General features: G+C 41.2%; 1 protein-coding gene across 1 annotated transcript; it reads left to right on the top strand.

Annotated features, from left to right (window-relative positions):
• Positions 1 to 35,145: 35,145 nt before the first annotated feature.
• Positions 35,146 to 60,917, top strand: LOC145390985 (caspase-1-like). Its single transcript, XM_080265717.1, has 6 exons — positions 35,146 to 35,292; positions 43,713 to 43,826; positions 44,295 to 44,333; positions 55,520 to 55,596; positions 59,818 to 59,863; positions 60,219 to 60,917. Exons 1-6 carry the CDS (start codon positions 35,146 to 35,148, stop codon positions 60,915 to 60,917), a joined length of 1,122 nt encoding a protein of 373 aa, XP_080121843.1.
• Positions 60,918 to 72,089: the final 11,172 nt, after the last annotated feature.

Below are 72,089 nucleotides of genomic sequence, written 5' to 3'. Positions count from 1 at the left end.
CGAGTCCTACTATAATAATACTCGTCTCCCGTCGCCCTGGGAAGCTCTCACACAATGACACCTATGCAGCCACTAAACTTTTACACCTAAACAGCCGAATGCTGGGTACTGAACTGGGGTCACAGAGAGTACATGTTATAGAACATAATATGCTCCAAATTGCATGATAGATCACTGGTGTAACTTTTTGTCATACGTCGCGTTACACCATATATATATATATATATATATATATATGCCTCTGTGGTACAGTGGCAGAGTGGGCGTTTTCCTACATGGGAGAATTAGTGTTCGCGCCCCACCATGGTAATAAACTTTAGGAGCGTTCTTCCGGCCACGTACTGCTTTGTTGTACATAAGGGGTGCTGTGGATGAACCAGTGTCATGTACTATAAAGTATGCATGCACCCAGTGGGCTTGTGTGGGCCGTTTACACTTGGTTCACAGACTAAACACAAATCCAAAGCCACTCCAACACTACAATCACACTTACGAGCACTTATCACCCTATATACAATCCTACCAGACAGTCTAAGCCACTTGGTAGAAATACATAGGCTGTATCGTCCCCACTTCGGTCGGGATAGGCCAGTCCTGCAGTGGACACTCAACGGCTGATGAAATTAGAGAGAGAGAGAGAGAGAGATCATTACCCATTGCAAGTCAACTGCAGAACAAAGGCCTCCCCTAACCTTCTCCACACATTCCTTGCTTGATCCAGTCTCCTTCAGCTTTCGCCTGGAAGCTTTCCGTCTCATCTCTGCACCTTCTCTGGCCATTTACTGCCACGTTTCAGATCTCTTGGAGCCCAGTCAGTCAGCCACTTTCTCCATCGCTTATTTCATATTTCTACCACATGACTTGCATACCTCCATTTCTTACATAACTTCTATAATGTCTTTAACTTCAGTCTGCTCACTCACCCAAGTTGATCTCTTACTGTCTTTCAATGATATTCCCAACGCTGACCTTTCCATTGCTCTTTGCTAATAGGATAGTTTGTTTTCAATTGGTTTTATCTGTTTCCTAGTCTCACAACCATGCGTCATGCCTGGGATTATACTTTCATTATATACTTTTCGTTTCATACATAATGGCAAGCTGTTTTTCATGATGTCTCTATATTTAGCGAAAACTTTCCATCCAGTTGTAATGCGTCTTTTTATTTCGTTTTCCTGGTCTTTGGTTAGTTTTAGTATTTGCCCAAGTAATTGTTGTCCTCAACTTCTTCAAGAATTTCTTCATTTACTTTGATGATCTTTTTGGTATATTTGGTTTATACATTACTTTAGGTTTACACCAGTTCATCTTTAGCCCTACTTTAAGAATTCACTATTTAGGTCATTTAATATTTCTTGCAATGTATCTGCTTTTTCTGAGATTAGGACAATGTCATCTGCAAATCTTAAGTGCTTTTTATTCTCCATCTATGTTTACGCTTTTGTTTTCCTATTTTATCTCTCTGAAAATACCATCAAGGCTTGCAGTAAATCACTGGTGAAATTGCATCTTCCTGACGCACCCCATTCTCAATTTTGTTTTGAGTCTTTATGTAACTTAACTGTAATAGTTCCCTCTAATACAGGTTTTCGAGTAGTTTTGCAATGTTCTTATTTACTCCTTGTTTCTGCAGTGAATTTATATTTGTTATTTGCTCCACTGAGTCGAAAGCCTATTCGCAATCGACAAAAACTAAGCACAGTGGTTTATCATATTTTGTAGTTTTATCAGTTAAATGATTCATAGTGTGTACTGTACATGATTAGCGGTCGAATAACCGCTTCGGAATCGTACCCGCTAACGAGGTTGGATTTCTTCCAAACTTGTTGTTAATACTTTGGTGATGAGTTTCTGAACAACTTATAATAAGCTAAAAGGTAGATAGTTATTAAGATCTCTTGAGACGCCTTTTTTGAAAAGCAAAACTACTAATTTATTAAACCATGTTTGGGGATTATATTATTTATACATTGAGTAAATTAGTAGGTGAGTTGGGTTTTAACTTATGCTCCAGCATCCTGTCAGTAAATCTGCAACGACCCCATCCTCTCTTGGGGCCTTTCCTCTTTGTATATGTTTAAGAGAGAAGTTTGTTTCATCTGGTGTTACCTCCGGTTTTTACTCGCGTCTTTGTAAAATTCTCCAACTCTCTTTACCATCTTCTTTCTTCACTTAATGGCTTCACAATTTTTGTCTTTCAGGTATAATTTGTTGCTTTCCAAGTGCCATTTTCTTTTGGACCTCTTTCGGAGTTTTTCCTTATTTTATAAAATTTCTTCTGGTCCATAATTCTCTTTAGCGTTCTCTTCTCTTTGTCTCTTGCTGATAAGCTTATTTATTTCTACTCTTTCTTTTTCATATTTCTTTGTCTTCTTTTTCATCTCCTTTCTTCTTTTCATGAGCTCAAGGATTGTTTTTTTAATACTTTTTGGCTTATAGCAACTCTGCATAAATGTTACTTCAGTATCTTCTACATGACTTACAAGTGATAATATTATGTTCTATTTTTGTGAGAAAACAGCGTAAGTAGTAGGTATGTGTGCTGTCAGAAGACTATAATAGAAGCAGATATCTTGGTTTAGTATGCATGAAAATAAATATTTACTGTGATTGATGAGATAGTGATGAGTAACACTGCAACGCACAACATGCTACCTGAAGTGAAACTGACGCCCACATATTGAAGTGAAAGCGATGCTTACTTACTGAACTGAAAGTGACGCTCATTACGAAGTTTTTTGGAGTGTTAGAGCTTCATAAGAACAAAGTTAGGTACTTACAGAGACAGAAATTGGCCATGTAAGCACACAACTAGTAATAAATGGTTTTAAAATAGTATGTAAATGACTATTTTTGATGTCACTTGCTATATTTTTTCCCTCACGCGGCAACTCTGCATAAATATGTCTCTTCATTACTTTTTAACTGATTTTGTTGTAGTAAATGATAACACCAAGTTATATAACTAGTGAGAAAATGCAAAAGTTATAGGGAAAACACTGTGTGCCACCTCAGTTACTATTATGCTCACGTAGCATGTTCAGCGCTAAATGTAGCACATGTAAGTTTGCTCCTGTAGGTTACGTTCATACCACAGCACATTGCAACAAGAGTCCCTAAAATCGAAAATTAGTGATTAATTTGTTTTTAGAGTTATAAAGCATAAACGTAGCCTCACAAACTTCATTATGCAAGTAGCGTAACGGCTACTGGTACTTGCAACAATGCTATATGCCTTCCTGGGCCATTTATATTATAATGATCCGTTTTCTGCATGTTTGTTTTTTTGTTACCGAACACAGGAAAAACGGTGTATGTAGGGCATTTTTTTATTTAGAGCAAGGTACCCTTAAAATGTTCTAACTTGAATAAAACAATTTCCAGTCCAGTCGGGTCACTGGTTTCCGACTTATGACTCATTTCTGACTGAAGATATGAAGTGACTTGACATTGACTGGAGGCCGCAGAAGGAGGCCTCTGAGCAAGTAGAAATAAAGACTAGAATACTAATCACGTGAATTTCCTCGGCAAGTGAATCCACCATATTGCTTAGGACATGGATTTAGCACAGATAAATAGAATGGTTGTGGAATCTGCTCCAGCTACGCGTCACCAGAAGTGGACAGTAGAGAAATAGGCCAAGGGAATAACTTTCCATTCGTGTCTTCTAAAGAATTAGAGAGCAGTACAGGATTATGTGGGTTATGTATGATCACTCACCAGCTGCTTACGACAGTCTGTGCTAAAATCACTCCTAGTTGCCTTGCAAATCTTTCAAAATACCTTATTTTAGTTTGCGGGCATCTTGATATGGAAAGGATGTTATTTCAGTTACAGTTAACTAAGGCACTCCCTGTACTCACACTGTAGCACTGACTATAAACTGATAAATACCGGCTTACATTACAATCTTAAGTATCGATGTAAAATAAGTGCTCCAGTCTTTTCGGACTTGAAATGGTGATCAGTGAACTGCTGTTTACTTTATTGTGAACAAATAACATATTTTCGGCCAACTCAGGGGCATTTCAGAACAAGAAGGAAAGGGTAATTAAACAGTCGATAGACCAATCTATACATGGACCGGTAGCAACTAACCATATGTCTTAATTCTTCAACTGACTTTAGTGCTCGCAGAAAATTTTGGAATTCTTTTCATGCTTGTATATTTGACAGTTTTCCAAAGAATTCAGAAATGCGACGTAAATGATCACTGTCAATGAGACGTCAGGAAGGATGGTTTGGAAAAGACCATGATGTTTACAGAAGCACATTCAGCCACAGGATTTTGATCAGACAGGGCAGACCGTGAGAATTCGTCAAGGAGTATTGTTCACCATTTTCTTTAACAACACAAAACATCTACAGAAAGTAAGGTGCCTTGCTTATTCACGATACACAAAGAGCGTGTATATATTTATTTTTAGATATATATTTTTATATAATTTAATATACTATAAACCATTAATGTGCATTATCTCTTTCGTATTTGTCAAATGTTTGATACTCTATACTTTTTGTTTTTCTGTTATAATGAATGCTTACATTAATAAAATTTCTGTGGTAGCTAATGAGACACAAAGAGTTTGTTCATACTTCTAGCTCTTTCATACTTTTGCCCAGTACCGTAAACAGTGTGCTGTACCGCTTTGTAATTATGTAGATACTGATTATTCTAAAACCATCACAGGTTCTTCTTAATCCTCCCGGATATCCCCTTCTGTCCCTTGCAGAACTGTGGTTTAGTTTTAACTTGATAATCACTTGGAAGTTGGACTATTTAGTAGACCTGTAGTTGAGAAATGCAACCAAGAGAACGAATTAAAAAAAAAAAAAAAAAAAAACAAGGCTCTCGCAGAGTTCTGCTGAGCTCTGTATCATGAATTTTAGGTCTTGCCAGTCCATAAAGCCATAAATTTAAAATCCTTCATCTTCGTTTTCCAAGACTACTTTGCAAATTGGCCAATGCTCGATGGTTTAACAGGCATTCAGCTAGGCTTATGGTGTAGTGCCCGTGGTTGCAGTAGGGACTAGGGTACTGAAAGATTCTGCCCTAACTTTCCGTAATTCTTACTCACCTGCTCAAACTGTGGACAGTTGGGCACTGATGTGCACGGAAACGATGGCTTAGACTCCCTAGACTCACCTAGGAGGACCGCGGATAGCACACGATTGTTCCTACATAAAGTGCTGCTTCTTGGGAATTGACGCGATTTTTTTTTTTTTTTTCTTAAAGGCATCACTGTCATTTCTACATGTGGAAAAAAAAAGTACTTTGGTATAAGGTAGTGTTAATATCAAACGTGACGAGCAGTCACGGGGGGAGGCGGTGGCTGAATCGATAGAGAGGTGGCCTGCAGTCCTGATGGACCCAGGTTCGAATCCCGGCTGGGGCAGGGAACAGTTTAAGGATTTGAATTTCATAAAAGCAGACTTTCCTGATCTACCAGATAACCCGCCGACATGTCATAAAAGTAACCCCGCTAATACCAATACACCAGTCCTGTATGAGACAGCCCTAGCATGTATTCAATATGGACGGTGGGTGTTAGTGCCGAAGTGGTGACATGTAGAGAGGTGTATGGTATGTAGGAGGACTACTGGGCCTTGAGAGCAGGCTGCGAAGCCTATGCCCAGAAGTTGGACACATAAAAAAAAAAAGGAAACTGAGTGAAAATGCAAAACAAGATTTTATAGAGTAGCAAAATCCAGCACACGAATATTAGTCCAGGCTGGAAATGGTTAGACCTTGTCTTTTAATATAAGGTAATTTTCATGACTGTTTCTAAACTTTTTTTTTTCTTTTTTTTTTGCCCGGAATCCAAATATGAGTGCCAGACGTCAAACTTTGAGCGTTTTTGTAATAACGCAAAAATAAAAAATTACTGCCAGGAATCCTATGAAACTCTGAGAATGAATCTAAATGGTTATTTAAGGTGTAAATTATATTATATTTTACATTTTTGTTGACAAAACAATCAGATAATATTAATAGAAATATGGCAATAATGATTTATCCATACATGAAGAAAGTATACAAAGACTTTATATTGTAATGGTATCATATAACGGGTTATGAGTGTTCAGTTCTAGAAATCAATTCAAGAAATTAATTCTGACAAAATATCATCATCCGGACCTCCTTTCCCACCGTAGGACAGGGTGAGAAATAGCAGTGTCCAGACAATCCAAATCTGCCCAATCCAATGCGCCACGCTTCTATCCACTCATCATTCAAGCCGCCGGAATCGTGGCTCTATCGGATACACCAAAAACATTCACCATTTACTGTAGCTTCACATAAACGTATCCGATACAGTAAATCCGGACGCTGCCATGTTAAAAATGGGTCCCAAATCGCTGATCATGCACTTCTTCTCAGAGCATTCATCCAGCTAGCTCGATCTCTTGTCAGTTCCCTAGCCTCACCGACTTCCAGACCTCACTTCCTCACACACTCATCCACCATATCTCTCCACTTTCTCCTTGGCCTACCTCGCCTCCTCCCTCCTTCAAATTTGCTCAGATATACCTTTTTCACTACTCTATTGGTATCCATTCTCTCCACATGACCATACCATCTCAGTATACTCTCTTCGATTCTGGTGTCCACCGAGTTCCTCACTCCACATCTTTCACGAATCACATTAATCGTATCCTATCCACCCTCTGTACTCCACATACATTCCTCAGCAGTCTCATCTCCATTGCTCTTACTCTTATTTTCATGCCACACCATAGCCTCATATCCATATGTTAAAGTTGGCACTAACAGTCCTTCATGTTATGTTTATAATGATATATTCACACAGTATTTATTCAGACTCATTGCCACTGTCATCACTGCTGTCCATGTTCAGTTTGATGGTTTTGACGGCTTGCTTGTCCCCTGCATTTGCAGAAGTTTGAGCACGGAAGTGTAATTTTTGTGCATGGACAGTGTGTCGTTTTGCAGCCACTTTTGCAATCACAGTTTGTCACGGGGTTTTTATAATATCATGGTAGTTTTTGAAATAAATGGTTAAATGTTATTTAAATTGATAATAATATTCAATAATATTGAAGAGCAGGGACAATGATTGTCTTACTAAATCAAACAACGATTACTTTACGCTGGCCTGATTCGCACGATTCTCTCAGAACGAGAATTTACAAACTTTCTCAACAGTACACAGCAGAGACTAATTACTCACAATTGCTGACTTACTGTACTGTTAGCCTCTGGAGAAAGTTACATCACCCCTGACAATAAATAACTAATACTAATAATAATAACATCAGGTTCTTGCTGATGCAATAACTCCTGGCACAACGGATTTTAAGTTAATACAACAAGACTGGTCTAAGTACCAGTTATGAAAGCAAACGTTTATGCAAGCTAGGAGCTATGTGGGAAATAAGCTTAATTACGGAGAAATGAAACAAGAGTTTACTTTACATTAAGCTCAAGGAAAAGAACTGTTAAATTTATTAATTACAAAAATAAATTTAACGTTACAATTCAAATCAAATCAATGAGACGCACTCACTCACTCACGCAATAGCTAAATACTTACGCCTAGGAAAAAACACCTTAACTAAGCTCTTAAAACTAGGATTATACAAAAGGAAATACCGGTCGATGAATGCTATGTATCACCCGAGGGGTGGGAGGACTGGATTAACTGTGAAGTGGAGTTTGGGTACTAGCTGACCTCTCACACTGCTGGCACAGGACCTTCCTCCGTCACAACAAACACTCGACTGACCAAGTCGTGGGAAAGAAAAGCGGAGCACTCGGCCGCATTTTCTAACGGTCAGAGGCAAGCAGAGACGAACAATAAAGAACAATAGTATCGCTCAGTACAGCACTTAGTGAAGTGCATTAAATCGGTCACTTTTGAAACCAGTGACGAATGTTTTGAAAAGTATACTCCGAAATGGAGGGAGAAACGGTTAGCTGAGCGATACACAGTGAGTTTTCCACTAATAGTTCGTGGCTTCTCACAAAAGGGAAATGTCGCGAATTGATTCGTGACATTACGCCCTTACAAAGTTAAATTTTTTTCTTATGGGAAAAAATTTGTGGATATATATATATATGTACACATCCTAAGTCATTCGCACAAGATTCACAGTGTGGTGTGTGTGCTATCCTGCTACAGGAGAAAGTCACAGTCGCCAGTGAGCGAAAAAAAAACTCGTATTTACGTTACTAGAAGCAAGCTTGAGGGAAAAACTCCGTGACGACGGTGAAAATCCTGTACTCAGGTCAAACTGAGCGAAAATTCGCTACATTTACACTGACAACTAATTGTTGTGTAGCGTGGTGTATGTAATACACGGTGTAGGTGTGACAGTTGTAGTGTAACTGTACCTACGTGTAAAATGACACAGTAAATAATAATATGGCGACGACGAAGGCAGAGAAGAGGCGGCAGCGTGCGGCAGACGATCAGCTGGCCCGCACAGCAAAACTGCTACACCCATTGCTGAACCTGCAAAACCAATTAAGGTGGAGCATCAAAAGTGTCAATGAGACAAAATTCTTATTACGTTACAATTACTCTCTCTGCCTAGCAATCAGTACATGCTACGAAAAGTACACTCGAGGTCGCCATTAATTTTAGTACATGATTAGTGTCAGCAAGTTGAGAATCTTTGTGCAAACTCGGGTCTTCCATAGCCTCGAACTGCACACGGGTCCTCAACCTGTGCCTTAACCTACAGTACTTATATCAATATCGGAGAGCTGAGAATCCTTGCAAACTTGGGTCTTCCATAGCCTCAAGTCGCCTCTGCGGAATTCTCACTTCCCCCTTAACCTACAGTACTTATATTAGTATCGGGGAGCTGAGAATCCTTGCAAACTCGGGTCTTCCATAGCCTCAAGTCGCCTCTGCGGAATTCTCACTTCCCCCTTAACCTACAGTACAATACTTATATTAGTACCGGGAAGCTGAGAATCCTTATGCAAACTTGGGTCTTCCATTGCCTCAAGTTGCCACTGCGGAGTTCTCTCTCGAACTTCTCCCTTAACCTACAGTACTTAATATGTATGTACAGGCCCTGGACATAATGTGTCCTGTGGGGCCAATGGGCGAGACGTCCGGTCTGCACCCACATCACCACTACCCTGTCTCTCAACTGACTCAGAGATTACAGGTGTGGTTATAAATGGCACAGGAAGGGCATGTCCCTGAGTAGTGGCGATACTTTGGCACACACTGCAGGAACGGACAAAACTATCTATGTCCCGTCCCATCCCTGGCCAGAAAAAGTCAGCTCGGATACGGCCCTGGGTCTTCCTTTTCCCCATGTGACCTCCTGAGGCTGAACAATGACCCCATTGTAACACTGCTAGGCGGTACTTGGCGGGAACGACAAACTGCAGTCGAACCTCACCCTCGGGTGTTCGTGACTCACGGTAGAGCCGTCCTTGTTTACGAAGGAACTTGGCTCGACCTCCCAGTGAATACTTTATCACTCGACCCTTTTGTTTGTTCCGCACGGTAGCAAGTGTCGGGTCAGAATGTTGTTCTTGTACAACAAGTTGACTACACATCAGATCTTGCGGCGATTCAGTGAGCACTGGGGTGACACAGTCTGGAGCCTCAGTCATGGCTCGTGTTACCGCAGCAGCCGAAGTCTGAGTAGCGTCATCGGAGCAACTATCCTTGACTCCATTAATATTGCCTACTATAAAGTCAAATAGAGGCTCTGGCATGACAACCGCAAGTGTCGTACCAGTATAAAATGGAGATGCCACCTGGATACATGCCTCAGGGAACAATCTCACTGATCCATCAATAAGCTTTGCATGGATCTGTCGACCTGTATACTGCTCAGGCCGAACTAAACTCTGCTTAACAGAGCAACCTGAGGAACCATTGTCTCTCAGGACCTTCACAGGAATGCCTCCCACAAACCCTGGCTGAACAAGGAAGGTACTGTCACTTGTGGGAGGGCCTGTGGAGGAAGCAGCTAGCCACTCACGAGGCTGCTGAATTGATGTGGCAAACATTGTGCCTTGAGAATTATAAGGAGATGGAACATTGGCCATCTGTGGAGGGGGGTTCACTGTCACTGTGGGACTAGTGAATTGTGGGGAAGTACCCACACTGGTAGGGACGTGACCACCGTGCTGCTGCTGAGGAATGAAGGCTGCGTTCGCTTCCTGCCTCTTTTGAGCTGGTGGTGGAAAAGTTTGTCCCGACGGTCGGTTGCGTGGCTGATACTGCTGCTGGTTAGGGTACTTGTTGTACCTCTTCCACTCAGGTTTCTGAGTGTTTTGCCCCTGGTCCTTCCACTACGGTTTTGGACCTTGGCCATTATTCTGAGAATGGCCTTGTTGCTGGGGTTCAGTCTGAGACGGCTTCCCAGACTTGGCAGTATCTTTTCTGCTCCAGGTGTTTTGCTTACGAGCTTGATACCCGTATGCAGTAAAGAATGCGTCAGCCTTCTCTGCCATTTTGCTGGCATCTTTCACCTGGCAAATCTTAAGCTGTGCTATGAGCTCAGCAGGCCACGACCTCTCTAGCTGTGTACGCAGCATAAGATCAATTATCCCCTCACGCGTGGAAGGAGTTTCATCTTTCTCCATCCACTCATTTAAGTAAGCTGTGAGACGATCAAGGAACTGAACAGCTGTCTCCTTGTCTTGGAGACGAGCTCGCATGAACTGAACTTTGGCGTCGTCTACTGTGAGACCATACGCCTTAATGAGTGCAGCTTGCATCATCTCATATGTGAGATTGTCTCCACGAATTCTGTGGAGAATATCGAGGTCAGGGCCCTCAAATAGGCTAAGAAACTGAAGCCGCTTAGCTGCCTCATCCAGTTGATACATGTCTGCCATGTCCTCAAAACGAGCTATGTACGGCTCGATTCGCTCGCTTTCCTTGTATGAAGGAAGCTTGATGCGTGGCGTCGCCAGGACATGTGCAGGGAGAACGCTCGTGGAGCTTTGACCAACTGCAGCAGACGTGTCTGAAGCCAAGGAATCTCGCTTGAGCTTCATGCACTTCAAGTTCATGTTCTCGTTCTTTCTCTCGTTCCTCACGTTCGTATTCACGCTGTTCTCGCTCGTATTCGCGCTGTTCTCGCTCGTATTCGCGCTGAATCTTACGCTCTTCACGGGCATCATTCTCACGCTGCTGCTCCTGGGTCCGAAAGACCCATTTCTTTGGCTTCCTGTAAAAATACAGTAGTAGCCATGGCGCTAATTTATTAAGCAAACCGAAATTGAGTACTGACTGCTTAGCGACGAATACTAATAACACAAATAAAGAATACAGACACAAGCTAGTGGTGACCAGTCTTATCCAGTTAACTGGCAAAGAATAAATCAAAAATGTAAATGACTGGGAAGACTCAATAATAAACACAATGGGTACGGCGACTTCCCAGGAGCGAATAAAATCGTCTGGCGTTACCAAGAATAAACTAGAGTTAAGTACTCTATTGATTAATAAAGCAAAAATTCACTTGCTAAATTAAGGGTAAACACCAGTAAGCTTGTGCCTATAAACTTTAATGATAAATACCTAAATATGAATGAGTGAGCACTATCTCGTGAATAGCTTTATAGCTAGGAGTTAATATCCTGGAATGAGGTCGCCAATTGTCACGGGGTTTTTAAAATATCACGGTAGTTTTTGAAATAAATGGTTAAATGTTATTTAAATTGATAATAATATTCAATAATATTGAAGAGCAGGGACAATGATTGTCTTACTAAATCAAACAACGATTACTTTACGCCGGCCTGCTTCGCACGATTCTCTCAGAACGAGAATTTACAAACTTTCTCAACAGTACACAGCAGAGACTAATTACTCACAATTGCTGACTTACTGTACTGTTAGCCTCTGGAGAAAGTTACATCACCCCTGACAATAAATAACTAATACTAATAATAATAACATCAGGTTCTTGCTGATGCATTAACTCCTGGCACAACGGATTTTAAGTTAATACAACAAGACTGGTCTAAGTACCAGTTATGAAAGCAAACGTTTATGCAAGCTAGGAGCTATGTGGGAAATAAGCTTAATTACGGAGAAATGAAACAAGAGTTTACTTTACATTAAGCTCAAGGAAAAGAACTGTTAAATTTATTAATTACAAAAATAAATTTAACGTTACAATTCAAATCAAATCAATGAGACGCACTCACTCACTCACGCAATAGCTAAATACTTACGCCTAGGAAAAAACACCTTAACTAAGCTCTTAAAACTAGGATTATACAAAAGGAAATACCGGTCGATGAATGCTATGTATCACCCGAGGGGTGGGAGGACTGGATTAACTGTGAAGTGGAGTTTGGGTACTAGCTGACCTCTCACACTGCTGGCACAGGACCTTCCTCCGTCACAACAAACACTCGACTGACCAAGTCGTGGGAAAGAAAAGCGGAGCACTCGGCCGCATTTTCTAACGGTCAGAGGCAAGCAGAGACGAACAATAAAGAACAATAGTATCGCTCAGTACAGCACTTAGTGAAGTGCATTAAATCGGTCACTTTTGAAACCAGTGACGAATGTTTTGAAAAGTATACTCCGAAATGGAGGGAGAAACGGTTAGCTGAGCAATACACAGTGAGTTTTCCACTAATAGTTCGTGGCTTCTCACAAAAGGGAAATGTCGCGAATTGATTCGTGACACAGTTGACGAGATTAAGCACTTCAGCTGGTGCAGCTAACTGTCCAGGCAGAGCATACTTTGGTCCAAATTCTTGTCCATTCATTTCCCAGCCATGCTGCAGAGGGTCCAAGTCGGGCTGCGAAACCATGCTTGCTGATTTGCACAAAGCTGTTTGGAAATGGGCTCGCTCACAATGTACAGTAGGCGGAAGGCTGCTCAACTTTGATGGTACATGTTGTTTACCAGAAAGTTTTCTCTTGAAAATATTACCACGCATGTGACCTGGTGATATCTCTGGCTCCTGCCCATATAACATGGCTAAAAATTTCAAACAAGAATCTAGTGACGTCATCTGGTGATGCTGCAACATCACCTAGAAGAAGCAAACCAGTGAACTTTTCAAGTGTTTTCAATGCAGTTGCCTTCCCAGTACCAGCAAAGGAAGATACTGCATTACATCCAGTTTGGGCATGAGCCCCAAAAAGGTTACGGATGACTGCAGCATGCTTATTGACCACCTCATTGGCATTGATGACAGTGTGTTTGCAGAACATGACTCCATGCTTGTCTCAACTGTAGGTGCCAAGCCGTTGGTTCGTGCATGCAGGTGATGTGCAAGGATAAGAAGCACGTTAGTGTCATCAGATACAACCCGAACTGGTGAAAAGCCTGCAGAAGCTTCGTGAATCATGTGATATGCCATGATGACATCTGCCTCCTCATATGTTATTGGTGTCTGCTGTAGACCAGCCTCAACTTCTATTGGATACGGATCAGGGCCAGTCATGACGATGCATTTCCCTTGTGGGACCTGGATGGAGCACAGCTTTTTTACAATCATTTGGATGACCTGTTCTTTGTTTGCACTTTCATTCAACACGATGGCCTGTTTGGGTATAGGCGATTCTTCTCTCAGCTTGAACACGCGACTCAATCCCCCGTGAGGTTCAACAGCATGACTTTGTACTCATCTTATAGTATTTGTCAAACACCACACGAAGGACTGATGCTGTCTCAGTATATTGCATGATTCTGAACACTGCAGTGCTGATGAACGTTGAAAGCTTTGCAGGTAATGCTGGCCAAGAAACTGTCTATAACAAAGCACAGCCATCTAGGATTACAACCTTTGGATGTTGACAGTGCCGTATTCCACATACCATCTGAAGTTTATTCTTGAGTACAGACTTGCTGCTTGTCCTCATTTCACCATTCTCCTTAAAGAGAGAAGTTGGGTGTGGAGCCAGTTCATGAAAGAATAGAATAGTCTCTCTATGAAAATGGTGTCTGTTGATGATGCCATTATTGCAATGACGTGTGCTTAGATAAATTCAGTATCAACAATGATGTGACTTTTCCCAACCTTAGTAGTGCATGTCGTTGCAGCTGCTGTGGTCCTGACATTTCTTTTCAACTTGTGGAAGCTTGATGGCCATTGGCTCTCATATTTTAACCACTGGGCAGTTCCGATTTCGAGGCAACAATGAACATTAACTGTAGGATCAACAACTCTTCCAGAAAATATATCAACATGACCAGAGACTGGATGCTTATCATTGTCAGATATGTCAATGCATGTTCAAAGAGCATCATGTATGTTCATTCTATCAGTCACATCTTCAGTGATGCTTGTCAGTTGCTCCTCCTTGTGGGAGGTGACAGCATGCTGAGCTTCTCCATCTTTCATAGTTCCAGGTCATTCGTCAGCTGTGCACATTTGCTGTGAGATAGTGCTCAAATGGCTAGAGCGGATTCATTCAAAGTAGATCCTTTGATGCCAGATGGTCCTTTGCCATATCGCATGTAGGTGGTCTCAGTGAAGAGTTCTGACCATTTAGCATTCCATAGGCCATCTTGGTGATGCATGAGATAGTCCCTAGACATAAACCTCTTTGGAAGTTCGGGATCAAGACGTTGCATAGACCGTAACTAATAGAGCCCATAGCACGCATAATTGACATGAACTGATGCGAAAAAATATGGGAGCATCTTTTCCACTTCAAACAAATGGAGTGGCAAGTCACCTTCCCTCTCTGCTCGAACACATGTCATCATGATGAATGCAGGTTTGATGAGGCTGTCCACCCATAGTTTGGTTTTGTTACTCTGCTGGCTTTTGGCATCAAGGTATTCATCGAGCTCCATTGTTGTGTGAAGTTCCTGACTGAGCAGTATTGGACACAAAAGTCCCTCTACAACAAGGCTCAGTGCTCTTACATTTTGGGGGAACTTCTTGCCAGAAAGCAGTTTAGGCACTCCAGCAAATCTAGACTTTAGAATGGCTTCAAGGCCACTTCGTGCCATCAGTACTCCCACAGCATCTACAAAGCTCATTAGCATGTGCCAATGTGCATACCGCCAAGCCTTGGGACAAATTGACTGAAGAGGTTGCGGTCCACCCAGGTTATGCTAACAACCACCTGATAGAGCTGCTGGTCAGTGGTAAATATGGTCCATTTTTGTCCAATTAATGACGTGAGGTATTGACTTTTAACCATAGCAGTTTTCGTAGTGTCTGGTTCTGCTTTATTATCAGAATTCAATTTTGAATGCAACTATAAATTATAGCGTCTTTAGTTTTTTTTAACAATATACGATAATGATGTTTTGTAATAATAAACAATAATGAAATGTAAAATTAATTCACTTTTACAGAACTCCATACAAATTTGCCAATCTTGGCAGAGTTCTTGCTCTAGATAGGTATAAAAGGAGATAGCCAGTGACTTTTCCCATGATTTTATATACGTGCTTTAAAGAGGCGTCTACAAAAACACTTAACTTTTATCGTCTGGCACTCATCACATTTGAAATCAGCAGGTCGGATTTGTTAAAATCCAGTGTTAAAAAAAAAAAAAGAAAAAGAAAAACTGTTTGTCAAACTGCAAGGTTCACTCAAAAATCGTACTCTCTAGCCCGGACTATATAGTCCCATCTAATATAGTGTTGCTAGTTGCCTTGCGTTTCGTGGGGAGAGTCACGTCATTAGTATTCTAGTCTTTTATTTCTATGGCCTGAGCAACATGCACTTGCTGACAAAAAATAAAAAAATAAAAAATTGCCCTCCCTCCGGCCCTGGGCATCCAATAGACCTATTGTTTGTATAAAAGTTAAGTGGAAAGACTGGTTTTTTATTACTGAAAATTAAACATGTTTGGTTAAGTATATGTTGTTCAAAACAGCAAATGAAAACACTTTATTTTTACCGTATTCGCCGCACCAGATTTTTGTGTTAGACAACACGCCGTCGCAGTTGAAGGGCTAAAATATCATTGTGGCCACTAGGCTTCTAGAGCAGCAAAGACGATTCTCCATGAAACCTTTGTCTCTTGCAAAACATGATGTTTTCTGTACTATAGGTACAAACCGCATAGCGACATGATGCTAATAAAGTTTTCATAGTAAGACTACGCTTATAACAGGTTTCATCTATGCCAAGGACGTCAGCTCAGCCGCCAGAGAAAACTGTTCAGCTGGAAGAAGTAAGTGCTCTAATTTTTACTTCCTTAACCTGTCTTTCCTCTCTCACCTCGTTATATGCATGCATATATTATATGTTCATAAATGAAGAGGGTCCAAATCGGGCAGAAACTGCTGAATCTTCACTTTAATCTAAATTTCAGTGTGGGGGTAAAAGTCCTCCAAGTACTTCTTACTGTGTGTGTGTGTGTGTGTGTGATATTGACAAGTATTTACAAAAGCACTAGATTGATGCAGGTCCTTCAAGGCCCTTTTATGTGGCTTCCATAAAGTTACTAAGTCTATGGGCATGAAGTGCGAGCTTCAGAGCCTAATATGGGACGTAACCAAAGTTCCAAATGCCTGCAGGAGTAATACCCAACGCCTCTGAAAAAAGAATAGCGACTGGTAGACTGACAAAGCCGCTGCTGGAGATTATCAAGCATTTAAAAATGTATATGCTCTGGGGGTCAGTAGCAACTTCAGCTTATTCACTTTCACTACCATGGGGTCAACTCCCACAAGGGAGATTAATCTTCATAGATGATGAAAAGAAATCGCCGTGTTCACTGGTGAAAAATACTAAAATCTAACCTCAGGAGGAAGAGTAGTTCTGGCGTCGACACATCTTTATATTCAAAAAACTTTTCGACATCTCTGTATTTCCTCATCAGTGGTCTCGGATAATTACGAAGTAAAGAATATATATATATATATATATATATATATATATATATATATATATATATATATATATATATATATATATTGTATTTCCAAATTTGTGTATACTTTATTTTGTATTAATCAGAGAGCAATGATGATAACGATATGAGATGTCAGAACACTTGGTGAAAGTAATGAAGTTGTTTGTGTCGACTCTGCTAATACTCCTCCTCCTGATGCCGAGGTTCCCCAGGAGAGACCTGAAATTCGAACTTATAGTTTATCATGTCAGTGACAAAGAAATACTAGGGCTGGAATGTGTTTTAGTGATGGTAGGGAGGTACACTTGCAATCCAAAGAACGTATCCAGGCCTTCTCGATGCCGTGGCCAGGAAACTAAGACTGGTCTGGAGTTCGGACATAGCTTTAAACCCCCACCCCTCCTCCTCCCTCCATCCATTCCCAACTACAACCACCTTCTTTGATCTACTGATCGAGAGGTAGCTCACTCCTTTGCTTCGTGGTATAAAGCACGCACACACACACACACACACACACACACACACACACACACACACACACACACACACACACACACACACACACACACACACACACACACACACACACACACACACACGTGTGATAAAATAAGAAAAGAAGACAGTTCATTACGGGTTTGAATCCGCATAAAAATTTATACCCGCTACGAGAGCGTGGATGTAATAAATATACGGTATTCCAGTGAGTAACAGTATCCGTGTAACGGGTGTGGCGTGTTCTTCCCAAAGCTTAATAGAACTATCAGCCAGTAGCAATAATAAAATAGCAGTTTAATTCATGACTGAACTATTTGGAGAGTGTTTGTTTGTTAGTCAGTATGCTTTGCGTCTTCCTGTCCGGGAGAGTCATATTTTCACTCCAGCTGAAGAAAATGATCTTGCAGTAACAATAGTGCGATGCCAAATAATGTGAACTGACAGTTCCAGGATAATTCCGAAATTGCATCCCTCACTTTCGTTTTGTTTATTTTACCTGTTTCTCTGTCTTTCACGTCTCCATCTACAGAGAGAGTTTATTCTCACTTATGCTGAATAAAATCGCCTGTTCTCGGCAGGAGTGAAGTTGCGATCAATGCAAAATAACGATTGAAAGACTGCTTTCCCCTTGTTCGTCTGCCCAATCGCCTATCACGTTTTCCTCTACAAGAAGGGTCTATTATCGCATGATCTGAATAATGTCTTTTTGTGAAATAAAGAATATAATATAGTAAGTCAACGTGAATCGACAGTCCAGAATCTGTGTCTGCCTGTTTGTCTGTCTGTCGTTTTTAGGAGGCGATTTCTTTCCGAAGATGCATATAATTATTTATCCTTAACAATAATAAAATAGCCAAAATTCATAATCCCCTCTGGCGTGTGTCTGTCTTTCCTTTTTCATGCAGGAATAATTTATAATTAACCTGGCCTACTAAATGCGTTTGTTGATATTAAGAATAAAATAACAACACTGACGAATCTCGCGATGGTATATGTCTATTTTTCCGTCAGTTTTTATACTTCTTTCGCTGAGGATGACATCTGTTCAACAACATTATTTTCTGTCAGACTCCAGGCAAGCTTGAATTTTGGAAAAATATTACAATATCTTACATTTGAAGCCAATACGAGTATAACGCTCTTTCCGTTTTGCATCACGTTCTTTATCTCCGCCAGCGAATTTCAAGGAGGTTATGTATTCAGTTTGTTTGTCCACACGGTATCCCCAAAAGGTTTCAATGATTTCCAATGAAATTTTGTGGATAGGTGGGCCATAGGCAAAGAAAGAAATGATTAAATTGTGGGGTGGACCCGGATCCTATGTATTCCACCCAATATTTCCACGGATCCGGATCCGGATCCTTTTTGATGGCAATGACGTTTGCAGAGGCATGCGCTCTCTGAGTACTTTCTAGTTTATTATGTTACTGTGTAGTCAGGATTTTTTTTTTCTTTTCATCCGTATTAACGTTATATAGATGCTCCCTTCCTCCATCCATCCATCCCAAACTACCACCACCCCGCTTGATCAAAGGGTAGCTGACTCTATTACTTCGCGACTTGAAGCAATTTACGATGCTCAGAATGTGTTGTAGCATCTATATAACGTCAATATGTATGAAAAAAATTATGACTGCACAGTAACATAATGAAGAGGCGTGATGCAAAATGGAATGGGCGTTATACTCGTATTGTCATTAAATGTAAAATATTGTAATATTTTTCATAACATTCAAAATTGCCTGGAAATCAGTCTGACAAAGAATCATGTTGTTGAACAGAAGTCATCCCCAGAAAAATAGACAGAAAAAGTGACGGAAAGACAGGCAAATGCCTTAGGGAGATTCGTCAGTGTTATTTTATTTTTAATGTCAACAAACACATTTAGTAAGCCAGGTTGAATATAAACTCTTGGACGCAAGGAAAAGGAAAGACACAGACACAAGCCATTTGAGATCAAGAATAATTGTTAATTTTATTTTGCTAAAGACAAACGATCACATGCATCTTCAGAAAGAAGTCGCCTCCTAGATAAGATAAACAGACAGACACAGATTTTGGATTACTGATTCACGTTGACTGATATTCTTGATTTCACCAGATGACATTATTCAGTGGTAACAGACCCTTCATGTAGAAGAAAACGTGATAGGCAATTGGGCAGACAGACCAGGGGAAAAACAACCAATGTCACAATCGTTATTTCGCAATGCCTGCTTTTTTCATGCGAGGAAGAAAGAACCAAAGGCCAGGAACCCTGCAAACCGTTCCTTCCAGGGAAAAAAAAAAAAAAAAAAAAGAGAGAGAGACAAATTCTAGATACATTCATTTCAAGATGCCTGGACACACTGCGTTTGAAAGACTGGAGATCATAAGAAACAGGAAATACAGACAGAGGGAGACAGTTCCAGAGCTGACCTGTTGCATAAATGTAGGACTAGGAGTAATGGTTAACTCTTGCATTAGAGAGTTGGACAGAAAAGGGATGAGAGTTTGTTGCTAGACGGGTGCTGCGCACCCGTGGTAGACGTGAAGGAATGCAAGCAGACAGTTCAGAGGAGCAGTGACCACTGAAGTAGCAATAGAAAAGAGATAAAGATGCAACAGTGCAGAGAAGAGACAGAGGTTGAAGGGAGCCAGTAAGAGGAGGAGAGTTAATGAGACAAAAAGCCTTTGACTCCACCCTATTGAGAAGAGCTGTATGTGGGGAGCCTCCTCACACATGAGAGTTGTACTCTACACAGGGGCAAATAAAACCCATGTATGAAGTCAACGACAGTGTAGGGGTTAAGAAGGTACGGAGTCGGCTTAGCACACCTAATCTCTTGGACGCAGACTCTACAAGAGATGTAACATGATCCTTCCAAGATAAGTCCCGAGTGAATGAAACCCCATGCATGTTCAAGGATGATGCAGGCTTGAGTTGGATATTATTAAACATTAGTGGGTACTCCAGTGGAAGATTTTGTCGGGTTGATAGGTGTAAAATCTGAGTCTGTGATGCATTAAAAATAAGATTATTTTTACCCCAGTCAGAGATACGAGCCAAGTCAGACATTAGGTATGCTATAGCCTCATCCCTTGGATATTATTAAACATTAGTGGGTACTCCAGTGGAAGATTTTGTTGGGTTGATAGGTGTAATATCGGAGTCTATGATGCATTAAAAATAAGATTATTTTTACCCCAGTCAGAGATACGAGCCAAGTCAGACATTACATATGCTATAGCCTCATCCCTTGTTTGATGTTGTAACTGCTGAGATGGATGTTGCGGGAACCGAATGGAAAGGTGAAGGGTGGAATCATCAGCGTACGAGTGGATAATGTTAGATGTCCAGCTTAGAAAGTCAGTGATGAATAAAAGGAAGGGAGTTGGTGATAGGACAGAGCACTGAGGAACACCACTGTTGATAAGTCTAGAAGAACGATGGCTGTCTACAACAACGGCTATAGAACGATCAGAAAGGAAGCCATAGATGAAGGCACAGGTAGAAGGATAGAAACCGTAAGAGGGCAGTTTGGAAATTAAAGATTTATGCCAGACTCGATCGAAAGCTTTTGAGATGTCAAGTGCAATGGCAAAGCTTTTGCCAAAGTCCCGAAAGGAGGATGACCAGGAGTCTGAAAGGTAGGTGAGAAGATCGCCAGTGGAGCGTCCCTGACGGAACCTGTACTGACGATCAGAAAGACGGTTGTAATAGGAAAGGTGCTTTATAATTTTTCTGTTACGAAATGACTCAAAAACTTTTGAGATACACGATGTTAAAGCAAAATTTGGATGATAGTTAGAGGATTGCGAATGATGACCCTTCTTTGGGACTGGCTGAATGAGAGCAAACTTCCAGCAAGAAGGAAAGGTACAAGTTGATAGACAAAGGCGAAAGAGTTTGCCTAGGCAGGGTGTAAGCACAGACGCACAGTTCTTGAGGACAACAGGAGGGCCTCCATCAGGCCCATATACCTTGTTATTATTGAGGCCAGAGATAGCAGAAAATACATCAGCTGAAGAAATTTTAATGTCAGCCATGAGGAAGTGTTGGAAGAACAGCACTGGAATCGTCCAAGGTGGACTAGGAGAAAATCTGAGTGAAGAGATCTACTTTATCAGTTGAAGAAATAGCTACAGAGCCATCAGAGTAGAAAAGAGGAGGAAAGGATGATGAGGTAAATTTGTTAGAAAGGTTTTTGGCAAGGTCCCAGTAGGTGCGGGAAGAATTCGAGTTGGAGAGTGAGAGTATTTAGTACAGATGAAATTATTTTTAGCAGAGCGAAGAACAGACTTAGCACGATTCCGGGCATAAACATAAAAAAGAAGTGATTCAGGGGTTCGTTGGCTCTGGTGCCTTTTATTGGCCCTCTCCTTGTTGCAGACAGCATTAGAACAAGCGTAATTAAACCAAGGCTTTCTTGCATTGATCATAGGATATGAGATGGGGATGTATGCTTCCGTGCCAGAGAGAATAATAATGCACAAGGCACAGTCAGATGGCTCCCGGCCATGGAAGCAATAAGCATTCCAGAGAAAATCAAAGAAGTTCTACCTGAGGGCATCCTAATCCGCAGCTCCAAAGTGCCACAATCGACTTTATTTTGGAGAGTCCACAGGCCGTACTGGAGTGATAGGACAGGTTAAGGTGATAAGGTTGTGATTAGAGGAGCCCAACGGAGAGGAGAGATTAACAGTGTGAGCAGAAGGATTAGTTGTAAGGAAGAGGTCAGGTATGTTGGAGCTCTCTCCATGGCGGTCAGGGATAAGGGTAGGGTGCTGTACAAGCTGCTCTAGGTCATTAAGGATAGAAAAGATGTAGGCTTGTTCACCAGATGGATCAGTGAAAGAAGAGAAGAACCAAAGGCGGTGGTGAACATTGAAATCTCCTAAAATGGAGATTTCAGACAAAGGAGAAATGGATAGAATGTGCTCCATCGTAGAAGTAAGATAGTCGAAGAATTTTTCATAGTCAGTAGAATTAGGGGATAAGTAAACAGCACAGATATACTTAGTTAAAGAGTGACAGGAAAGCCAAAGCCAGAGAGCAGAGAATTCAGAAAAATCAAGTTCAGGAACACGAGAGCAAGATAATTCATTGCTTGCATATACACAACAGTTGGCTTTGAAATGACTATAGAGAAACTAGGATGATACAGAAAAGGGTTTTGCTGTCAGCTGCCTCAGACAGCTGTGTCTCAGTTAGGAAGAGAAGGTGAGGTTTAGAGGAGGTGAGGTGATGCTCAACAGGGCGAAAGTAAAAGGTAAGGCCGCGAATGTCGCAGAAATGAAGAACTAAGTCAGACGGTGGTTCCAGGCACCTCGTTGAGTCGTCATCGGGAAAGGGGCGGATGGTGGGGGCATTTATGCCATCCCCCCCCCCGGGGGACTCAGAGGCTTGGTTATTAGTCGCCATTAATCTTTTCTAATTTTGAAAAGGAAGTGTAGTGTGTACTCTGCATGTAGTTTGGTGTTGACAGAGAAACCCGTACTGGACAGCTTGCTGGCCTGCTCTCTGTGTTACTGAAACACTGAAAAAACGCAGGAAAGGGGATGGTCAGGAACAAGTCCCGAGGGCTGATGAAACGGGAGCTCCACTCTCCCTGACATCAGCTTTCCATCCACCTAGGGAGTACTGCCCTGCTCGACTGGTGCTACAGTCTACTCTCCAGTCTACTCTACTTCACTCCTGCAAGGAACAGGCGATTTTATTCAGCATAAGTTAAAATAAACTCTCTCTGTAGATGGAGACGTGGAAGACAGAGGAACAGGTAAAATAAACAGAACGAAAGTAAGGGAGGTAATTTCCGAATTATCAGTTCACAATTCCTGGGACTGTGAGTTCATATCAATTGGCATCGCAGTATTGTTACTACAAGATCATTTTCTTCAGCTGGAGTGAAAATATGACTCTACCGGACAGGAAGGCGTAAAGCATATGAAGATTTATTAACTATGGTGGTACCAATCTTAAGTGGCGGTTTGGGTGGGGCACGAACCTCTGTACAGTGGTGCCAAGTGTTCCATACCCGCTATGTGAACGGCTCTGATATATGTTATAGGCATCACAATAAGATAAACACATAAGAATATAATGGTAACGTGTGTATTATAATATATGAAAGAACAGTAAACTGATTATGCGTAAAATATTTATACGGCAATACAGAAACGTGGCATAATTATTTTACAATGTTGCTTAAAAAAAAGTAGTCACTTTTATTGGCTGTTACCGTCTTTCTGGGGTTGGTAATAATGTCACAATTATGATTATAAGATAATGTGCAGGAATATAAGCAAATCTATGCCAGTTTCTTAGTAAAAAAATATATATATACACTAAACCCTCTTGAGCGGCAACACTCACACACACACCTAGTCCGACCTGGTCATCTGTGAGGGATAGAGGATTAATAGGCCTGTTTGGGGACACCTCTTAAAAAAAACGCGCCAAGACTTTAACCTCCTGGGTGGTGTGGAAATAAAGTCAAATTTACAATATGTACATTATAAAGTAAAAGAAAATAACCAAAATGTATCCTAAAATACCACAGACGAGAGAGAGGGGGGGGGGGGAAGCAGACCAGGAGCAGTGTTGAGTGCAGCTGAGTGAGAGATGGAGGAAAAGAGGGAAGGAAGGAGGGAGAGAGTGATTGAATGAAAACAAATCATGTCGCCACAACAGCGAGGTCATCTGGCGCTATATGTAAAACAATAATATTTTAAACATAATTAGATATAATAAAAACAAAATAAAGAAATGAAAGCACAAGTTTATAAGTCATTCATAAAAGAAACAAAATTGACGCACATCTCCCCCAGGAGGGAGAGAGAGAGAGAGAGAGAGAGAGAGAGAGAGAAGGCAGGCCAGGGGCAGTGTTGAGTGCACTGTCAAGCTGAGGGAAAGATGAAGGGAGGGAAGGAAGGAGGGCGAGAATGATTGAATGAAAAAGCGCCGTAACATCGAGGTCATCTGGCGTCATATGTAAAACAATAATATAATAAAAAACAAAATAAAGAAATGAAAGCACAAGTTTATAAGACATAAAAGAAACAAAATTCCCTTGGGTGATGCACATCCCCCCAGGAGAGAGAGAGAGAGAGAGAGAGAGAGAGAGAGAGAGAGAGGCATCGCGAGTATGGAAAACGTGGCAACACTGTACAGAGGTTCGTGCCCCACCCAAACCGCCACTTTAGAATGGTACGACCATAACAAACACTCCAAATAGTTCAGTCATGAAGTAAACTATTTTATTCTTGCTACTGGCTGATAGTTTTATTAAGTTTAGGGAAGAACACGCCTCACCCGTTACACGGATATTGTTACTCACTGGAATACCGTAACTTTATTACATCCACGCTCTCGAGGATAGAGCGGGTATTTATTTTTAACCGGATTCAAATTCTTTCCTTATTTTATCACACGTGTGTGTGTGTGTGTGTGTGTGTGTGTGTGTGTGTGTGTGTGTGTGTGTGCGTGCGTGCGTGCGTGAACGCTTGCTTCATATCGCGAAAGGAGTGAGCTACCTCTCAGTAAAGATATTAGGTCAAGTAGGTGGTTGTAGTTGGGAATGCTTGGAGGAAGGAGGAGGGGAGGGGGTTTAAAACTGTGTCCGAACACCAGACCTTTCTTGGTTTTCTGGTCACGGCATCGACAAGTGCTGCATACTCTGTTTGGACTGCGAGTGTACAGTATTCCCTGTGAGTAGTAGTACCTGCTTTTCGGTATGTATCCTTTTTGTACGTTTCCAGACACAAACAAAGAGAGGAACACCTCTGACTGACATGCACAGTCTCCTTTAATCAAAAGGGTGGTGCCAAAACTTGTGACATCATTCTCCTAAGCTCAAACCAATATCCAAATAACCAACCAGTGGGGATAAGCCAGCACCTCCGGTGCAACATTACTTGACTTCTTCCACTCTGTGATCAGTGAATGGGATGTGTGGGTACTCGTGGCGTCATTCATATAAGCTCCGCCTACTGTTTTCTCATAGACAGACATGCCGGCAACTTTTGTTTCAGAATATAGGCCTGAAAGCAGTTGGATGAGATTGTGTTCTTATGAACGTGTAGGTGTGCGATTTGAAGAAAGGAAGTCCAGTGATCAACCTGTGGTGGTATGAAGGGAATAGACTGGGATGGAGATGTAAGTTTTAGGGTAAGAGGAAGACCAACAAGATGTGGGCAGTATGGAAGTGCATTGATATAAACCAGGTACTGAAGTGGACGATGTGAAAGATTTAAAAGAGGATAGAAATGGGTGAGTCAACATTGCATGGAGAACAACGTAACCGTGTTTTTACACGTTTTTGTTTACTTCTCGGAGTAACTGAGAATACTGGACAGTTGATGAGTGATTGAGTAGATGCACAGTTCCCTCCAGTCCCGCATTTACAGGTAGGCTTGAAGATTGAGCGAAGTGGCAACGATGTGTTTATTTATATTCGACTGGATGGACCTGTTTGTAGGAGGTGCAATTGAGTGCTGTAGCGGCTGAATGGTCAGCATTGCTTACTGCGAAGCTGCCAGCCCATTAGCGACAGAGTTCAAATCATGGTGTGGGCAGCTGGCGTCGCTCAACTGAAGTGTCCATCCACCATTTATGTGTTGGTAGGTAAAGTGAGTATCTAAGGTAACACACAGGGGAGGTAACTGTGGTACCCTTGATGATGCGGTGGCCTCGTTTCCCAGGATACTGGGCGAAAGCCCCGTCACAGGCTCAAAAGCTTAAGTTACGGACTGCCTCATGGTGTCTGTCCCCACCTTTTGTGGTGGGTGGGGGCGCCCATCATCCACCCACTTAGTACTCTGTAGTGGTACTCTGTTTTTAGGGTGGCTCTACATTGAGTGGCAAGACAAATGATTCCCTGCAAACCAGGAAAGCATTTATATCGCTGGGTGGTAACCTTATAACCAACCAACACGAGTTCCAACGTGACAACAAGTGGGTTGGCGGAGGGTTAGTGTGTCATAAAAAAAGATTTTGTAGTTACTTGTAGAGAAGTTATATATATTAGACTTGTGGACGAGTGGTTGTTATAAGTGAGTAGCTTTGTAAGTGGATAATCTTCTTTCCCATTTGTCATTCAATGACAAGGAGAGGTAAAGAATAGTATGGGACTATTTTTATTTGTCTTGGAAATAATAACAAGTCTCTCACACAGAGCGAAGTATAAAGTAGAGTCCCGCTAGCTATCTCCCTATCTCTCTCTCTCTCTCTCTCTCTTCCAAGTTGCTAAGCCTTTCTTCTACTCCCTGCCGCTTCTATGGCCTCTCTCCTTCTCTCTCTTTCTCTCTCTCTCTCTCTCTCTCTTCCAAGTTGCTAAGCCTTTCTTCCTACGACCTGCCTGTTCTATGGCTAGCTTCCTTCTGAGCTCCCTTTCCTAAATTCTGGTGTAGCAGGGGTTGTGTCACGTGTGTTCACTGTGGTTGGAAAGTTCTAGAAGCCTGTGTGTGAGTATGTGTGTATGTGTGTGTATGGTCACTTGGCGCTGTCGTGTGCCTATAAAGCATTCCTTGAGTTAAGAGTGTGTAAGCATGTTTAGCATTGCTCGATTCTCGCAGACACAGTACCTTCTCATCATCTGACTTCCTGCTTCTATCTGTCTCTCTATCTATCTATTTATCTATCTATCTATTATGACTTGTAATTGTAATATGGAGTCCTAACATATGCTCGGCCGCACAGCTGAAGGTCCTCCGACAGCAATTATCATTGACATATGCTAATATATTGGTACATAATATTGATTATAATATTGTATACATATAATATTCATAGTAAATTGCAATGATTCAATAATATTACATTTTAAACAAGTTGTATACATATTTGAATAAATGCAATGGTTGTTGTATGACACTTTGTAAGACGTGCATGTACAACAGGCGTACGCATATAATTGTGCAATGGCAATACTGCTAGGTTACACATTACATATTGAGTTATCCCTTTAGTAATGTCTAATATTTCACCTAACTTGTAAGATGATTCTTATAATACAGAATTGTGGTATAGTTGTATGACTTATAACATTGTAGTAGCATTGTGGTAATACATAATTGTAACATTTTATGAATTGTTACAAAATACTGTGGTAATGCATAATTGTGTTGGCCTTATAATTGTAGTTACATTTTGTTAATGCAACTGTTACATAAGTGTCTTGGCCTTATAATTGTAGTTAAAGTTACATAAAAGTTACATCTTGTTAATGCAACTGTTACATAATTGTTACATATTGTTTGTAGTTACATAATTGTAGTTAAAGTTACATAAAAGTTACATCTTGTTAATGCTACTGTTGCATAATTGGCAAAGTGTAACATAATGCAATCGTTTGTCGTTACATAATTGTTACATATCGTTTGTAGTTACATAATTGTAGTTAAAGTTACATAAAAGTTACATCTTGTTAATGCAACTGTTACATAAATGGTACATATTGTTTTTAGTTACATAATTGTAGCAAGTGTAACATAATATAATCGTTTGTCGTTACATAATTGTTACATATCGTTTGTAGTTACATAATTGTAATAATTGCAGTCCTGACATATGCTGCGGTCGATGATATGATGTGCCATGCCACTAGCTTGTGGAGACAACCGTTTGCTTTTTTGTTTGTAGTTTATGTGGTATTTTGGCATTTGTAGTAACACTTACACTTATTTTCATTTGTTTGTTATGTGATCTTACTCTATTTCTTTTTCTTTCTTTCTTTTTTGTATGTATTGATTTTCTATAGTTTGTTTTTCTTCGTTTATCTACGCTTTTTCTCTGTTGTTCATGGTTGCATGATTGTTGGTTAAATCCCTTGGGACCCTTTTTTAAGGTTTAGTTTATATTGCACAGATATTACTGAAAATGATATTATATAGTCCCTTATTTTGTTATTTTATATAAAAAAATATATATATATATACACTATATACAGTATTAACTATATACACTGACTTGTTGTTCACTTGTACCTATCGTGGATAATATGTGTGTCAGCACTGTGTGGAAATCATTGTCTTCACGATTGTGTTGAAGATGTTCACTCTTGTTAACGTCATTTGTGTTGGCCATTTTTTTTCCCTAGTTTACCTTGGAACTTAATTTATATGTTTCCACTAGGTAGCTTTAATTAATAAATGTTTAATACAGTTCTTTTAATCGCTCACTGAGTAATTGTGATGGTATATTTTCTTTATTACTTTGTAGATGTAATAATGTATAGCTGTATGAACGTAACACGTATTTTATGTAGGTATAACTGGTAACACTCGTTGGTAGTAAATAAATGTTATAATAAATGAATGAATATATACAGTGTAGAATATTTATTGTTGGTGATTATTTAGTGTTTGAGTTATGCAGATAACTGAAGTAAGTATGTGTATTTAAGCTGTAACTATACAGCACGTTTTATATGTTTGTGCAGAAGCTTATTGTCTATCACTGTGTATTGTATAAATGAAGTAACTATGTAACTCACTAATTTTTACCGTGGTGGGAATGGTGTGAGTGGTGTTGCACGTGGTGATAGCGTTGTTCCTCACGGGTTGATTGACGTGGCGTCTTTTCAGCAAGCACGCATGATGACGTCGACTTCCCACACTGGTAGCTGTGGTGAGTGAATGAGTAACGATGAGTTACTTGAGTGAAGATGAGTGAGTAAGATGACTTGTGAATATGGACTTGGTATTTGCTTCGTCGTCTTAACCTCTTCACTCCTGCGTCAGCGGTGGGGGTTGGGTGGATGTAGCAGAGAGAGGAGGGTGAGGTCTGGTGGTTATGAGCTATGAGTCGTGTCTCACTCTTCGTTTGTTTCTTTTGTATTTTCTTACTTGATGTATTCTTGGTCCGTTTTTCTTGTGATTTACTCGTTGTAGGATGAAGACTGCTGCTACTTGTAGGTGCGTGTAGAAGATTATACAGACGACTCGTAGAGTTGTAACTTGTAGTTGATTGTAGATGGTTGTAGTTCGTTGGTTCGTCGTAGAAATTTCAAGATTGTTTGTATCAGTACTTTGTTAAACTACTTGCAAGACGTCGTGTGACCTCTTCACCTCTACATCAGCGTGATGATCGGGGAGACGGAGGGGCCTGGTTGGAGAGAATACTGTCAGGAGCTGGTTGTGAGTTGTTGGTTGTGAGAGGTATTTTTTTGTTTTCAATCTTGATATTTTGTAGGAATTCACTGTTAATTCGTAAACGAGGTTCGTACACGTTCGCTGCTACCAAATGTCATAAAAAGACTTTGTAGTTACTTGTAGAGAAGTTATATATATTAGACTTGTGGACGAGCGGTTGTTATAAGTGAGTAGCTTTGTAAGTGGATAATCTTCTTTCCCATTTGTCATTCAATGACAAGGAGAGGTAAAGAATAGTATGGGACTATTTTTATTTGTCTTGGAAATATTAACAAGTCTCTCACACAGAGCGAAGTATAAAGTAGAGTCCCGCTAGCTATCTCCCTATCTCTCTCTCTCTCTCTCTCTTCCAAGTTGCTAAGCCTTTCTTCTACTCCCTGCCACTTCTATGGCCTCTCTCCTTCTCTCTCTCTCTCTCTCTCTCTTCCAAGTTGCTAAGCCTTTCTTCCTACGACCTGCCTGTTCTATGGCTAGCTTCCTTCTGAGCTCTCTTTCCTAAATTCTGGTGTAGCAGGGGTTGTGTCACGTGTGTTCACTGTGGTTGGAAAGTTCTAGAAGCCTGTGTGTGAGTATGTGTGTATGTGTGTGTATGGTCACTAGGCGCTGTCGTGTGCCTATAAAGCATTCCTTGAGTTAAGAGTGTGTAAGCATGTTTAGCATTGCTCGATTCTCGCAGACACAGTACCTTCTCATCATCTGACTTCCTGCTTCTATCTGTCTCTCTATCTATCTGTTTATCTATCTATCTATTATGATTTGTAATTATAATATGGAGTCCTAACATAAGTGCCCCTCCCCAGAAAACAACTAACTAAAATTAAGAACATGAAGTCTCCGACCAGGACTGACCTAAAGGTGACGAGTAAGGACCGAATAAAGGACATGGTACGGATATCTACATGTGGTGCAAATCAAGAGGTGAAAGAAAAAGAGATTGTCCAGGTGCGTGAGAGTGCAAAAGTGGATGTATGTGGATTAATTGAAACAAAATGAAGAAGTGAAAGTATGAGAGAATGGGAATGTGGATGGGGTATATGTGCAGGAGTAGGAAAGAATGAGAGGGCAAAAGAAGGAGTGTGTATTGTTGTGAGTAACAGATGGAAGGAGAATATAAAAGGGTATGGATCAGGTGGATCAAGGATTGTATGGTTAAGATTGAAAGTTGGACTACAAATGTGGGCGATTGCGTGTGTGTGTATGCACCAGCGCAAGACTGTGGCAAGCAGAGTGAGAGAAGAATTCTGGACAAATGTGGAAGCGTGCATGGAAAAGTCTGAAAGAAATGAGAGAGTGTTTTGGATTGAAGATGTGAATGGTAAAGTAGGGAATGGGAAGGTGGATGGAGTAGTTGGCGAGTGGAGTGTGCCTGTAGAGATGGATGAGAATGGCAGTGCTTTAGTGGACATTTGTACCCGGAGGGGGCTGGTTATAGCTAATATCTACTTCGGGCACAAAATGATCCACAGATATACGTGGCGAGTGATGAAAAGGGTGGGTGGTGAACTGAATGAACGGAAGGCAATAATTTAATTATGTGTGTGGAGGAATGGATGAGAAGGTGTGTAATGGATGCAAGAGTATTTAGAGGTTGGAGGAGTGGACTTTCTGACCACCACTTGGTGATGGTCAGAATCAAAGTCCAAATGAAATGGAGAAATAGAAGAAGGGAAAGACAGAAGGAAGTAATTCATAGTTATAAGGAGGGTGGAAAAGTTAAAAGAGGAAGGAAAAAAGGAAGAATTTAAGAGGGAAGTGGAGAAACAATTGGGCGAATATGGATTCGAGCAGATGGCGGACATGGAAGGTGTGTGCAAGATATTCACAGAATAAATCTGTGCAACTTGCGAGGTGGTGTGTGGGGTGAAGAGAAGACGAATAGGGGTGCAGGGAACAGCGGTGGAATGAAGAGGTGAGAGAGGCTGTGGCACAAAAGAAGAAAGTTTGTAGTGGGTGGATGAGAAACGGGAGCGTGGAAGAAGTTGAGAGACGGAAGAGAGAGTTATATGTAGAGAGGAAGAGAGAGGTGCAAAGATTAGTGTAAGAGAGTAAGAAGAGAGTGGATGAGGAATTTGGAAGGAACTTGAGTGTAAAGTGGAGGGAATGTAAGAAAATGTTCTGGAAAGAGGTAAACAGAATTAGACAGGCTACCAAAGAAGTTAGTTGCGGAGTGAAAGATAAAAATGGTAGACTACTAGTGGAGAAGGGAGAAAAAGTGAGCAGATAGAGAGAACACTTTAAGGAACTGTTGAATATTGAGAATGAAAGAAATGCCAATATAAGTGGCTGGTTAATGGCTGGGAGAGGGAGGGATATGAGGAGAGAGGTAGAAATCTGTAGGATGGAAGTTGTGGAAGCAATGAAGAAAGTTAAAATGGGGAAAGCACCAGGAATTGATGGAATGTGCAGTGAAATACTGAAGCATGGGGGTGAGATAGTAGTAGAATGGATACCGAAAATGTACAGATATGTCTAGGAGGAAGGTAGGGTCCCGGAGGATTGGAAGTCAGGTATAATTTTTCCCCTGTACAAAGGAAAACGGGAACAAAAAAAGTGTGATAATCATGGGGGCATTTGTCTTCTTAGTGTAACAGGCATAGTATATGGTGAGATACTTGCTGGCAGAGTCAGGAAAATAACTGAGGAATTAGTTGGAGAAGAACAGGGAGGTTTTACAAAGGGAAGATGTTGTGTAGAGCAAATATTAATTCTTAGATCTTCAGTTAAAAAGTTTCTAGTGAAAGGAAAGTAGTTTTATGCGGCCTTCATGGATCTGGAGAAAGCATACGACAGAGTGGATAGACAAGGATTGTGGAAAGTATTAAGAATATATCGGAAGTTGCTGAAGGCCATGAAGAGTATGTAGGAGGGTGCTAAGGCTGCAGTGCGTGTGGATGGTGAACTGAGTGAATTTTTCTCTTTGAAGGTTGGATTGAAACAAGGATGTATCATGTCTGCATGGTTATTCAATCTGTATATGGATAGGGTTATACAAGAGATACAAGGTAGGGCAATGGATGTTGGAGCGGCCCTAGTGAGAGAGGGCAGTGTTTGGAAATTCCTTGTATTGCTGTTTGCAGATGATACTGTGTTGTTAAGTGAAGACGAAGAGGAGCTGCAAGGCTTGGTGAATGAGTCTGGGAGAGTAAGAAACGGAATCTAAAGGTGAATGTAGGAATGAGTAAAGTTATGGTCTTCGAGAGAAGTGAAGTCAGTGAATGAACAGTGAGGTTGGAAGAGGAGGAAATGGAAAATGTGAGTGCTTTTAAGTACTTGGGTAGTGTGGTTAGTACGGGGGGAAGTTTAGAGGGTGAAGTGATTGAAAGAGTACAACCAGGAAGAATGGTTGCTGGTTCCTTGAAAGCAGTGATAAGAAACAGGGAAGTGAGCGTGGAAGTGAAAATGCTACTACATGACAGTATTGTGATACCATCTCTAACGTATGGAGGTGAAGCTTGGACCTTGCTGGAGGGACAGAAGTCAAGAGTGAGAGCAGTGGAAATAAGTTATTTGAGAGGAGCATGTGGAGTCACATGGAGAGACTGACAAATGAGGAAGTGAAGGAGCTTTCTGATGTGGATGTGGATGTGATAGGAAGCATTGAGAGAAACACACTGATGTGGTTTGGCCATGTGGAGAGGATGGAGAGTGAGAGACTGACGAGGAGAGTCTATGTGAGTGAGGTGGAGGGTGGGAGAAGGAGGGGGAGGCCAATGATGAGATGGAGGGATGGCGTGGAGAGGTATATGAGAGAAGGGGGTGTGAGCTGGCAGCAGGGCAATGAAATAGCGGGGGAAAGGGCGACATGGAGGCTGTTTTTTTTTGGCCACCCCTTACGGGATTAAGGCGTCTGGCAATAGACAGATAGACACTAGAGTATCAAGGTAACTTTAAAAATTATATAAATGTTCTCTTTTTTCTTAAAGACACATTATTGTTTCAAACCTAAAGCCTTCCTGTAAAAGAGAGCTGGAGGAGACTGTGTTATGTCGAGCAGAGGTTTACCTGCATTCCCGTCCCAGCATTATGCTTCTGAACACTTCTTCCTCCTCGAACTTCAGAGAATATCCCGTCCTACTGCTCTCTCTCTCTCTCTCTCTCTCTCATATATATATATATATATATATATATATATATATATATATATATATATATATATATATATATATACACTCGTATATTCATGTCCTTCAGCATTGTTTGGGGTGATACTTTCATATACATGGGCACCTACGTACAACATTATCTGAAGTCACAGTTTTATAGGTAACTCGAACTGCGGAAGATTTATCTAGCCACGCTGCTTCCAGTATATATATTGTTGCTTAAGAATTATCTCTCATATTGGAAAGGTTGGTGAGGATTATGAAGCTAACCTTTCCAAATCGAAATATCATTCTTGATCTATATTAGTCATCGTGCCACAGCAAGAATGAAATATAGGAGGAAATTCATTGTTGTGAAATATCGGTTGTTCGAAATTCCCGGTGCCGGACTCGCCATTCAGATTTTTTTTTTTTTTTTGCTTAATTCAGGAAGGGTCTCTCATTTCTTTAAGAATTGATAAAGACTTTATACAACTCATGCAGTTCAAAATATCGCTGGAAGATAACACTAACATTCAATAGATAGATGTAGTCTCAGCAAGGATGCTGATACCAACTGTTCGAACTCTCTCTTGCCAAGTTCTCCATCCTATCGTGAATCCTTCGAACCCCTGATGTATCTTGAACCATCTTTAGTCGGTCGTCTTCAGATATTTTATGAAGATAAAAAAATACCTGATGTGAATGAAGAAATGAAGGGAATGTGTAACCCCTCCACTTGAAACATCTTTCATAGTATGGTACGTCTAAAGTTATCTGAAGATGGCATCAGTAAACCAGCAGCATGTCTAAGCTCCTGCACCAATGCATTTCTACTTAACATTCAGGCTCCTGTGACTCACTCTTAGCTAAATAAAACATTTGATGTAGACTGGCTAATGGTAACCTAGACGTCACCAACCAAGAAATGGTTATGGGGACTGCATTTGCACTAGGACTCAGTCTCAGATGAATGATAATTGCTAGTCATTTGCGAAAGTAAATATTAGTCAGTACGTCACCATGAGGGGGTTTACAGTTTTGTAGTATTATTTATTGTTCAGCATGGATGCCTCTGTACACACTTTGCTTGTAATTACTTTTTGAGAGAACCTGTTCCTTATAGTGACTGGTAGTTTTTACCTAAAATTACAGTGCCAGAGGTAATCTGATCAGGTCATGTAATCATGCTGTTGCCTGTTATATATTTTTTACTCAAAGGCACACTTTCTGAGGCAATCCTTTCCCAGTAGCTGTGGTACAGATTTTACCCTCAGTTCATGGTGACAAATGTGATTTCATTTTCAATCACGTTGACAGTTTAGTATTTTTTTTTTACATCTTACCATATTGGCTGTTATAGCGCTAGTAAAACCCACTCCCACTGTACGGGAACCAATGATCCCCCAGCGACGGTTAGTGGTAAAGAAAAGTAGGTGTGGAAACTGGAGACAAAATATTCTGGACAGGGCATCTACATAACATGCTTTTGCATAAAACTTCAATGAAGCAATACATGGGGGCAATCATTGGCTTTTGACGAAATTTTTCTTACTTGGAGCGATGTATGACCTGGCCATACACCTTGTTTAAATGATGATGATGATGATGATGATGTTTCCCAGTCAGAGGAATCCAAGATGCAGATGAATGAGCTTGCTAAAGCACTTCAAGCCGGCTTCATTAAAGGGAAAGTGGGACCATACAGATGTGATATTTGTAACAGACAGCTGGCCTCCAAAGCATCCTACAAGCAGCACCTCAAGACAAAGATGCACCTCAGAAAGGTAAGGTTATTTCAGTCTGCGCCAGGTGGTGCATGCTCACTTTCTTTTATTTTGTATAACAGTATCTAGAATACAATAAAGCACCATAACTGAAGGAGCAAGTTAACGTGCTTGCTACAGTTTTCTTAGTTTTATGTATTTATATATGTCTGTCTATATTTATGTTTGTAATACCACTGACGCAGCATCTAAAAGGGTGTGACTTCGACAAATGGATCTCCGGTCATTCCAGTTGTAGCTCAGTAATGTCCCCTCTTCCCAAGGCAGACTAACCTCCTTCACATACTATCGACTCCTTATCCCTGGCTCTGTTCTTGATCACCGTTTCTAATATACTAGTGTGAACCTGTCAATTCATCTACCAACATATCTGTCTCTCCATCTATTTGGCTATCTATTTATCTATCTATCTAACTATCTCTCTCTCTCTCTCTCTCTCTCTCTCTCTCTCTCTCTCTCTCTCTCTCTCTCTCTCTCTATAAGGTGGGGGTATTCACCATTCACTTACTCGATGTAGTCCTTTGGGTGTCTGCCCTTTCCTCTCTTCCTTTTACTTTCTCTTCTGTCTTCTTTCCTTCATTCTTTCCTCCTACTTCTGCCTGTGCGTGACTTTACACTCCCTCTTCTATCTTTTTTTCCTTTATTCTTTCCTCTTCCTTCTGCCTGTGGGTGACTCAACACTGTCTGACAAGCCAAATGGTTTCCTGTAACCCACGAAACCATTTACTACTCAGGGTGGTAATTAAGGGGCCTGGTGATTTAGCGGGTAATTAAGGCGCTCCAATGGGATCGAGCCTGTATAGGTTTATATCCAATGGGTGGTTGGGGTTTATTGCTCACGTAATGCCACTCAGGGTGAGTGAGGCTGATCAATCAATCAATCAATCATTTCCTGTGGCACCCTCGGGGATGCATAGGGCCTCGATGAACTCACACCACCACATCCTATCTTGTGCTAACTCCTCAAGATCTCCCCAACACTCATCTCCAGCTTCCCGTCTCATTGTCCTCACCCACGTCTCTTTTGGCCTTCCTCTACCTCTCCTACCAAGTGCCACCCACCCTGGTGTACCTCGTACTATTCCCTGTCTCCTATACACATGTCCTAGCCACTTCCATCGTGAGAATCTAACATATTCATCGATCGGCTGCACTCCCGTTATTTCTCTAATTCTACTATTTGGTATCCTTTCCCACCATTTAACTCCTAATATTCGTCTAAGTGCTTTATTTTCAAACACCAATAATTTATTTTCCATAGTCACTGTGCTGTACCAAGACTCGTGTCCATAAATTAAGATACTCCTAACCATTACCTTATAAAGTTTGATTGATTTTTGTATGCACAGAGAAATTGTTATTATTCCAAATATTTTTAAGCATTCCCATTGCCTGATTAGCCTTCTTTAACCTTTCCTCGAATTCAAAGTTCAAAGAACCATCCTTGGCTAAATAAGTACCTAAATATTTAAACCTATCAACTTGCTTTACAACCATACCTCCAATTACACATTCCTGCGCATTTTCCATATTCATATTGATTATTTCAGTTTTTCCACAATTAATAACCAAACCCACCTTGCGACCTTCACTCACCAAACAGTCCAACACTCTCTGCATCTCTTCTGGCCCATCACAAATCAAAACTATATCATCTGCATAATCTAAATCCAAAAGTTTCCTGTTCTCTCCCCAAAGTATACCTGCACCGGTTTCTGTTCCAACGCGTTTCATAATGTAATCAATGACCAATATAAATAGTAAAGGCGATAGAACACCACCTTGAATTACTCCGGACTTGACTTCAAACGAATCACTCAGACAACCATCAACCATCACTTTACAAAATGTGTCCTCATGCATGTTCATAATGACCCTCACAAACTCCTCTGGTATTCCATAATGTCTCATGATCTTCCCCATAGTCTCTCTCGAAACACTATCAAAAGCCTTTTCAAAATCAACAAAACAAAGACTTAACGGCACTCTCATTTCATTAACTTGCTGCATCAAATGCCTAACTATAAAGATCTGATCATTGCAATCACGTCCCTTTCTAAAACCAGCCTGTTCATCCCTCAGAATACCCTCAACCACTGGCTCCAACCTATTTAACAACACTCTACTGCAAACTTTCAAAGCTATTGGTGACAAAGAGATTCCCCTCCAATTACCACATTCACTCAGGTCTCCCTTCTTCGGAACTTTAACAATTACACCATTCTTCCAAACTGATGGTAGTAACCCCATCACCCATATCTTATTGAATAGCTTGGTCAAGATCATTATTAATCCATCCCCCTCCACTTTAAACATTTCCGGAAATAAACCATCCTCCCCTGGTGCCTTATTATTCTTTAACTGTTTTACTGCTTTCTCCACTTCTGCAAGCCTCAACTCTCCTGTTTCTATATTTAAATCTTCCTGAGCAGACGGTATATCCTCTTCTGGTGGTATTGGTCTATTAAGAACTGTCTCAAAATGCTCTTTCCATCTATTTTTAATATCTCCATCTTTGGTCAATAAATTTCCTTCCCTGTCTCTAACTGGTATTTCCTTGCGTTTACCTGCATTACCACTCAGTTCTCTAATCGATTCATATGCTATTCTTTGACTCTGTCCATCATTTTTGTTTATTAAGATTTCAGTCTCTGCAACCTTTTCATCCACACATCTTCTTTTATCTCTCCTAGCTAACCTTCTTACTTCTGAATTCAAACTCCAGTACGCAGCTCTTGCTAATTCAATCTCTTGTTGATCAACGCATTGCATCTCACTCCTCAATTTAGCCTCACCTCTCTTTTTTATCATATCCCACGTTTCCTCTGATATCCATTTCTTTCTCCTGAAGCTATGTCTCCTTCCAATCGTACATTCAGCAGTCTCATGCAAAACTTTGTTCACATCCTCCCACATCTCATCTACACTTCTCTCCCCCTCTTCCAACGTTTCCAACACCAAAAACCTATTTCTGCATTCTAATCTGAATTCCTCCTTTTCTTTTCCTTCCCTTCTAAGCTTAACAATATCGTATCTACCAACACCAGATTTTTCCTTCTTCTGATTTTTAAGTTTAAACCTTATTTTTGCAATGCTGAGTTGATGGTCACTACCAATATCCGCTCCCCGTTTAACATGAACATCTAGCAGAGAACTTCTATGCCTCCTACTGATAGCGATGTGATCAATCTGATTTTTATATTTTCCACACGGCGACACCCAAGTTGTCTTGTGTATATTGCAATGCTGAAAGAGTGTGCCCCCGATGACTAAGTCATTTGCTAGACAGAAGCTTCCAAACCTCACTCCGTTTTCACTCATCCTACTACCAACTCCCATCTTACCCATACATGCCTCAAATCCCTCATTTGAACAGCCCATTACTGCATTAAAGTCTCCAACGCAGATCAAAACATCATGTCTAGGTACCCTTCCTACTCCTTCTTGCAACTTTTCATAAAATGTGTCTTTCCTTTCATCGAGTGCATCATTAGTAGGTGCATAACATACAAACAGACTGATGTTGCCATGATTTGATTTAAACCGTGCGTATAACAATCGCTCATCTATAGGATCCCACTCACATAAAGCCTTATTTGCCTTACAACCCAGCAACAATCCTACTCCCTGATAATGCATTCCGTCCTGTCGACCAGATATCAATAAACGTATACCATCCTCCAAATCCAACTTATCGACTCCAGTTAATCTAGTTTCTGTCAGAGCACAAATATCAAGTCCGTAATTTTGAAAAACCTTCACTAACTCATCGATTTTACCGTCATGATTTAGCGTTCTCACATTCCAGTTACCAATTTTAATTGTATTTTTTGCATTGACAAAGGAATTAGATTGTAATTGAGGCAACCGTGAGATTCTTAGCACCCCCTGCCCATTTAAGGGCTGCACGGGAATGGGGGCCATTATTGTTCTTTCAGAGTCCATCAAGGTTTCTTTGGCTAACTTCCTGAACACCTCGCCATTGTGCTGCAGTCGCAGTAGGCAGCTAACTTGCCTGATTGCCCACACTCGAAAGACCCAGCTATGCTGTAGCCAGTCACGTGCCGGCATGCTTCCCAGCCATTTCACTCTCAAGGAGTTCCTCTGCCTGAGAAAGCAACCACCCCCCTGCTCCCGAGGGCTTTTGATCTGTGTAGGTAGAGGGCGATCACTCCCTCACTAGCCATATACAGTGTATATACAGTGTATAGGCTACACTCATCATAAATGTCATGAACTACTTGCCAAGCCTCAGACTTCTACACTCCTTATGCGAAACAGGATTGGCTGATGGATATATATATAGAGATAGATAGGTAGATATACCCCCCTCTGGCGGGGGGAGGGACATAATCTGGCCGCACTGTGGGGTACTACTACCACTCTGCGGCCAGGTTGTGTCAGGAAGAATTCTTCCACCGCATTCCCTGCGTGTCGTAAAAGGCGACTAAACGGGGCGGAGTGAGAGGGCTAGAGACTCCCTCCTCTGTTTTTTTTAGTTCCTTAAAAGAGACAGGGCATAGAATGGGATGGGGAGATTGAGTAATCCCCGTACCCTGAGGAGTGGGTCTATGAATGTACGTGAATGTAGCACGACTGAGGCTAAAAAGGAAGAGATTGGGAGAATGTTTGTGAGAAGATAGTTGGATGTGTTTGCTTGAAGTGAAACAAAGATGAAAGGGAAAGGTGAGTCTAAATTTGGAAGTGCTAATGGAAGGATGTCAGGTATTGACAGAGGAAAGGCGAGAGAAGGTGTGGCCTTGTCAGTGAACCTTGAAGTGCAGCAGTGTGTGATTGAATGGAAGGTGTCATCGAGACCGATGTGGATGAATGCGAAATTTGGGACGTGAGTTGTGGGTATTTGTGAGAGCATATGGGACTGGTAGTGAAAGGGATGCACAAGAGATGGATTCTTTTTGAAATGATGTTAATGAGTGTCTGCAAAGTTTTGAAGCAAATGTGGATGTGGTAATGATGAGAGACCTGAATGCCAGAGTAGAAAATGTAGGAGTTGGAGATATAGTTGGTATGCATGGTGTGCCAGGAAGAAAGAAAATGGAAAATGAATGATAGGGATATGTGTTGAGCGAGAGATGATGATTGGAAATACAGTACCTTGTTTGAGAGGAAAGATATTTATAACCATATTTGGGTGAGACAGAAGGGTGGAAGGGTTGTTGATAGAGCATTTATGAACTATGTGGTTGTGTCCAGGAATGTACGAGAAAGATTGTTGGATGTGGGATTTTTGAGAGGGGAGGGTGGATGTATGTCTGACAACGACCTGGTGGAGGGAAAATTAAGAGTAGGTATGAGGTCGGTGAGAGCTAGGAGAGTTAGGTGTGGCAAGAAGGTTTTCAAAGTGAGTAAGTTGGAGAAAAGAAAGAAAATGATAGAGTTTTAGAAGTTTACAGATGAGTGGAACGCTGTGAAAGACCAGTTAAATGGCAGTGTGAAGAAGGAATGGCAGTTGTTTAAGAGTGCTGTGGTCGGGCATGCAGAAGAGGTGTGTGGTATGAGACGAGTGTTGAAATGTGGCTGCAGAATAAGGATGTCATATGAGAGGTATAAGGAAAAGACGGATAAGGTGAGAAGGGCTATGTGTGATGCTTAAGTGGAAGCAGATGAGAGGTGGGGTTTGTTGTTGACTAGGAATTTTCAACAGAATAAGAAAATGTTTTAGAAAGAGGTGAACAGGGTGCAAAAGGAAGAGTCTGGGAAGGAAGACGAGCAAAGGCAGAGGATGGAAGGATGTTAGTATAGATGGATACAGTAAGGAAGAGATGGGTGGAGTACTTTGAAAGATTGTTAAATGTAGAAGAGGAAAGGGAGGTTTGGATTGTTGCAGATGGAAGCATGCAAGGAATTATTGTGTTGGGAGAGTTGAATGATTCTTTGATCACGATGGAGGAAGTGCAGGAGGCAGTAATGGAGATGAAAGCAGGGAAAGCTGCAGGTATGGATGAGAGTGCTGTTGAATGTCTGAAAGGCGGTGGAGCAACTATTGCTGAGTTGTTAGTAAGATTGCCGAATGTGTGTTTTGTGAGTGGTTTGCTGCCGATTGACTGGGCAAGTACTTGCATGGTTCTGTTGTATAAAGGTGAGGATGATCAATATGAATGTACTAGCATTAGGAGTATAAGTCTTTTGAGTGTTGGAAGTAAGGTGTATGGAAGAGTGTTCATTAAGAGAGTTTGAGAGGGTACAGAGGGAGTAATTGGTGATGAGCAGTGTGGCTTTAGGAGAAGAAGGGGATGCGTGGATCAGGTGTTTCCTGTGAGACAGGTGTGTGAAAAGTATTTGGCGAAAGGTAAGGATGTGTTTTGGGCGTTCATGGATTAAGAAAAAGCTTAAGTTAGAATTGATAGGGAGGCTTTGTGGACTCTTTTGAGATTGTATGGACTTGATGGTAGGTTGTTAAAAGGAGTAAAAAGTTTTTATGTGAACAGTACAGCGTGTGTAAGAGTGGGAAATACTGTGAGTGATTGGTTTTCCAAGACAGAGGGGCTGCAGCAGGGATGTGTGATGTCACCATGGTTTAATAGTTATATGGATGGTGTTGTAAGAGAGGTGAATGAAAGAGTCTAAGGTAGAGGTTTGAGTCTGGTGAATGCTGATGGTAGAGGGTGGAATCTGAAGCAGCTGTTTGTGGATGATACTGCACAGTTTGCAGAGGAGTTTAGAAGGGTGTGTGTTAGGAAGGAATGGAGAGTAAATGAGAATAAGATTAAAGTGATGAAGTGTACGGGGTTGGTAGGTGGTATGAGGATGGATATAGTTTTGAATGGAGAGTTGTTTGAGGAGGTAGACTGTTTTAAGTATTTAGGGTGACATGTTGCTGTGGATGGAAGAATAGATGTAGAAGTGATGTTTGGAATGAATGAAGTAGGAAAGGTGCTGGGAGGAATGCAAAAAGTGTTTTGATGTCGTTTGCTTACAAAGGTTGTAAAGAGAAGGCTTTATGAGGATGTAGTGGTACCTACTACATTATATGGGATTGAAACATGGAATATGGGTGTAGCAGAGAGGAAAAGTTTGAATGTAATGGAGATGAGGTGTCTGAGGGATATGTGTGGTATGACACCTATGGATCGAGTGAGAAATGATGAAATACAGAAGAGAACTGGAGTTATGCAGGAGATGGCTAATCGAGTTGACCAGAGAGTGTTGCGATGTTTTGGGCATAAGGAGAGAATAGATGATGAGCGATTGATGAATAAGATAACTGGATCGGATGTAAGAGGTGTAAGGATAAGAGGAAGACCACGAATAGGATGGATGGACAATGTGAAGAGAGCATGGTTGTGGAGAGGTTGCATTAAGACAACTACGGTAGACAAAATTCAGAACAAAGCTGTTAGAATAATTAACAACCCTGCCATTACATATAAACTACCTCCCCTCCAAGTAAGAAGGAATGTTGCCTCCCTTGCATTATTTTACAGATATTTTTTTGGCAAATGCTCAGACGAAGTTGCGTCCATGGTGCCACCTCTCCATGCCTTCCCTCGTGCAACACGGGCATCTGGTAGTGCTCATGACTGGAATGTCACTCAGCCATATTGCAGAACTTCTGCCTATCAAAATTCTTTCATTCCCCGAACTGCATCTCTCTGGAACTCGCTTCCTCCTGAGTTATTTCCCTCCAAATTTCAACCCACAGCTGTTCAAGTCTAACTGTTACAGATATTTTATGAACAGAGGACACCATTAATCTGGTGTATGGATTATTTTTTTTTTACTCATTTGTTTTTCCTTCCTCTGTTCTGTTATTTATTAAAAAAAAAAAAATTAGATGCAAGAGGGATGTGTGTAGAACAAGGAAGAATGGCTGTGCGTGATAGGAATGATTGGAGAAACTGTGAATGAGTAAATGGTGACGTGGCCCTGAAAGGATGTTCTCCCGCATTTGGTCTGAGCAAATGATCAGGTCAGGTGCGGGTAAGGGGATGGGCTGATTATGATGTGGCATGGGTAAACCAGCACTGCTGTTGGGCCCTTCTGCGTATGTTGCTGATTGCTCTTCGCAGTTGATCCTCGTGCGGTGTGGTGCAGTGAGGACCTGTCCCTTCTCCCCTTTGAGGCTAAGATGCGATTAAATGTGGTTGTGTGTGTGTGTATGTGTGTGTGTGTGTGTGTGTGTGTGTGTGTGCGTGTGGATGAGTATACTGGGAGTGTGTCGTCCTGTCTCGGCTACCTCCCGTTCTCTGGGGGAAGCAACCTATATATACAGGTATATATATATATATATATATATATATATATATATATATATATATATATATATATATATATATATATATATATATGCGTGTGTGTGTGTGTTTTTGTAGTATATGTACAGAGAGAGAGAGAGAGAGAGAGAGAGAGTGAGAGAGAGCGCAACTTAAATCTGGCTTCTGTTGTATATTTCTCATCAGATTGGTGAAGGTGGAGGTGGAGGCGGTATGGATAATGACATTCTTCAAGAGACGGACAACTGTTCAGAAATTTACTCCTGTAGAGCTTGTTTCATGACCCTCACGGAGGAACAGGTATTCACAGACTTTCTGTACATTAATCTTTTGATCGCTGTAAATTCATCAAAGGTGATTAAATTCGTAAGTCGTAAAATGTACTTTAAAATATTTTCTGCCGAAAACATTATTGGAATATTTTTTTAACATTCTATACGTTCCTCTTTATCAAAATTATCTGAATTTAACCGAAACCAAATGGAAATGAAGAGTTCTGTAATATGCTTGCTTATATTTTCGTTTTAGCTGGTATAGCGACCCAAAACTTGATAACTAGTCTTTCCCGAGGTTAGTTTGTGCCCAAGCTTTTTTTCTTGATCATTTTTATATTCACTTTACAATGATAAATTTATTCAAAATCAAAGTAAGTCAAAAATATATATACTGGTAATACGACTTAACAAATGCTCCATGATAAAAATCCCTTGTTGTGGACACATATTTATCGTAAAAATGTGCTAAGATCCTTTGTGATTTCGTCCCCAGGTACACGAGCACTTGAGGAGTGACGGCCACCAGAGAAGAGTAAGTAATAATACATTATTACCATTCCTCTTCTGCATCGTCAGGTCATTCTTTGTTAATAAAATACAAGTCATATCATAATTCGTTATATACCATGATAACATGATGACGTCTTTTATATTTTATTCTTAGCATTTCTATAGGATTTGATTACTCAAAGATATTGTGAGTTTGTGGTGCCATATATGAACTTATTCAGTCTATTTTCACTCCATGAAGCAATTTTCCGCATGGGCCTGATGTCCCCATAAACTTTTTTTCCCTTGGTGTTATTAACATCTTTGAACCATTTTCCCTCCGTGAAATATTATTCATTCCATGGAGAAACTCCAAATCTATAACTGGACCTATTTGCTTCCATGGACCTAATTCTGCCCTGGGCCCGTTTCCCACCAGCCGGTCCTATGTTCCTACTCGGGACCATTTCCTCTGGGAAATATTTTCCTTACACTTGTTTTTTTTTTTCCCAACATGAAGAGCTATTCCTACCATTCACCCCATGGACATATTTTCACAAAAATTATGCGCCCTTCCATTTACTCTACAACCCCCCCCCACCAAGTCACCCACCCCATCAACCCTCCCATCCACTCACTCACCCCCTCAACCCTCCCTCCCACTCACTCGCCCTGACTGCTTACCCACTCTACCCAACCTGCTCACCCACTTGCCCACCTCACCCACTCCTCCCACCCTGACTGCACCACACACCCACTGTGGCCACTGTGCCTATACACCCTTCCATCTCCTCAACATCCTACCGATAATGCTACCAAGCTCAACGAGCAGGATGACAAGTTTGCAAGTTTACACACACACACACACACACACACACACACACACACACACACACACACACACACACACACACAAGTGTTTCAGAGGTGGATGGACGTTTCCGACCTAACAAAAGGGGATTTCAATCATTTCAGCCGGTTTCAGTCTTGCTAGTTTGTTTAGTAAAACATCATTACATTCTGATGCCGTCGCCTCAGGATAAATGAAATGTTGACCATGAAGTTACTCGCTTGCACCATATTATGACTCACTGTCATTGTGATAATGTAAATCGTTATCACGTCACTCCAGAGATGCCTTTAAATTTTGTTACAGCCAGACATTTTTTAATGAATTTATGACAACAGTCATAATAAAGGGGCTAATATAGGCTATATGTAATTGGTTTAGCTCAAAAGGTCTCAGGCTGAGTAAGAACATTTGAAGATAAACATAATTATCGACAGTGCCAACGTCACGATGACACTGTTCATATTTCATCATAGCCTGTGCTAAACTGTTGAACGAATATCAGTTTAAACTTATCGGCAAAAACAACTAAGAAGCAGCCTTCATTACTCTCTTCAGTATGCTGATGCATTAAAGTTTTGAGTTCGTCAGAACATTGTATTCCGAATTTTTTTTAAACACAGAAAGAAGAAAGACTATCTATCTATCTATCTATTGCTAGACGCCTCAATCCCGTTCGGGGTGGCCACAAACAAATCACCTCCACGTCGCCCTGTCCCCCGCCATTTCACTGCCCCGCTCCCAACTCACAACCCCCTCTCTCATATACCACTCCAGCCCATCCCTCCATCTCATCCTCGGCCTCCCCCTTCCTCTTCCCCCCTCCACCTCACTCACATACACTCTCGTCGTCAGTCTTTCACCCTCCATCCTCTCCACATGGCCAAACCACCTCAGTGTATTGCTTCTAACGCTTCCTATCACATCCCCATCCACACAACAACGCTCCTTTATATCCTCATTTGTCAGCCTGTCTCTCCATGTGACTCCACAGGCTCCTCTTAAATAACTCATTTCCACTGCTCTCACTCTTGACTTGTGTCCTTCCAACAACGTCCAAGCTTCACTTCCATACGTTAGACTTGGTCTCACAATACTGTCATGTAGTAACTTTTTCACTTTCATGCTCACTTCCCTACTTCTTATCACTGCTTTCAAGGAACCAGCAACCTTTCTTCCCTGCTGTACCCTTTCAAGCACTTCACCCTCCAAACCTCCATCCTCACTCATCACACTACCCAAGTACTTAAACGTACTCACATTCTCCAATTCCTCACCAACCAACCTCGCTGTACGTTCACTGACTTCATCTCTTTCAAAGACCATCACTTTACTCTTCTCTACATTCACATTTAGATACCGTTTCTTACACACTCTTCCAAATTCATCCACCAAGCCTTGCAGCCCTCCTTCGTCTTCACTCAACAACACAGTATCATCTGCAAACAACGGTACAGGGAGTTTCCAAACACTACCCTCTCTCACCAGGGCCACTCCAACATCCACTACCCTACCTTGTACCTCTTTTATTACCCCATCCATGTACAGATTGAACAACCATGGAGACATGATACATCCCTGTTTTAACCCAACCTTCAAAGAGAAAAATTCACTCAGTTCACCATCCACACGCACTGCAGCCTTAGCACCATCATACATACCCTTCACAGCATTCAAAAACTTCCCATCTACTCCATATATTCTTAATACTTTCCACAATCCTTGTCTATCCACCCTGTCATATGCTTTCTCCAAATCCATGAAAGCCACATACAACTTCTTTCCCTTCTCTAGAAAACTTTTCCACTAAAGATCTAAGAATGAATGTCTGATCTACACAACCTCTTCCGTTCCTAAAGCCTCCCTGTACTTCTCCAACTAAATCCTCTGTTCTTTCTCTAACTCGGTCAATAATTTTTTTTTTTTTTGTGTCCAACTCTGGGCATAGGCTTCACAGCTTGCTCTCAAGGCCCAGTAGTCCTCCTTACATATCATACACCTCTACATGTCACCACTTCGGCAGTAACACCCACCGTCCATATTGAATTCATGCTAGGGCTGTCTCATACAGGACTGGTGTATTGGTATTAGTGGGGATATTTTTACGACATGTCGGCGAGTTTCTGGTAGATCAGTAAAGTCTGATATTGTGAAATTCAAATCCTTAAACCGTTTCCTGCCCCAGGGGGATTTGAACCTGGGTCCAGTAGGACTGCATGCCACCTCTCTACCGGTTTAGCCACTGCCTCCCCCATACACTTTTCCTATTATACTAAGAAGACAAATGCCCCTATGATTACCACACACTTCTTTTTCCCCTTTTCCTTTGTACAAAGGAATAATTATACCTGACTTCCAATCCTCCGGGACTCTACCTTCCTCCCAGGCCAATCTGCACATCTTCCACATCCATTCTACTACTATCTCTCCTCCATGCTTCAGCATTTCACCACACACTCCATCAATTCCTGGGGCTTTCCGCAATTTAACTTTCTTAATTGCTTCCACAACTTCTGTCCTACTGATTTCTTCCTGTCTTCTCACCTCCCTCCTTCTCCCAGCCATTCCCCAGCCACTTATACTCGCATTACTTCCATCCTCTATGTTCAGCAATTCCTTAAAGTGTTCTCTCTATCTGCTCATTTTTTCTCCCTTCTCCACTAGTAATCTACCATTTTTATCTTTCACTTCCCTGCTATCTTCACTTCCACACTCTTACTCTTTTCACCTCTTTCCAGAACATTTTCTTACAGTCCCTCCACTTTACACTCAAGTTCCTTCGAAATTCCTCATCCGCTCTCTTCTTACTCTCTCTTACTAATCTTTTCATCTCTCTCTTTCTTTCTACATATAACTCTCTCTTCCGCCTCTCAACTTCTTCCACACCCCTATTTCTCATCCACTCATTGTATGCTTTCTTCTTTTGTGCCACAGCCTGTCTCACCTCTTCATTCCACCATGCTGTTCCTTGCACACCCCTCCATCTTCTTTTCATCCCACACACCACATCACATGCTGCACATATTTCTTCTGTAAATATCTTATACACACCTTCCACGTCCTCCATCTGCTCCAATTCATATTTGCCCAATCGTTCCTCCATTTCTCTTTAATACTATGCCTTTTTCTCATCCTCTTGTAACCTTTCCACTCTCCTTACAAATACTCCTTCTTCCCGTCCTTCCCTTCTTTTATTTCTCCATCCTAATTGGATCTTGATTCTGGCCACCACCAAGTAGTGGTCAGCAAGTCCACTCCCCCAATTTCTATAAGCTCTTGCATCCATTACACATTTTTGCATCCTTTCATTCACACACACATAATCAATCATTGCCTTCCTTTCATTCAGTTCACCACCCACCCTTCTCATCACTCGCCATGTATACCTGTGGATCATTTTGTGCCTGAAGAGGGTATTGGCTATCACCAACCCCTTCCCAGTACAAATGTCCACTAACACACTGCCATTCTCATCTATCTCAGCAGGCACACCCCACTCACCAACTATTCCATCCACCGTCACATTCCATACTTTATCATTCATATCACCGATCAAAAACACTCTCTCATTCCTTCCAAACTTTTCCATGCACACTTCCACATTTGTCCAGAACTCTTCTCTCACTCTGCTTGCACAATCTTGCGTTGGTGCATACACACACACAATCGCCCAAATTTGTATTCCAACTTTTAATCTTACCCACACAATCCTTGACCCAAATAATCCATACTCTCTTATGCTCTTCTTCCATCTTTTACTCACAACTATACATACTCCTTCTTTTGCCCTCTCATTCTCACCTACTCCTGCACATATACCCCATCCATACTCTGATTCTCTCACACTCTCACCTTTCCATTTCGTTTCAGTTATTCCGCATACATCAACTTTCGCATCCTCAAGCACCTGGACAATCTCTCCCTCTTTCACCTCATCATTCGCTCCCCTTACATTCCACGTTCCGATTACCATGTCCTTTGTCCGGTTCTTGGTCGTCATCTTTTGGTTAGTCTTTGTCTGAGGCTTATTGTTTGCCTTTTTAGTTAGTTGTTTTCCGGGGAGGGGCACTAACCCTCCGCCAACCCTTTTAGTTGCCTTTTACGACAAGCAGGGATACTGGGGGAGTATTCTTGAAAAAAAAGAACCCTACCCCCAGGGGTACAAAGATGCAGAGAAGAAAAAAAAAAGAGAAAGTAAAAAAAAAGGGGGAGGGGGGAAATTTCAGACCTGTTGGTTTCGAGATGACAAGACTCATTGCATTCAGAACCCCCAATGTCCTATGCATTAAGAAAACTAAATGAGAAAGATTTTCCAGAGCTGATCAATTACGTGCAGTGCACGATAGACTGAGTTTATTTGTCATCTCTTGACTCAGAGAAGAAAACGATAGTCAAGAAAAGCAATGACCAATAACAGCAAAAGAAGGGATATAGATTCATCTTTGTAGTGGGGAGAGAGAGAGAAAGAGAGAGAGAGAGAGAGAGAGAGAGAGAGAGAGAGAGAGAGAGAGAGGCTGAAGGAAATCAGTCAGAGAAAGGTTTTTATTCGAAGGGTTTTATTACACCCACGATCGGCGAAGTGGGTAGCAGGTGTTATGTTTTGAGCAGCACGCGCACGCGCTTGTGTGTGTATGTGTGTGTGTGTGTTGACGAAATCATTACCCGTCCCCGTCCCGGAGGGGCTCGGGGACGGGTTTTTCACTTGGTTTGTCTGTTTGTCTGTCTGTGAACAAGTTTATGTGAGAACTACTGGTGCGATTTTGACTAAAATTACAGGGATGATGGGCTATGACCTTCTGATCACCTGATTAAGGTTGAGGCCTAATTAGTCCAAGGCCTAGGCTTTAGGCCCAAAAAATGTAAAAAGAAAATTTTAAAAATCGTTTTTTCGCTGATAAGACGAGGGATTTTGTAGTTAGGTAATCTCAAAGCTTCTCGCTAATTCCTGATGTTTACGGTAGCTATTTCACTACGAGTCAGGGTTGTCAGTTTGCTTGCCGTTTGTGAGCATAGTTATATTGTAAGTTATGCATTAATTTTTATGCTGTTTTTCTCTATAATGTTTTTGTTTTTTTATGTGATTGCTTGTTAAATTATGTACTTCAGGTTAAGTTTGTCTGCTAAATAATTCACAGTGTTATGTAATATAAGAAAACTTTGGCATGTTTTGGATATCTCCGAGTTGGCAACTGTTGTTCTCGTACAATGTAGAATACTCTAGAACATAGGAAACTTATCCCTTCGTGGGCTCTTGGTTACCAAGTTACACGGAAGGCCAACTGGGTCCCTCCAGACCCCAAACCTTAATGGTGTATTTCTGCCAAATTCATAAAGTTATATCTACAAAACTTTGTACATATGTTGCCCAGGACACGAAACGTGGAACTAAATTACCAAGTGTCCCTTTTTGTTTTTGTTTTTTATTATTATTATTTTAAATTATTTCCATTTTATCAATTTAATTAAAGTTTGAGTGTGGACGTACTGATTCTGCACTTATTTGAATGTCTGATTGTCTGTATTCTTGGAACAAGTTCTCAAAATAATAACAAGTTCATGTGTAAAGTAAATTAGTATGATCATAAAATAAAACTATCCCTATAATGTTCAAATTTGGTATAACAATTTCTTGTTTTATCCTCTTGATGGGCATCTTCTATATTACTACCACCACTTGCATTTTCAGAATTATCATCAGCACTCACAGGAGACTCAATACTACTCACACTAATTTCACTGTCCAATCGTTCAAGCACTTCATAATCATCAGCGTTGGATACAGATAAATCGCCATCTGAATAATTTTTTTCTTCTTGGTCACTTTCTGGCACCACCATTGAGGCATAAAACTTTGCTACTGGTACTGACATTGTCCTAATGTTTACAATTTCAAATATCTGAAAAAAAAATATTTAAAAAAATTAGTCACACAAAAGGCCAGGTGAGGTCCTGGCTGAGCCCACTGACATTTATTGCAATGTTACTCCTTAACCCCTCCATGGCCGCCGGCGTCAAATGACGTTTAGCCGATAAATGGCCACACGTGTCATTTGAGTGCAGCGTATAAAAAACTGCAAAAATTTTTAGGAAGTGAACTAACGTTCTGAACGTCTTCACACTGACCTACACTACACCCCCATACATCTCATCAAGCAGTTCAGAGCCGCTGCTGTGATGAGTTGATTTTCGATTATTTCGCTCCTTGCCATCCTAAACAAGCACAACTACACCCATTATCTCGACCCAGACAGAACGTATCATCTTTGTCCTCTCTAGCAAAACACACACAACCACCTGTTTCCAACTATGAAGTAATACAGGCACAAACAAAATAGACATGATAATAAGTGAAAAATACATTTTTGTCTTGGTATCTTTACGTATTTGCCCAGGTTTGCTGCAATGGTTTGGATCATTAGATGTTGTGCAACTTGTAGAAAACTGTGAAAACTTTCGGGAAGTGAAAGGAAATCTGGAACATAGACGTACCTTGACTTCACCTTCTCACATATCAGTTAGTTCACCACCTGCTGTCCTGACGAGTGGATGCACGATTTTTCCGCTCGTGGCCATGCCTATAAACACATAGTTATACCAATTACCTCGACCCAGACAGAAAATACAATCTTTTTCCTCCCTTGCAAAATACACACAACCACCCTGTTTACGAGACAGCAATATATATTGTGGAAATTACAAGGTAAAATGATAAAGATGAACGTAAAATGATACAGATGAACATGTTTTTACGGAAAAAAATACATTTCCTCTGTCTGTAAACGCATTTATTTCTGCTTTGTCTCTGTATTCGAAATGATAAGACTTATTCTTAGTTCTGGAACTCCATTACGATTCTATTTTCAGCCATGCTCGTGGTGTGGGAGCTCAAAGTTGCAACTCAATTTCCGTATTGCTAATCCGATCTGACCCTCCACATATATGCGCAACATTTCAGCACCATTCGCATTCTTTTGAGAGGTAATATAAAAAATAACACCTGCCTAGTTGCTTTGCAGCAGCGCCCATGGGTGGTGATATCAGTTGCCGATATTACTGTATCTTCTGCACTCCATAGCAAGCCACAGAATGTGTCTAGGAAGCTGGGATTTGCACTGTTAGGTGCATCTGAACTTTCTCTTCAATATGACAAGAAAAAAAAAAATCAGTATTCGAAACTTCAAAAAATTGCCCCGGCATCGGCCTGGCGTGCACAGAAAATTCCTGGCCTTCGGCCACGGAGGGTAAGTCTTGCGAGATTTTTTGCTCAAATTTTATGAGGATATAAAATAACCATCTACAATAAAAGTCATGAGAGGCCAGGCTGTGAAAGTAAAAAATGGCTTAATGGCAACATTTAAAAAACATGCTGGGGTCTGTAGAGACCCCGTTTGCCCACGAAGGGTTATATAAGGATGGGGAAGAGACTAGAGCAAGTTCTGTTGGTTTTCAGTTCAGTTTGAGTGTAGTGCAGTGTCAGTGACGTTTGTATATTTTCGGTATTTGTGAAAACAGTGAAGTGTTGTTGGCAAACAGTGAAGTGTTATTGAAGTTTGTCTATCATTGGTACTTGTGAATGTAGTGAAGCATTGTCAAGCATTAAGTGTAACTGCAGTTAGTAAAGTCTGTAGAGCTTCAGTGTTTGTGAGAATAGTGAAGTGAAGTTGAAAGGTATTCAGTGTAATTATTTGGAAAATAAAGACAGTGAACTTAAGAAGCCAGTCTCTATTTACAACACCTGAGCAGATCCCTGTGTACTGTACACCTAAAGGCTGACCATAGGAAGAACAGCTCACTGGGCAATATCCTTCCTATACTGAACTAATGCTGTTGGAGCCTGTGACATTGTGAGATTGTGAATGTAACACTGGTGTCAGAAGTGTGGATTATTAAGGGCTGCAGTGAGTCTAACATTCGATATGGAGGCTGAAGGTGTGCAGACAAGTTCCTAGGCTGGGCAGGAAGAGGAGGTGTCCCTGGCTGCAGCTGTGAATCTATTACAAGCTTCAAAGAAAGGACTCAAAGAACAATTACAAATAAAAGGTGTCCAATTACAAGCACAAAGTGTCCAACTACAGGCACAAAATGAAGAACAGAAAGAGCTCAGGAACGAAATAAAAGAACAATTGCAAGCACAGCCAAGAAGCATGCAAGAAGCACAAGCCAGGGCTGTAGAATCTGAGTCCTAGGTCAGGTCCAGTACATCCACTTTTCAGGCACGTTGTTATGCAGGATTCAAGGCAAGGAAGGGGAAGATATGTGAAATGGAAAAATTTGTAGGAAGTTGCTGATATTATGAAAAGCTAGGACACAGAAAAGAGGACTGCTACAAGTGGAAGAAGGAACAGAAGACCAGAGGAGGCTGCTGGTTCTGTGGGAAGTTGGGACACGAGAAGGAGGATTGTCACAAATAGATGAAGGAGCAAGAACAGCACAGTGCAAGGAAAACCTCAATTGTAACAGAAGCGTGTTGGACATGCATTAAGGTGGAACACTTCAGTTCTGAGTGTCCGAAAAAGAAAAAGGATGATAAGAAGAAGGCTGCAGAAGAGCAGAAAGAAGTCGAAAACTAGTGGAGGCTGGTGTTAAGGGGCAATCACCAGCCAGCTTTTCCCAAGTTGCGCCACCACCAAGAAAATGCAAGTGAACAGTAACCACCAGTGTTCAAATAGATGGAAGGATAGACAAAAATAAGTGTACCCTGGTGATTCATTCGGCCTCAGAGCAGACTTTTGTGAGGACTGATGTGTTACATCAATGGTATCTGCCTGAGTCATCAGAACAACTGTGTGGCATAATTGGGCACTGTGCACAACTGATGGGACCTCTGGATGTCCGGATTGAAGTGGCAGGGCAATAGGCTACTCTTCCAGTCTATGTGGCTGACTTGGAGGATCCTTGCCTTCTTGGTCTGGACCATGTGCTGTCCATGGGATGTGAGCTGGACTCCTGTTCCATGAAGCTGAAGGTCTGAGAAAGGTCGGTTCCCGTCATGGCAGTGAAACGTACCATTCTGGTGGCGAGGTGAGGGCGCCCCACACTATAGTGTTACCCCCAAAATCAGAACTGTTGCTCCAGTGTAAAGTGAGCAGCTCTTCTGCCATCTGCCTAGGGGTGGTGGAGCCTGATGTACAGCACAAGACAAAGGCCATACTGATGGTGGGGAGAACTCTTGTAGAAACAGGTGTAGATGAAGTACTGGTTGTGGTGGACAATTTCTCCCGTGAGCCACAGATCAACGAGGGAGAAATTGTGGGACTATGCCAGGCAGTGGACACTGAGTGGCACCAGAGGAAGGCCTGAAAAAGGAGCATAGTCAAAGAAGATGGGTATCTCCCAGAGCACTTACAAGACCTTTTCTCAAGGAGTTGCCAATGCATGGATCGCCCACAAGTGCTGAAGTTGGGGCAGCTGCTGAAGTTTGTCGATGTCTTCTCCACCAGAGACCTAGACCTGGGATGCACTGATATGGTGGAGCATAGTATAGACACTGGGAATCACCGCACGATTAAACAGCCAGTGCGGAGGATGGCGCCAGCCCAACAGCAAGAAATGGAGATAGTGATGGAGAATCTCCAACATCAAGGAGTGATAGAAAGGTCCAGCGGTCCTTGGGCATCAGCAGTGGTTCTGATAAGGAAGAAGGATGGCTCAGTTAGGTGCTGTGTAGATTATCGAGCCCTGAATGATGTGACAGTGAAGGACACATACCCTTTGCTAAGATTTCATGACAGCCAGGATACTCTGTCAGGTGCTAAGTGGTTCTCCACCCTAGAAATAAAGGCAGGATATCATCAGGTCAAGGTTGCAGAGAAGAACAAAGAGAAGACAGCCTTTCATCCAGGCGGGGTTTATGGCAGTTTAAAGTGATGCCATTCGGCCAATGCAAAGCACTAGCTACTTTTGAGCATCTCATAGACTGCATACTGGAAGGCCTGCACTGGCAGACAGCTCTCATCTATCTGGACGATGTAATTGTGTTTGGAAGGACTTTTGACCAGGAATTGGAGAGGCTGTCAGAGGTGTTGAGCAGGATCCGAGCAGCGCACCTCAAGCTGAACCCCAAGAAGTGCCACTTGTTTCAGAAGGAAGTGAAGTACCTGGGACACACTGTAGGCAAGGGTGGCATCCGTACTAATCCAGAGAAGGTGTCAGCTGTGGAAAACTGGCCGCTTCCAATTTGTGTGAAAGAGCTATGGAGCTTCCTGGGCTTATGCACCTACTATCAACGTTTTGTCAAGGACTTTGCAATGATTGTTGCACCTCTTCATAAACTGTTGGGGAAGAGGCAGAAGTTAGTGAGGACAGCAGAGACTCAGAAATCTTTCGACAATCTCAAGCATAAGTTGAAAAGCTCTCCAGTAATGATGTACCCTGATCAGGGTCAGCCATTTATCTTGGACTGTTATGCTAGTGACTGTGGTATTGCTGAAGTCCTGTCACAGAAGGATGAAAAAGAGTATGTGGTGACATATTACAGCAAGAAGCTCAGCCCACATGAGCGGAACTATAGTGTGACCTGTAAGGAGCTCCTGGCAGTGATGAAGAGCCTTTATTTCTTCCATCCCTACTTGTATGGGTCCTTTTTCATCATCAGGAGGGACCATGCGGCACTCAAGTGGCTGAAAACGCTAAAGAATCCAGAACAACAACTGGCATGCTGGCTCGGGAAGCTAGACCAGCACACATATGAGGTGCAGCACTGTTCTCAGTGCGTTCATGGCAATGTTGACAGCCTGAGTTGTCGGCCTTGTGATCCAGAGTGTCGGCAGTGTAGTAACAAATATCATAGTAATAAATGCAGCCATACTGCAGTGACAGGGCCAGTGTCAGATGCAGAAGACCTGATGAAGATGCAGATGGAGGATGCAATTTTACAACCAGTGCTACAGTGGCTGCAGCGGAGTACAGTGCAACCAGTTTGAGAAGAAGTTTCCAGGTTAAGCCCTGCGACCAAGAGCTACTGACCTTCTTGAGAACAGTGGAGTACTGGTGTGTCAGTGGGAGACTCCTGATGGCCTCAGCAAGTATTGGTAGCTGGTTGTTCCGAAGAAGATGAGGTCTGAGATCTTGGATGAGTCTCATAACCAGATCACTAGTGGGCACCTGGGGGTGAAGAAAACTCTCAGCCAGCTGCAACAGAGATTCTGCTTGATTGGCATGTGTCAGAATGTTGGAGAGTGGTGTCAGGCCTGTGATGTATATTGTGCCAAGAAGGGATCCAAGAAACGTGGTTGTGCTGTACCAAATGGGTGTACCGATGGAAAGAATCGCTTTGGACATTGCTGGACCTTTGCCACTCACTGAAAGAGGAAACTGATATATGTGTGTTGCTTGGATTACTTTACAAAGTGTCCAGAAGCCTATGCTATCCCCAATCAAGAGGCTGCAGCTGTTGCATAGGTGTTGGTTTATGAGTTTTTCTGTCTTTTTGGGATGCCACAAGAGCTACAGCCAGACCAGGGTATAAACTTCAAGTCTGCTGTGTTCCATGCATGCTGCAAGTTACTGGGAATCAAGAAGACCAGGCCGACCCCATTAAGGCCACAGTCAGATGAGATGGTGGAGAAATTCAACTGGACCCAGGGATAAGAACTGACAAACTACTACATAGAGGGACAGACAGAATGGGACCAGAAATTGCCTGGATTGCTGATGGCATATCAGTCTGCATCCCATAAGTACACCGGCTACACCCCCTGCAAGACTAATGTTGGGCCACGAATTATGCTTACCCATTAACTTGTTATTGGGAAGACCACCTGGTGAAGAGCTGCCTATAGACACCTCCAGCTATGCGATGCACGTTCAGGAAAGGCTGGCTGAGGTACATCACCAAGTGTGAGGAGCCCTTAAGTTTTTCAGGAGAGGTGATAAGTGCATGTATGATGCCAAGGCAAGAGAGGTGAGCTGCAAGGATGGTGACCAAGTTTGGTTATACATCCTCAGTGACAGAAGGGACAGTCTCCGAAGCTGCAGAGCCCATGGGATGGGCCTTACACTGTGTTGGACCGCATATCAGACATAACATATCAGGCTCGAGGAGGCAGGAAGTCTCGTCCAAAGGTGGTACAAGTGAACTGTCTATGGCAGTATCATTGGCCAGGACATTACAGCTGGGACATCTCTGAGGAGTCGTGCTCACCCCCAGCATAGGATGTTGAGGAGAACCACAGAGTTGAAGTGCAAGAGGATGGTGACAATTTCCTGTGGGAAGAAATGAATCAGGAACAGGACAAAGACCTTCCAGGAGGAATAGACTGCGAGGAGGAGCAAGGACATTGTTGGAGGTAGCATCGAAGATGATCTGATAAGTTGAAGGATTATTTTGTGTATGCTTGGATGTTTCATTTGGGTTAAGGTTTATGTTTGTAAATATTGTATAGTTTTATCGGGACGACAAAGAACTAGGGAAGGGGTAGTGTTAAGAAGCGCGATTTGGTATTTAGCTAGTCTCGAAGCTTCTCGCTGATTCCCGATGTTTACGGTAGCTAATTCCGGTACAAGTCAGAGTTGCCAGTTTGCTTGCTGTTTGTGAGCGTAGTTTCTCTGTAAGTTATGCATTAATTTTTGTGATCTTTTTCTCTATAATTTTTTAATTATGTGACTGCTTGTTAAATTATGTAATTCAATTTAAGATTGTATGCAAAATAATTTACTGTGTTATGTAATATAAGAAAACTCTGGCATATTTTGGATATCTCCAAGTTGGCAACTGTAATTCTCATACAATATAGAAAACTCTAGAATATAGGATGCATGTGGGGCCGGGGCCTTAATAACCAGGGGCTTCGGCCCCAATGGTTGATAGGCCGGAAAAAAAAAAAAAAAAAAAAAAAAAAAAAGATGGGGAAGAGACCAGAGCAAGTTCAGTTGGTTTTCAGTTCAGTTTGAGTGTAGTGCAGTGTCAGTGAAGTTTGTATACTTTCGGTACTTGTGAAAACAGTGAAGCATTGTTGGCAAAGAGTGAAGTGTTACTGAAGTTTGTATATCATCAGTATCTGTGAATGTAGTGAAGTGTTGTCAAGCATTAGCCCTTTGAGATTCCAATGACATGATTTCGCGGCATCATAAAACCAATCATTGAGATTCTGATGACTTGAATTCGAGTCGTACGAAACATTTCTTTCTTTTTTTTCATGATTTCCGTCTCCTATCTGGCCTTGTTCCACTTACACTATCCTGTTTATCCTTTTCCAACTATTTGCTTTTACAGTGACGAATACATCAGATAGATATGCATAATAAATAGGTTTTTACCTTGACGAATATCGGTATTACCAGCATGGATATTTGTCAGCATGACAGCAAGAGCTTTTTCTTTTCTCTGTGAAAACTAATATAAATTGCCATAACCTATATATCAAAAGAAAGGGATTTTACTGTAGACTGACTTGGTGCCATCAAATTTCATGCAACTCTAACTTTTTTTTTACAAATGTTTTTCTATGGAAGAGTGTGCGATTATTCCTTTCGGCGAACTTCTGCTCGTCCTATTGCCTTTTAGCTCTCATATTTACATTTTTGAACCATACTACGATAAAGAACAACTATTCAGCTTTACAACGGTACCAAATTCATTAGTCCACCAAAAAAAGTTAATGTACAATGGCCGATTAAATACAAATATTGCTCTGCGATGGTGCGCTGTATGTGTGCCTAGTTCAATCTGGCACAGACACAATCGGCGGAGAGCCGAAAATCTCAAAGGGTTAAGTGTAATTGCAGTTAGTATAGTTTGTATGGCTCCTGTGCTTGTGAGAATAGTGAAGTGAAGTTGGAAAGCATTCAGTGTAATTATTTGGAAAATAAAGACAGTGAACTTAAGAAGCCAGTGTCTATTTACAATGCCTGAGTTGATCCTGTGTACTGTACACCTAAAGGCTGACCATAGGAAGAACAACTCACTTGGTAATGTCCTTCCTATACTGAACTACTGCTGTTGAAGCCTGTGGCAGTGTGGGATGGGGAGTTTAATATCACTATAACTCATTCAAAATCGTCTTATCGACATGAAACCAAACCCAAAGGTGCATCTTTCAAATTTTCATCCTATAACATGCCTTATTAAGTTAGGGGTGTCACTCCCCAGTTACCAGTAGGGGAGTCAGTGTCAGGTGGGTCGGGCCTTAAATTTCAAGTGAGCATAAAATCGTAAATTTTCACCCGATTTACTCCAAATTTGTTATGTAACATCTTTGGCTAGATATCCTGTCATGTATATACGTCAGCACTAGAATGACTGCCAGGGACGGGTTTGCTGCGCCTTGCCACCGCTTCTTGTTCTAAAAGTTTTGGTCTGATGGGTGGATGGGTTGAGGGACAGCCTTGCTCTTTTGAACAATTGGTCAAAATTTCAGTGTCAAAGAGCTGGGTCAAAATCTGACCAAGTAAAATCAACTTAAAACAGTTTTTATTTAGTTTTGGCCAAACTTTTAGGAAGGGACGAGGGCAGGCAAGAACAAAGATTCAGTTTTGAGAACAATCAGTTCAAAGATCAAGATCGCAGGGCAAGGTCAATGTTAGATCCATATATGACTTAGCATAAAAAAACAAAGACCAAACATTTTAGTCTATATCAACCAAAAATGACAGGATGGTTGAGGGTCAGAGAAGGAGTAAACTGATTGTTTTAAGAAGATATCAGGGTATAATCTGGATACAGAGATATGATTTTTAGAACAGTCAACAAAGGCCAAGGCCACAGGGAGATGTCAAACATCAGGGTCAGTGGGCAAAGTCAGTTCAATCAATCTTGATCTGAATTGAAACAAAGTTAGTGAAAGGGCTGACAGTAAAGTAAAACTGAATTCATTTAACGATAATTCTGTGAAAGGTTTAGTCACGGGGTGAAATTGTATACAGTATTCGGCCCTGAGACCTATTGGTGGATGCAGGTATTGCACTCTCTGAGTTTTCCTTCTTTCTAATCCTTGTGGCGGTTACCCATCTTATCTACAGAACGATCTTCAGTGTTCATTGCAGGGTGTGACAAATCTTAAGTAATTAATTCTTGCTATTGAGAGACACTTTCATTGTAAAACAATGTTTAGTAAACTGCAGATGTGTTTTTCCTTACAGGTGGCATCGATGAAGCCTGACTTGGACCAGCCTGGTGGTGCAGAATACCCTAGTTCGTCTCAAACGCCCTATGGCCAAGTACATGTATTCAACTACACGGAGGATAGGGAGGGAGCAGAAATTGATGGCAACAATCTGAGGCTTACATTCACCAAGCTGGGCTATAGTGTAAAACTTTACGTAGATTTGACGAAAAAGGAGACAGTACAGAAAATTGACGAGATCAGACGAGACTACAGTCTACAGTGGACCGACTCCCTCTTTATTTTCGTCATGAGCCACGGTATTTCATGCAATGAATTTTATTGCAATGGAAAAGAATCGATAAACTTGGACTACTTAAGGAACCAGTTCACTGATTCTTTGTGTCCCCAGCTCAAAAACAAACCTAAGATTTTCATGACTAACTACTGCCGCGGGACCCAGTGTGAGATGCTTGACACGGACGCCATCGACATTCCCCACGACCTGGTAAACATCCATGCCGGTGCTCAGGGAGTCAAGGTGCTCAGGAGTCGAACCACGGGGACGATCTTCATCAGCTCCCTCTGCCACGTTCTACATAACATTGCTGGACCCACTGACCTGCGTGACGTGTATTACCTTCTCAGGGACATCATGAAGAGGAGGAAAGCCCAGACTCCCATGTGGGAAGACTGGGGATTTAAGAGATACATTGTACAAAGAAAGCTCTGTTAAGGGTCTTCGTTAACAATGTTAAAGGTATAAGCAATTGTGGTGAAGTTTGTTTATGTGTAGGGACAGGAAATTTTTTGCACACTACATCTGTGAGCTCCTTGAACAAGTGTCCATTCTCTTTTTTTGTAACAGCAGAGAAAGGGGGTATGGGATAATAAACATCTATAATACAGTAAACATCTCTAATATAACAGTTAAAGATAACCAACATTCCTAAAGGAATGAAGGACGGTCTCCACACAGCTACATTCACCGTTATCCTTCTGTTCAGTTTGCCAAGATGATTAACGAACACACACAACATAGGATTGAACAGTTCTGTGCTTGTGTACTTAGAACCTTGATTCCATAAAACTTTTTAAAATGCCTAAATAAAGAAAAGTTTTGGAAGTATTTTCCCAGGAAAAATTTTACTAGGTTAGAGAAGAATTGGTGAATGAATGATGAAATCCCACCAAAATGCAAAGTGTTTGGAAGAAATAAGAATTATGGCAACAGAAACTGAGGAACTACAGAAGGTTTGCACACCCTGGTGTGGAAATAAATTTATGAAGGCAAGAGTAAAAAGTCAGCTATGAGATGTTACATTTTATTTCCGAACAGGGCACATTGTTTTAGTTTCTACAAATGCACACTTATTACATACGCATTAAATCGTAAACAACGAATATTTCAAATGAAAACGATGAAAATTCTTCACTGGTTTGTCGACCTACAGTACAAACATTTTCTGGTCAACAGCACAAAATTATTCCGGAGCTCTTCAAAGTTTCTAAAAGTGCAACTTGAGATCAGAAACAGTAGCTCCTTCTATCAATGTGTAATGTGTCTTATACTGTAGCTTCCTCATCTTGTGGAGAAGGGATATCACTAGGTATTTTTTTATTTTTATTTTTGAGGGAATCAGGCAAGGTTAAGGACCATATAGGAATATTTTTCAAAAGACACACATTGTGTACATGTATTTCTTGCAAAATACATGGTAACTCACCACCTCCAATGCCAACACCCTCTCTCATAACCCTCCATGCCCCATACTCCTTTCCCATCACAGTTATCTGGGAAAACACTGGACTCTCTTGTTCCAAGAGCTTTCAAGTGTATCACGTGGAAAAGTCTCTGAGTGTACTTATCTCTTTATCTACTGTATATATGCATAATAACAAAATATCTCATGATTTTCTTATCTAATTTAAATAAACCCTGCCATGTACACTAAGTGTGGCCAAAGCTTGAAGTGATTCGATACGAGTGCAAATCAGTCGAAGATGAAGGTCATGGGTCATCATCAAGGCAAAGGTCACTGTATTATCTCATGAATATCAAATCAGATTATGATAAAACTTGGCATATAAACTGTACATTGATGTTGCTGTTGATAAAACTTGGCATATAAACTGTACATTGATGTTGCTGTTGATAAAACTTGGCATATAAACTGTACATTGATGTTGTGCTGTTGTTGTTACTGTGTTTGCTTAAACCGGTCCACATGACTGAGCAGATGTCTCGACTGCAAGTAAGCTACTGCCCCTCTGGGGGTCATCTCGTAGTTTCCTTACACAGTTGATGCGTCTGCTTAGTGTGACATGTTGTACAGTACTCCATTATGTGTGTTACGTTATGAATGGGTGAGTCCATCCAACCTGATTCTTAATTGGTACTGTACATGGAGAGGGTTGGGAGATGTCTTGATATAAACCTAAATGGGTGAACTCGATCAGCTCTACTTAGATACCTCTGATGGGTGAAAGGTAGGAGGTGGGGTCTGATGGGTGAATGGTAGGAGGTGGGGTCTGATGGGTGAATGGTAGAAGGTGGGGTTTGGATAACAATGTTATGATCACAGTGGCTGTATTTCCTGGACATGAAATGACTATTTAGGTGATTCTTTATAACAAGTGCTGGAGTATCTGGAGGACAGATGATACTGAAGATGCTCTGGTAATGTTTGTGTGGGGATTGTCTAAAGCGGCTAGTTGTGTTGTTTAGCTCTATTGTGTATTTTCACAGCCTGCCATGAAGCAATGTGTGCCTCTCCTGTCAAGATATGTATTTAACTGAGTGGAATTTCGTTTCAAACTGTTATAGTGAGCTGTGAGGGTTGTTTGATGCAATCATTGTTGATGCTTACGGTGTTGTTGTTTATGGTCTACATGGTACAGTAGTTGTTGCTATACAGAATAGGGACCTACACACTGAAGACACAGAACATCATTGATCTAATATGTTTGTCGAGTAGGTTGAGAGTTTCTTTTTATTGTCCAAAGTCTGTGTCTTGTGTGTAGTCTTTTACACTGGGTCCAGCGTCATATGTCAATCCAGGCATCTTAATGGAGGGTAGAGTGGCATAGGTACAGGCATGGACAAAATTAACAGAGACACTGCCTTATCCCGGGTGGAGAACTGGGTAATTTTTGGCTGACGACTTGCAGTGCGAGGGGGTGGGGGAGAGAGGATGTGATGGCACTTTCCCTTCATTTACCCTCTTTTGAGATTATTCCCCTACTCTACTCGCAGTAACTCATCAGCTAGCTATGACTTAGTTCTTGTGCATCTGGGCTAAGGGAGTGTCTCTGTTCTTTTATTCCACATTTGTAAACTGTAAAGTGTAATGTTAGAGCTGTACCTGTGCTCATGTTTGCTATCGGTGACGAATGTAGTGGTGATTATTCCTGGAGTGATTGTCAACCTCCTGTCGTCGACCCTTGCCTGAAATGTGTTGATGTAGTCTTGTTACAATGTGAATTCAGTGTCTGTGATGGGGTATGAAGTTGTTATAGTAACATAATCTGCAAGTGAGGGCGATTGGGATATGGGAATATCATGTATGAATGCATAGGTTAAAGAATGCAGATGAGAGAAAGGAGGCCTATGAAACTCGGGTAGAAATTTTGTGTTCGTGATGACTTGCCCTGTATCGCAACAACTGCACACAAGCTAGTATTTGATGTTATTCTCCACTTTTGCATTGCATATGTTGGTAATTATTTAGTGTTGGGGGATGGTATCGAAGGCAGTTGTACGTTTGGGGAAGGCAGTTGTTGAATAAGGAGAGGTCGCCTGCAGTCCTAATCAATCCAGGTTCAAATCCCTGATGAGGCAAGAAACAGTTTAAGGATTTGAATGTCATAAAGTAGACTTTACTGATCTACCACAAGACCTGCCGACATGCCGTAAGAGTACCCCCGCTAATACGAATACATCAGCCCTATATGAGACAGACCTAGCATGTATTCAATATGGACAGTGCGTGTTAGCGCCGAAGGGGTGACATGCGGAGGTGTATGTGTGTATAGGAGGACTACTGGGCCTTGGGAGCAGGCTGTGAAGCCTATGTCCAGTGTCGGACACATAACTAAAAATAAGTAGTATTTACTGTGTGGACTGAATACTTGCGCATATCTGATGCCGTGCCGTGAGACACGTGTTGTGTGTGAGGTGCGTATACAGTACTTGATGCCGTTAGAAGTATGTTTTATGAAGTTGGTCAGTAAGGTGCTTGTGGAGTGTACTGCTCTAGAGCCGTATTGTATGGTAGCAAAGTGGATAAGATATGTAAATCTACTCAGAATTAGGTGTTCTGTTGTCATGGTTGGCGTGCCAAGTACTGCTATTGGTCAGTACAATGAAGGGTGTCTTGGGTCCTTGTTTAGCCAGTTGCTGTAAGGACAGTCCACACCTTCCTCAAAGTATCATATATAATGATCACCTCAAGTGTCAGAAATGGTGAATTCAAAACAGTAATTATTGACATAATGACTGCATTTTACATGAAACAGATCTGCAACAAAAGCAGATTGCAGAATATTTGGCTACAAATCACTGTGGTAATAAGTACACCTTCATAGAATAAACTTAACATCTTATAGTACTTGTTAGTCCCTGATAATGTTCTCCTTACTACGCAGCAAGATTGCATGATTTTCAATTCCTCGGAGACATTATTTCATGTGATAAATAAACAGATAATGTGTGTGAATTTGTACAATGTAATATGAAATTACGCAAGTATGTTATTAAACGAATAATAATGGATACATACGTCATCTAATCAGAAATAAGTATGTTAAGCAAGCCACAGGTCAGCTGCAAAGATAAATTGACTCGTTGTAGTTTTCTTATTGAAAGTTACATTACCTGAGAACAATAATGTTGCAATTATTTTAAAGATATTAAGTAACATAAAGTTGCTGGCTGTTTTCCCAGACTATTTATAAAATACATTGTAAGTAATCACCATATTTATGCACATTTCATGTCATAGTTATTTGATGTAGTGCTTGTAATAAGCCTGAAAACAGATTAGTGTAAAAGGGGTGTAATAAAGGAGCAGAGTGAAAAGTGAGGAGTTTGCAATAAAGGATGGTGAATTTCTGTACCATTATTAAAGCGTTAACTCCGCGGTGTAAGAACGATCTACTCACACACAACCCGTGAATAAGGAGTACCTTCCCGTGATTAAACAGTGGTGAGTGGGTACTGATGAAAAAGATCCCTATAACGAGGGTAGTAACTGCATGTTAAGCGGCCGAATCCAGCCCCACCTCTCGGCTGTACATGGTCACGAAAACATTGACTTCAACTTTTCTAGATTTTAAGACTGGATAATATATAACTATATATTTAATTTAGAGCTCTGAATAATGAGAGACTGGAAATAATACGGAGGATGTAATATGAGTCATCAGTTACATCACATGAAGTTCTATTTACGAGTATCTATTGCCAGACGCCTTAAGCCAGTAAGAGGTGGCCACAAACAAATCGCCTCCATGTCGCCTTGTCCCCCGCCATTTCATTGCCTTCCCCACAGCTCACACGTCTCTCTCGTATAACTCTCCACTCCATTCCTCCATCTCAATCTCGGCATCCCCTTCCCTCTCCCCCCTCCACCTCACTCTCATACACTCTCCTCGTTACTATTTTTCTCTCTATCCTCTCCTCATGGCCAATCCACCTAAATGTATTTCTCATAATGCTTTCTATCAGTTTACATCCACACCACAATGGTTTTTCACTTCCTTATTTATCAGTCTGTCTCTTCATGTAACTCCACATGCTCCTCTCAAATAACTCAATTCTATTGCTCTCATTCTTGACTTCTGTCCTTCCAACATGATCCATGTTTCACTTCCATAGGCTATGTTACAGTTGGTATCAGAGTACTATCATGCAGCGATTTTTTTACATTCATGCTCACTTCTCTATTTCGTATCACTTCTTTCAAAGAACCAGCAAACATCCTTCCTTATTGTGCTCTTTCAAGCACTTCATCTCAAACTTCCATCGTTACTCATCACACTACCCAAGCACTTATATTCACTCACATTTTCCATTTCCTTATCATCCAACCTCACTGTACATTCAGTGACTTCATTTCCATCGAAGACCATAACTTTACTCTTCCCTGTATTCACCTTTCGATCCCGTTTCTTACACACTCTCCCAAACTCATTCACCAAGCCTTGCAGTTCCCTTTTTGTCTTCACTTAACAATACAGTATCATCTGCAAACAACAATACAGGAAGTTTCCAAACACTGCCCTGTCTCACTAAGGCTGCTCCAACATCCGCGTCTCTACTTTGCATCTCTTATAACCCCATCCATATACAGATTGAACTACCATGGAGACATGACACATCCCTATTTCAATCCAAATTCAGATAGAAAAATTCGCTCAGATCAGAATCCATACGCGCTGCAGCCTTAACATCCTCATACATATTCTTCGCAGCATGCAACAATTTCCCACTTACTCCATAAACTCTTAAAATTTTCTACATTCCTTGTGTATCCACTCTGTCATATGCTTTCTCCAAATCCATAAATACCGCATACAACTTCTTTCCTTTCTCTAGAAACGTTTCCACTTAAGACCTAGGAATGAATATCTGATCTACACAACCTCTTTCCTTCCTAAAACCTCCCTGTTCTTCTCCAACTAATTCATATGTTATTACCCTAACTCTGTCAATAAGTATCCCGCCATATACTTTACGCACTACACTATGAAGACTTTCTTCATTGTTTCCACTACTTCCATCCTACTGATTTCTTCCTCCCTTCTCATCCCCCTCCTTCTCCTTCCCCCAGTCATCTCCCATTACTTTCATTACTTTAAATTTTTGTGTTTAAAAGTGTTTAAAGTCTTCTCTCCATCTGCTCACATTTTCTTCCTTCTCAACTATCAATCTACCATTTTTATCTTTCACTTCCTTACCAACTTCTTTATTACCCTGTTAAACTCTCTTTACCTCCTTCCAGAACATTTTCTTGCATTCCCTTCAATTTACAGTTTAATACTTTCCAAGCTGCTCATCCACTCTCTTCTTACTCTCTCTTACAAATCTTTTCACCTCTCTCTTCCTCTGTATATATAACTTGCTCTTCCGTCTCTCAGCATCCTCCATGCATCGCTTCCCATCCACTCACTATATGCTTTCATTTGTGCCACAGCTTGCCTCACCTTCTCATTCCACCATGTTGTTCCTTGCACCCCTTTCGTCTTCTTTTCATCCTACACACCACCTCACGTGCTGCAAAGATTTCTTCTGTGAATATCTTGCATACACCTTCCACTTCCCCCATCTGCTTTAAATCATATTTACCCAATTGCTCCTCCATTTCTTTTTTATATTCTGTTTTTGTTTTGTTTTATTGTGTTTTCTTTTTCCCCCTATCCTCTTGGAACCTTTCTCCCGTCTTTGTATGGACTACTTCCTATTCTCCTTCCTACCTTCGTTTCTTCCACTGCATTTGAACCTTGACTTTCACCACCATCAAGTTATAATCATAAAGCCTACTCCGCCAACCTCTGTATGCTCTTGCATCCATTATAAATATCTTCTCATTCTGTCATCCACACACACATAGTCAATCATTGCCTTCCTCTCATTGAGTTCACTACCCATCCTTCTCATCACTCGCTGTATACAGTACCTGTGGATCATTTTGTGCCTAAAATGGGTATTGGCTATCACCAACCCCTTCCCCACACAAATATCCACTAGAGCATTGCCATTGTCATTCACTTCTGCAGGCACACCCCATTCACCAATTACTCCATGCACTTTCACATATCCTACTTTTTAAATTTCATATCTCCAATCAAAAACACTCATTTGTCTCAAACTTTTCTATGCATGATTCCACATTTGCCCAGGCCTTGTCTTTCACTCTGCACGATCTTGGATTGGCGCATACACACACAATCTCTCACGTTTGTATTCCCACTTTCAATCTTACCCATACAGTCATTGAACCAACTGATGCATACTCTCGTACATTCTCCTTCCATCTCTTGCACACAGCAATACATACACCCTCTTTTGCCCTCCCATTCTCACCTACTCCCACGCATATACCCCATCCATTCTCTCACTCTCTCACACTCTCACCTTTTTTCATTTAGTCTCAGTTAATCCACATATGTTCACTTTTGCACTCTCAAGCACCTGGACAATCTTTCTCTCTCTCTCTCTCTCTCTCTCTCTCTCTCTCTCTCTCTCTCTCTCTCTCTCTCTCTCTCTCTCTCTCTCCCACCTCATCATTCGCATTCCTTACATTCCATGTAGCAGTCCGTACCATGTCCTTTGTCCGGTCCATGAAGTTAATGATGCCTTTTTAAATTTCTATGAATTGTATTTCAGTGAATAATTATACACAATAATGCGATACGAACAAAAAGAAGTGTCAAGCTCCATATCCATCACACACACACACACACACACACACACACACACACACACACACACACACACACACACACACACATACAAATGCAGAGAGACAGGACGTCCATCACCTCGCTCTGCGCTGGCCACACCTAAATAGTACCTTTATATGAGTCAAGCTCTATACTAGGTTAAATTAAGTGATGTTCTGAAGTAGTAGTGCGTAGGTATAAGCAAAAGTGTTGTCCAAATAACAGAATACATCTAATGAGCCCTTCATGGGCAAATGGGGTCCCTGCGGACCCCAGCATGTTTTTTTAAATGTTGCCATTAAGCAATTTTTTACTTTCACAGCCTGGCCTCTCATGACTCTTATTGTAGATAGTTATTATATATCCTCATAAAATTTGAGCAAAAAATCTCGCAAGATTAAGGAGTGACATTGTAATAAATGTCAGTGAGGTCTGCCAGGACCCCACCTGGCCTTTCGTGTGACTAATTTCTTTTATATATTTTTTTCAGATATTTCAGACTATAAACATTAGGACAATGTCAGTACCAGTAACAAAGTTTATGCCTCAATGGCGGTGGCAGAAGGTGAACAAGAAGAAGAAAATTATTCATATGGTGATTTATCTGTATCTGACGCTGATGATTATGAAGTGCTTGAATGGTCAGACAGTGAAATTAGTGTGAGTAGCATTAAGTCTCCTGTGAGTGCTGATAATTCTGAAAATGCAAGTGGTGGTAGTAATACAGAAGATGCCCATCAAGAGGATAAAACAAGAAATTGTTGTACCATATTTGAACATTATAGTAATAGTTTTATTTTATGATCATGCTATTTTACTTTAAAAATGAACTTGTTATTATTTTGAGAACTTGTTCCAATAATACTGACAATCAGACATTCAAATAAGTGTAGAATCAGTACTTCCACACTCAAACTTTAATAAAATTGTGATAAAATGAAAAAAAAAAAATAATAATAATAATAAAAAACAAAAACAAAAAGGGACACTTGGTGGTTTGGTTCCACGTTCCGTGTCCTGGGCAACATATGTACAAAGTTTAGTAGATATAACTTTATGAATTTGGCAGAAATACACCATTAAGGTTTGGGGTCCGGCGGGACCCCATTGGCCTTCCGTGTAACTTGGTAACCCCTTGCCCACGAAGGGTTAGTGCAAGTACCCGTTGAACAACGCATCATCAGCTGGGTGTCATCTGTCACCAGGCCGGTAGCAGGGAGATGCAAATTTGTAAGTAGAAGTTATCATTCTAAGTGAGAATTACCACAAGATGAGCACCATCTTTAGTAAAGCTTACGGAAGGAGTTAAGAAAAGGGATAAAGGAAGAAACTGGATGATGATCTCTACCCTGAACTGGTTGAAATGGAAGCATATAACAGATTAGCAGAGAAAATGAATAACCTTCAGAAAATAATTCAAAGTGTAATAGATGAAATTAAAAGCAATTACGCATGCAGAAAGACGAAAATTAAAAATTAGTAAAGGAATTAAAAAGAAAAAAGACACAACAATGGATGAGCTGTCTGTTTGTCACTTAAAAGGAAAATTGGTGAAATGGCATGTGCAATTTGTCAACCATGAGAGTATTATGGAGGAGATAAGACATGATACAGAGACAATTAGGGAAACAAGCCGTCTGATAGATTAAAGCAGTGATAATGAAGAGAAAATAATCCAGGTGAAAGAAGGGATGAGAAGTTACAAAGATGAAGTAGAAACTATGTATGCTGAAATGGTGAAAGTAAGGAAAGACTTAGAAACAAAAGTCAAAGAAGAAAACATTTGAAAGGGAGTGAAAGAAATCATTAAAAACAACCCCAAACTGGACAAAGATTCTGCAGATATCAACAAATCTATAATTATCACTGGTATAATGAAGAATTAAGAAACAGAATTTCGAGAGACAAAAAGGAGATGGCATACATAATGAATATACTGAAGGAAGTATCAGAGGAAATCTGTGATAAAGACACAGAGGAACACAAAGGGCTAGGGAAATATGACAGAAATAAGTCAAGGCCCCTGAAAGAAACCTTCCGGAGTGTGAAGAAGTCAGGGCTCCTGAAAGAAACCTTCTGGAGTGTGAACACTGTGGAGGAAATAATAAAAAATGCAACCAAACTTATGGAAAAGAGGAATTAAAAAAAATAAGGATAAATAAATGCCTAACCAAAGGGGAATTGGGAATACTACAAGAGATGAGGGAGGAACCAAAAACAAAGAACGAGGAAAGATCAGAAGAAGAGAAGAGTAAATTTTTAAACAAAGTAATTGGATTGCAGTTCCAAAAGTGGTACATAACCAACAGAGGATAAAAAGAAGGAAGGTAGTAGACTTAAGCTATTCAAGGATGAAAACAAGATCAAGTTGATGCACTTAAATGTAGATGGAATGGTGTCTAAATTATTAGAGATCAAAAACTATACCAAAGGAAAGGAACTACATATTATTTGCCTAACTGAAACAAAATTAACCTCAAAGATATCAAACGATACTCTAAACTTAAAGGAATACAAAATATGTAGAAGAGATAGAAATTTAAGATGAGGAGGATGAATTATAATCTTGTTGAGAAGCTGGATTGCTAGTTAGACTGTGCTGAAGAATTTCCGAAGTTTCTCGTAGTCCCGTCACTAGTCAGAGTTGCCAGTTAGCCTGCTGTTTGTGAGCGTAGTTATTTCGTAACTTATACATTAGTTTTTGTGCCTTTTTCTCTACATTAGTTTTTGTGCCTTTTTCTCTATAACATTTTATGTGACTGATAAATTATGTAATCTTATCTTAGTTTGTAAGATTAATAATTTAGAGTATTATGCAGTATAAGAAAACTCTGGATATTTTGGATATCCGAGTTAACTGTTGCTTCTCCTAGAATGTAGATCATTCTAGAACAGTGCAAGCTTATATAAGGGCGGGGAAGAGATTCAGTCAGTTTCAATTCTGTTTGAGTTTATTTCAGTGTCTGTGCAGTGTCGGTGAAGTGTAGTTAGCAAGCATTAACCCCTAAAGTACTAACAAGATCGATCGATCCTTTTTCAGGATTACGCTAGATGCCGAATATGATAGGTAGAGGACCCTTTGTAAAAAAAACTGCGGACACCAGGCTTTGGCCCGACTGTGATGTATATCGTTGCAAAAAATGGAGAACTAAGTCCTGAGTAGGAAGTGGGGAGGATCCAGGCTCCTACCCATGGTGTGGGGGTGATTCCCCCACCGCCCTCTTGCCACCTTCCTCTATCCCAACACGTTTGCTCCCTCTCCCCCTCCCTCGCCTCTGACCACCTCCTGCTCCCTCCCTCCCCCTCCTCCACCATCCTCCATCTCGCTACCTTGTTTCTCCCCCTTCCCTGTCTCCCTGAGGAGGTTTATATCCCACCCAACCAACCCTCCACATCCCTGTTCTCCCTCTCTGCCTGTTATCTTTGTCATGTGGTGTCTGTCTCGCACCTCTATACCCCCATA

The sequence above is a fragment of the Coenobita brevimanus genome, chromosome 16, assembly GCF_032717465.1.
Source record: "Coenobita brevimanus isolate Jiangsu-jjx chromosome 16, ASM3271746v2, whole genome shotgun sequence".
NCBI lineage: Eukaryota > Metazoa > Arthropoda > Malacostraca > Decapoda > Coenobitidae > Coenobita > Coenobita brevimanus.
This window is presented reverse-complemented; position numbering and strand designations above follow the sequence as displayed.

Excerpts from the sequence above, each read along its gene's own strand:
- LOC145390985 (XM_080265717.1), top strand. The coding sequence starts at position 35,146 with ATGCAGATGAATGAGCTTGCTAAAGCACTTCAAGCCGGCTTCATTAAA. Across the intron at positions 35,293-43,712 it reads CAAAGATGCACCTCAGAAAG|ATTGGTGAAGGTGGAGGTGG; the intron begins GTAAGGTTATTT and ends ATTTCTCATCAG. Across the intron at positions 43,827-44,294 it reads TGACCCTCACGGAGGAACAG|GTACACGAGCACTTGAGGAG; the intron begins GTATTCACAGAC and ends TTTCGTCCCCAG.